The sequence below is a fragment of the Pholcus phalangioides genome, unplaced genomic scaffold, assembly GCF_987345545.1.
Source record: "Pholcus phalangioides strain wild (caught in Gottingen) unplaced genomic scaffold, Ppha-v1.0 ptg000028l_1, whole genome shotgun sequence".
Taxonomy (NCBI): domain Eukaryota; kingdom Metazoa; phylum Arthropoda; class Arachnida; order Araneae; family Pholcidae; genus Pholcus; species Pholcus phalangioides.
Window position 1 is genome coordinate 2,697,552 of NW_028301618.1, and position 72,089 is coordinate 2,769,640.

At 40.8% G+C, this 72,089-nt stretch overlaps 3 protein-coding genes and 1 long non-coding RNA gene across 4 annotated transcripts; 2 read left to right on the plus strand and 2 right to left on the minus strand.

Annotated features, from left to right (window-relative positions):
* Positions 1-3,615: 3,615 nt before the first annotated feature.
* Positions 3,616-6,265, plus strand: LOC149067753 (uncharacterized). The gene is made up of 2 exons (XR_016195296.1): positions 3,616-5,278; positions 6,117-6,265. It is a non-coding gene; the product is annotated as an uncharacterized LOC149067753 (long non-coding RNA).
* Positions 6,266-7,620: 1,355 nt separating this feature from the next.
* Positions 7,621-24,402, minus strand: LOC149067754 (uncharacterized). Its single transcript, XM_089252107.1, has 7 exons — positions 24,233-24,402; positions 13,752-13,848; positions 13,487-13,626; positions 13,279-13,372; positions 9,823-9,850; positions 8,411-8,644; positions 7,621-8,277 (listed from the first exon to the last, which is right to left on the minus strand). The coding sequence occupies exons 2-7, from the start codon at positions 13,839-13,841 to the stop codon at positions 8,006-8,008; spliced, it is 858 nt and encodes a 285-aa protein (XP_089108233.1). The 5' UTR covers positions 13,842-13,848; positions 24,233-24,402; the 3' UTR covers positions 7,621-8,005.
* A 16,663-nt stretch (positions 24,403-41,065) lies between these two features.
* Positions 41,066-54,491, plus strand: CycB3 (cyclin B3). Its single transcript, XM_089252191.1, has 9 exons — positions 41,066-41,241; positions 43,422-43,539; positions 44,161-44,474; positions 46,831-46,996; positions 48,823-49,053; positions 49,494-49,649; positions 52,052-52,201; positions 52,293-52,420; positions 53,798-54,491. The coding sequence occupies exons 2-9, from the start codon at positions 43,480-43,482 to the stop codon at positions 53,847-53,849; spliced, it is 1,257 nt and encodes a 418-aa protein (XP_089108317.1). The 5' UTR covers positions 41,066-41,241; positions 43,422-43,479; the 3' UTR covers positions 53,850-54,491.
* A 1,987-nt stretch (positions 54,492-56,478) lies between these two features.
* LOC149067756 (tRNA N(3)-cytidine methyltransferase METTL6-like) lies at positions 56,479-65,226 on the minus strand. The gene is made up of 5 exons (XM_089252215.1): positions 64,643-65,226; positions 61,975-62,109; positions 61,669-61,839; positions 57,912-58,053; positions 56,479-56,662 (listed from the first exon to the last, which is right to left on the minus strand). Exons 1-5 carry the CDS (start codon positions 64,859-64,861, stop codon positions 56,514-56,516), a joined length of 816 nt encoding a protein of 271 aa, XP_089108341.1. The 5' UTR covers positions 64,862-65,226; the 3' UTR covers positions 56,479-56,513.
* Between the last annotated feature and the right edge of the window lie 6,863 nt (positions 65,227-72,089).

The following is a 72,089-nucleotide window of genomic DNA, read 5'->3' on the forward strand; positions in this document are numbered from 1 at the left end:
GGCCCTGATTTTGTCTCAAGCATCTCTCTCTCTCTCTCTCTCATTGATTATACTTTCAAATTTATTTAGATCGAATGCGTAAGTAGGCCAAATGTTGTAGGCAGTAGGCCAATTGTTGCTTTCGTTCTGGAGTAAAATTGAGACGAGGTTTTGGATTATCTAGCTAGAGTACATATATATATATGTGTGCTCAACCTATGGCCCATGGCCCAAACGTGGCCCGTGGCCCCGAACCTAATTTTGTAATGATGAACTAAACGGCATAGGTCCAAATCACTTAACTGACAAGCAGCACATTCTCAGATCATTTAAGTGACCCTCGACGTATTTACAGAGGACTTGAGTTGCCCGCGGCAAAATCCCAGATCACCCAAACTGTCCGCAGCACAAATAAAGGTCACTCAAGTGGTCTGCGCCGTATTTACAGACCACTTGAGTAACCCGCGACACAGTTCCAGATCACTCAAGCGGCCCGCATACGTACAGATCATTTCAGTGACCTGCAGGCACAGTTCCCAGTGCACTGAAATCGCCCGCGATGCAGTTCCGCATCAACCAAGTGAACTCGAGTAAGTTTCCACACTCGCCGAGGATAAATTATAACCATTAATTGGCGATTTCGCGGCCAATTTGCATCATTTTTGGCGAGAATTTTTGATGTCCCGTGTTTATGATCCAAATTTCCCGCACGTTTCTAGATAAAGCATGGTCATCATTATCGCCATAAAATATAAACTCAATGTTTAGTATTTGGAGGCATGTGAGTATTTATCACATATATGTTCAACCTAAGGCCCGCGGACCAAATGTGACCCTCGGAGTTACCTGATGTGGCTCACTACTTCAAACATAAATTTTTCATAAATTAACTAAGCGGAAAATGATCTGAACAGATCCGTAATATGACCCGTGGTGCGTCAGCAAAATGACCCACATCACTCAACTGACGAGCGGTACAGTTTCAGATCCCTCAAGTGGCCCGAAGCACATTTTCAGTTCATTCGATTGATCCACGTTCCAGAGCACGTGAGCAGTCCGTTGCACATTTAAAAATCACTCAAGAGAGACACGCGTGACGTACTTACGGATGACTTGAGTGACCCGTGGCACAGTTCCAGATCCCTCAAGTGGCCCGTGCCACATGTACAGATCACTAAAGTGACCTGCGGCGCTGTTTCAGTGTACTGAAGTGTCCCACGGCACATTCCCAGACCACTCAAGTGACACGCGACGTACTTACAAATCACTTGAGTGACCCGCGGCACAGTTCCAGATCACTCACGTAGTTTGCCACTTAAGTGACCTGCGGCACTTAATCAAGTGGCTCGCGATTCGTTTCCAAACCAGAGAAGTGGCCCGCGCTTTCCTGAACGTTAATCACCCTTGATTTATCATATTCACAGTCTTAAAAAAAAAGTCACCCTTGGTTGTAATGACAACTCGGTTACAACGACAAGAAATTCACGGAATCTTCGATGTCGTTATTACCGAGTTCAACTGCATTTGTCTGAATTGACAGGATGTAAGTATACCCACAATTTTCCCTTACATACCCTCATTCTAATGGGCTAATCCAGGGGATTTTAACATCTAGGTTATGACCCAATAGCTTCCGCTCAAATCCACTAACAATCCGATTATGAATCCTTTCATTACGCCACTGGTTTCGTGGGTACCGTTACGATTTCATCGGGCTGGCGCATAAACCAGACATTTTTCTGAGGCCCTTGTAAACCGTTAATGAGATTGTGAATTTAATGAAATTGCGAATTTAATGGATGCCATTAATTTTCTAAATAAATGAAAATTTCCAATTGATGAGATTTTGAAATTAATGAGAGAAATAATTTAGGTATAAGTTGGTTTTCGATAATTTGGGGGGGGAGGGGGGGATCCCGTTTGTTTCGGGGGCCCCTGTATACTCTGGGTCCCATTGCCCTTCTCTTCTCCCGTTGTCTATCACCACTAAGTGGTATCACAAATTTTGAAAACCAAATTTTTACTTAGGAATATTCAACAAGAATTTTTAAATTTGAAACAGATCCATGGGTCGCAAACTTGATCGCGTTGCTGATTTCGGATCGTAAAGTTGTTCTGAGATTCTGGAATGCAAAGTTGTTCTTGTTGCTGATTTCTGGTCGTAAATTTGCTGGCGGTGCTGATTTTGGGTCGTGAGTGTGGGAAGCTATCGAGCACCTGCTGAAAAGGGGAAGATGCATTGTGACTGTTTCCCCCGAGCAAAGTCACGATACATCTTTCCCTTTTCAGGCTTCCCACATAGCTTCCACAGATAGCTTCCCACACTCGCGACCCAAAATGAGCACCGCCAGCAAATTTACGACCAGAAATCAGCAACAAGAACAACTTTGCATTCCAGAATCAGGGGCGCGAGTAACGAGCGACCGTTTGGAGAACGTTGATTCGAACAGTAACAGAGAGGAGAAGTGATTGAGAAATGGCGGGGTATAATGTAGTCGCGTATTGAGGCTGCGCATGTTAATGTTCTAAATTCGAATAAAGTTTGTTTTGGAAATCGCGTTGGAAAAACAGCCCGGAATGCATTGATTGAAGACGCGGCCATTTCCTTGGGAGCCAACACGAAGTCTTTCGTGCCTTTTTTTTTATTTTGGGTCGCAGAGTTGTCCGTGTTGCTGATTCCCGATCACAAAGTTGCTCTTTTCATTGATTTTGGGTCGCGAAGTTTTTTTTATGTTGTAAATTTTTTTGTAGCAAATTTCTTTGTGTTGCTGGTTTTGGGTAGCACAGTTGCTCATGTTGCTGATTTTGAATTGCAGAGTTGTTTGTTTAGCTGAGTTTAACAAACTTTTACATGTTGCGGCTTTTTTTTTGTTTCGCAAAGTTGTTTTCGTTTACTGATTTCGGTTCGTAAAGTTGTGTTTGTTGCTTAGTTTGAGTCGCAAAGTTGTTTGTTTAGCTGATTTTTTGTCTCGCAAACTTTTACATGCTGCGGCTTTTTTTGTGTCGCAAAGTTGTTTTCGTTTACTGATTTCGGTTCGTAATGTTCCGTCGGGTGGTAAAGTCGTTCGATCATCACCATGCTGAACTTCAATGCTGTCAAACAAAACGATATAGTACATCCACTCCGTCAAACCACAGACACGAACCAGACTCTGTCCCTTCCTGGATGTAAGTCTTTTACCCGTGTGGGTTGGATCGTGCTGAATCCACTGGTGTACACAACGGGAGGAAGGAAGGATAGTTTTAAGGAAAGAAGACACCCCCCTCGAATCTGGCTGCCCTATGGCAGCTGCACAAAACAATCGTTCGTTACTCGAGTACAAAATCAAGATACATCTTTTCTTTTTCAGCAGCAATTCGATAGCTTCCTACACGATGTTCGTGATGCTGACCATTATATATTTTTTTTCAATGACACCTGCACGTGATGACCAATAGTCATCAATGGCGTTGACTTCTAATCCCGTTTCACACTCTATTACGTCTTGCACTTGGCATGCTACTAATGCCTGTAATTCATTGTATTCTTCTAATACCTTTCTCGAATTTCGTCACAGATGGTGAGTACGAAATAGATGGTTAGACCTACTCTTACCAGAGCAATTCCACAGCAATGTTTTTCTTGGTCATTACATTGACATGAAACGCCATGATCACGGTCACAATTCTAATTCTGCAGACGGTGAGTATTCCCACTGAGTCCGATATCGTCCAATAGTGGCCAATATTGTTTGGCGTAAGCAAATCACGAATTCTCCCCGTTTTGTGGCATTTCCTCTCATAGGCGGAGATAGACTTGGAAGTCTGGGGGGGAGGGGCACGCTGATGATGATGTCAATTCATATATACATTTGATCAGTCGACTCCACCTTTGACGCAGGGGGGCAATGCTTCCCACGCCCCCCCCCCGTATCTCCGCCCACGTTTCCTCTACACTTCAGCTCCCTCCAGGCTTTGCCTCTGCAGTATCCAATTAAATCGGGCCTTTTTGCACAGTCTAAATCAGTGATTCCCAACGCGGACGTTAACGCCCCCTGGGGGCGATGGAATCTTTTAGGGGGTCGGTAGAAGCTACGGGTATAGCGTATAGGATTCTATAGTTTAGATTGCGTTGGGGGGCGCTGGGAGACAAAATTCTGAAGGGGGTGATGGGACAGAAAAGGTTGTTTCTAACCTGTGGGTGCTCGTGTTGAGGTTTAAGAAGGAAATTTTAATTTCTGAATCAGTTCGGAGTGTTAACGAATGGGTCTCGAACAAGACCATCCCCCCTGGGGGCGGATGGGACAGGTGGGTTTGATGCCGACTGTTCGCTGGACCGACAGGGCACGCGGCGCTCGTGATTGCCGTCCCGTCCCACGTTACTCGCGAGCTCAGAAAATCACGCGAGTTTGAGGTCGCATTCTACTGATGAACGTACGTCCAGGGTCGTAGCGTGCCTTCTCGGGACCTACTTGAAAGGGTTATTATTATGTAAAATGAGCTTGAAATTTTTTGTGGGGGAAAGCATTCACCTCGGGGCCTCTGGACAGGGGTCCTGTACTTATCCACGAAGTCCCTGCGGTAGGAGTGCTCAATCTTTTCAGCCTCGGGCCAGAGATATGCAGTAATTCTGCTGCTCTCTCTCGGGCAGGGCCGTCTTAAAAGCATCATGGGCCCCCGGACCAAGTGATATTTCCAACCTGAAAAATGCTCCAAAAAATTCAACTACTTCTCGTTTTTCTGAGGCCCCTCATTTCTTGAGGTCCCCGGGCCGTGCCCGGGTGAGCCCATGCGTCAAGACGGCACTGCTCTCGGACCAGCAGCTTGCATAGGGTGACCCTATTACCCGTATTTTACGGGATATTCTCTTTGATCATCTCCCCTTTTTTTTATAAAATATCCTGTTTCTCCCCTTAGTTTCGACAAGACTTAATTTAATTTTTGAAATCAAAAATTATGATTATTTTCATGACAATTTAATGCCTCTTGCAATATTTTTTTCGGCTGTAATTGGCAACTTTGATTGCCTTTGATATCATTTTTGGTGATAATTTATGATATCCCCGTATGGATCCCGATTTAACGTATTTTCATAAAGGTAATATGGTCAGCTTAAGAATTTATCGTGTTGCATGTGTTAATACTTTTCTACCGGGACAACATTCGCGGGCCGGATGGAACCTCTTGACGGGCCACCTGTTGCCCGCGGGCCGGAGGTTGTGCATCCCTACTGTACAGGGTGATACTAAAATATAGCCGTGAAGAAATTGATCATAATATTTTTTTTTTCAGATACCGTATAAATGAAATAGAAAATGGCGTAAGTATATTCTTCTATTTAAAATCATGGGAGGGGGAAGGATATGAACGGATTTCCCCTTTCCTAATAATTGCGCATGCGCAATGATGACGAGAATGAAGACAATATACTCTAATTCTGACCTCGAGTGGTCCAAGTTGTGCTCACCGTCAACAACGTTTCTGCAAACGAAAGCAGTGCCATTCGATAAAAATTGAATGTGTGTGACAATAGTTTTACACAGCACCAAACAGAGCCATCCAGAATTTCAGGGTGACTTCACGGTACTTTGCGCATGACTACTGCCTTATTAGACAGTTCCAGGAAAGGGGGGGGGGGGTACTAAAGGCTACCAAAGTAAGATGCTGAATCTCAAAGAAAACTACCAACAAAAATATATCTGCGGCGGCTGTTCTCAAGTTCTTAAACGAATGTCACGAAGTGGTTCTTCCATCATCAAAACCTACAGTAGATACTCTTTAGGGGGTGGGGGGAGGTTGATGGAACACTTCCTAATATCGGATGAATCGACTAACACCGTAGTGAAGACCACTGCTTTATTGGCGAGATTGTAATTGAGGTCGTAATCTTTCCACCGCAAGAAGTCACTTGGCTAAATCTTCTAGAACTAACTTTCCTTTATTGTATTAAAATCGGTACCGTTTTCTGTTCACGCAGAATGTTCGTCCATCCCCGATTTCTCAAAGCAGGTCAAAACAACGGTAATTTCCGTTTGGTATCCCCACCAAAAACGGGATTTGGTGTTGCGGGATGAGGGCGTCCGTCGGTCAAGTGACTTTTCGTGGTGGATGGGATGTGGAGCGATTGATAAAAACATTTCTTTTTCTTATTATTGAAGGGGTTTTGAATTGTGACGATGCCCACAAAGGTGAAGAAGCAACCATCGGAAACCATGCGACTGTTCATGGGACGATTGTTCAGGTGAAGGACCGCAATTAGATCGGATTAAAAAAAGCACTTGTAGCAATAAAAACCTTGATGACCAGAGAGAGTGTCAAAGTCTCACTTCGCTGCTTCATTGACGCTATTTTCGCCACTGCAACTTTCTTAAACATAAGGTGCCATTCAAGTATTACGTAAGCAGATTTTCAGCCCTTTTTGACCCCCTCCCCCTTGTCAGCAAAATTTCGTCATCAGCTTAGAATATTTCATATCTTCAAAAAGGGGTGGTTGATGACGTAAGCAATGTTCAAACCCCCTCCCCCTCGATGTGGACGTAATACTTGAATGACCCCTAACTGAACGCTGTTGCGTACAGCAGAATAGAACAAACCGATAATCGGGTAACGGATAAGATCCTCCGGCGCCAAAATTTCTCACATAACGACGAAATTTTACTGACAGGAGGAGGAGGGGGGGGTCAGTGTTTTGCTGACGGGGGGGGGGGCGAAAGTGACGGAAAATTTAATCGATAATATGTATGTTTAATAAATAGCATTGGTTGTTTGCAGTGCATTTATGGTGCGAAAAATAAATAAAATCAGAACAACATGGATCCACGGACTCCTTCAAGCGTGGGGGCCCTGCACGACCGCATCTGTCATACACCCCTGAGGGGCAACTCTTGTCAATTTAATCGATAATATGTATGTTTAATTAAATAGCATTGGTTGCTTGCAGTGCATTTATGGTGCAAAAAATAAAGCCAAACAACATGGGCCCCAGAGCCCTGCCTGCTCCTACTCCGGCTTCTATGAGTCATGATGTCAATTCAAGACCCTTTGGGACAATCATCGGTCCTCCATACACATACAATGCAGTCAACGATGCAGTCAGACGGCCTGAGCGATGCATAATGTGAACTCTGTGGGGAGAAAGTTCTCCCCTTTCTAACTTTCTCCTCGGCTTTTCTAACACTGGCTGCGTTCACCTGAAACCATAGGCGGGGTTAGACTTGGAAGTCTGTGTGGGGGGGGGGAGCACGATGATGATGATGTCAATTCATATATGCACATATACATTAGATCGGTCAATTTCACCTTCGACGCTGTTGGCCCCCCCCCCCCCTCCCCGCATCTCCGCCCATGCCTGAAACAAAAAATCATTCACCACGTCTAACACCATCAGGTCAAAGCAAAATTCATGCATGCCAATCAATCGCGCAGATCACTCACTTGTGTCTAAATGGGGCTGGAAATGGTGGGGGCGGGATGGGGAGGGGGGGGGGGCTGCCTGATGATAACTAATACTGAGAGTTAGAAAATTTTAAAAAGAACGATTCTTTTGAAGTTTCCAATGCCCAAAATATCCAAGTTTTACAGATATAATATTACCTCTGAAATTCACTAAAAACTTAAAACTGCGTTGAAATAGGCATTTATGGCACGAAAATTACAAAAAAAAGGCATTTATATGGCTTGAACTGCCGGTCTCTTGTGGTATTACATTTCCAGATAACGCAAGTGGCACCGCGAATCGTTTCTAAATCAATGAAGTGGGAAAATAGAGTGACCACGAAGGACGCGCATTATCCATATAGTTAATAACTATTGATTTATTGACTAAAATTTTATTTTTCAACATGTTTGTACACGGAGAGCACCAAAAAAACCAATCAGTCAATATGAATTTCGGTTGCAAGAAGCTGTTTCGCTACTGAGGTGTGGGTGGCCCCAAGAAACTGCATCTCGGACAGTAACACGCATACTTTGTATGTTACGTGTTAAATACTTACACGGACGCTTTAAAAGTCCAAGAGAGAGATGCAACAGAAAAGCTAACGTAACACTACGGTCTAAACCCAAAAACGTCCACCTCGGCGAGCTGCAAAACGTTGGCGTCTGGCTCGGAGCAGTCTGAGCAGAACCTGACGATCTGCACGCTGACGTACCTGCCCTGCACCGGGCACGGCAAGCAAACGAACTTCACCACCTCGGCGTCCCCGATGCCGCCACCGACGTGGGCCCCGCACAGGGCGTTCTCGTCGAACAGCTTGTTGTCCCATTCCTTAGACAGCTTCGTGTGGCCGATGCGTACCTCCAGGTCGTGCATGCGGTGGGCTGCAGGGGTAGAGAGAGAGAGAGAGAGAAATAGAAAAATATAGCTTAAATATATGTATAGGAACTTGCAACATTCCAATCGCTACAATCCTGTACCGTTCAAAGGGTAAGATGGTGGTGATGAGTCGCCTACCCCAGTTCCTCCTGTTCAAGATGTATACGGCCGTCACGACGTATTCGGCTTCCATGTCCACCTGCCACCAGGGGAAGCTTTCGGAATCCGGTCCGTCCATCGTGTGGGCGAAGTAGGGCTGGAGGAAGCCCTCGACGTTCCTGTTGCCGTCGTTGGCCCTGTCGGCCGTGTACTTGACGTTCTTTAGTCGGTAGGTCGAGCTCTGGTATGACGGTTTCGCCAGGGCGACGCTCACTGTAATTAATTGGACGAAGAGTTAGTTACAGGGGGCTTCCAAAAGTTGAGCACGCGACGACTTATATGAAATAACGACACCACACTTAAATCCAGGGCCGTCTCAAGAGCATCGTGTGCCCCTCGGAACAGTTATGTTCAGAGTTCCCCTCCCCCATCTTGCTGAAATTACCAGCCTGCCAGTTTTCATATTTACCAACGAAAATAGCAGATCTGTATTTATAGTAGCAGATATGATAATCATGAGCCCCCTCCCCCCCGGGTGGGCCCATGCGTTAAGACGGCGCTGCTTTAATCCTGTTCCTCTCTCGATTGGATATTTAGTGAAACACAAACAGGTGTTACCCGAGCGTTCAGCCCTTTCATGTGAAGCCTTTGCGAGCACAATACTGCCAGATATTGTCTTACCAAGTCATGCTGCAACCATAGATGTAACAGTTGAAGAGGTGGCCGTCGATTTCGCTTGGCTACTATAGCAATATACCGATCATCAAAAGAGGTGGTAACCCTTTATTACCTGTACAATGTATATTGCTTTAGTAGCCAAGCGGAATTGACAACCACAACTTTTACATCCATGGTAATTTACACCATCACTTGGCACCCAGTCATACACCAAGTCATGTCTAAACTCGTGTCAAGCCTGGCAAAATACGTTCCGTGGGCAAGTAGTGTGGCCGCTCCACCATTAGCAATAATCGTCAAATGTGGAGATTGGAAGGCTGGTCGAGTATTTTCCAGCTCAAGTCAATCCAGCCGATAGTCAAGCGGGCAAATATTCGACAAGGAATATTGGGCCAAGTGGGCCAGTGTGTAGCCAGCCTATGCCACTGCTGCTTTTTAGCATCACGGGAAGCAAATACTTGGGAATGACTATTGTTGACATAAGTATGCCGTAACTTAAGACAATATCTTCAAGTGCTATGCGCAGATGGCTCCACATAAAGGGGTTGTACGCTCTAGTACCACGTGTTTGTGTGACCCTAACAGTTCCACCAAGAGAGGCAAGATTAAAGTGGTGCGTTCTTGTTGTATAAGCCGTCGCGTGTTTAACTTTTGGAAGCCAGTGTATATTTTGGCGTTTGACATTTGTCACTTATGACGACATTGAAAGTAAAACTACGGGAAGTTGCATAGAAATTAACAAAGATTGGCAATAGAGTGTGTCGCCGGCTCACCTGTCTCCAGTGTCTTCTTGTACATAGCCTGAAACGAAAGACGACACCAAGATTATGACGGCGCATGAAAAAAAACATTGTTAATAATGATTGTGTTCGTCTCCAGTGAACGTGTCACATCAGGCTGGTTATCCACTGGGAGCGACAACAAGCGACAAGCAACATTGACAACAAGCGACAAGCAACATTGACAACAAGCGACAAGCAACATTGACAACAGCCGACATTGAGTCATCTTACGTCGTCCACTGAAAGCTACCCTAAAGGCCGAAACACACTACACTCAGAAACGGCAAGACGCGTCAATTCCCATTTTGGCAGGATTAGTCGCTCGTCTGATGCTGCCACTCGCTCAAGATCGTTTCTGGTGAGCGACGTTTTCCTACTTTCTGTGCAACGGGATCAGTCTTGCGAATACAGACATTGAACTTTGAAGGACCAGACACACCTCGCTTCACATAAAGATATGTCGAAGCGTTCCCGAAGGATGGGTGCATCAGAGAATATTATTAAAACCAAAGGAACATGCCCGCATCAGACAAAAAGCGACAAAAAATGAATTTTCGAATACAGACAAACTGCGCACGGATTGTTTATCATTTCAAGTCGCTTCCAGTGGACGACCAGCCTTATGTGTTTAGTATGCGTAGTACAACAGCTGGGCTCAGTCTCGTTTCCTCTAACGTTTGGTCAACTATGATGGCACGAAATCCCTTGGCGACAATTTGCGGTGGCCAAAGCTTCGTTGATGTCAGCGACAGTTATGCTATGCTTGCTGAAGCGGAACAAACTAGCTAAGAATGGGATAGGCCAATAGATTCAAAAGTCTAAAACCGAAGTACCTCTGATGCTTTCGCAATCAAAGCTTTCATAGGATTTGGTGCCCCTTGGACCTCCACCAGTCAAATTTATCGAAGTCAAAAAGTCCAAGCATCCAAGCACCATGTCTACGCAGCACCCCCTACAGATAGAAGGCCTCCGCACGCTGCTCGCGACGTCACGCACGTAGTCCATCCTCGCTCAGAATATTCAGGGTAAAATAATTCCGCTGTACACGTGCTATTATCATCGTTGTGCGGAAAAGAAACGATCGGGCACAGAAGATGGCGATTTCTATGCTCCCACATCCAATCACCGTGCGGAATTTGTGAGTCAACCCGGAATATTCTACGCCAAAATAAGAAGAAACGAAATAGGATGCTTTGGTTCAAACTGTGGCAAACTTGCTGGGGGTAGTCTCATCGGACTGCTCTCATGACATCACAGATGAACTTGGCAACCCTTGCGGAGGCCTTCTATCTCTAGGAGATGCTAGTCGACCACACAAGAATAGAGCTAACTGGGCCCCCAGCCCGATGGGTCTAGAGACGATTCTGATTAGTGATTTTAAGCGAAGGTCAAATGTTTCCCGTGTGCGTACACTGGGGCAGGGTCGTCTTAAGCGCATCATGGGTCCCTGGGTAAAATGATTTTTCTGAGGGGCAAATTCTTGAAAATTTCAATCAGTTCTCATTTTGTGAACCCCCCCCCCCTTCTCTTGAAGACCCCCGGCCCCGTGCGTTAAGACGGCACTGCAGGGACTTTTACGCGCGTGTACACAACTACTGAGCTCAGTTCAGATTCTTACTATAGCCTCGGTCAGCCAGGATTTCGTGAAACTTAATGATCATAATGAATAGTGCTCGTGACTAGGCGGGGGGCAACCGTTGCACTGACCTAGTCCCCGAGCAGAAGTGAGAGGAGCCCACAAAAATCTACACATCTGCATAATAATAACCCTTTCAAGAGGTGGCCAGAAGGAAAAGTTTGCTTTGGGCCCCGGGACAATTCTCATCATTTTTTGCTTTTCTACGATATAAATTAACTATAGAAGGGCCCCGTGAAAAAAAGTCTAACCGGGGGTTTGTACCTGGCCCAAGGGGTTCCAGACATCGATCTTATTAATCGAAATTTTTGTTCATTGCAAATTCAGTTTTGACTGAATCCAATTCAATAAGTGAAAAGGGTCTCGCTCCTTGGATTGGTCTCGCTACCTGGATCGGGGTAGGGGCCCCTAAATAAGAAAAGCGGACCACGTGAATAAAGATATGATTGAAACGGAGTCATGATCTAAAAAATCTTGAGAAACATTCGTTTACGCGATTCTGCTTGTTGAAGTCAAAGAGTCCAGGTGAAAATTAGGCCGTTCAAAGTGCTGAAATGCTAAATGCTAGGTGGGTGACGGTAGTGCAATTGCATCTGACTCCATATGAATGAGACGTAGTTGTAGATACATTATCTTTAATTATGATGCTATATAGAAGATATTATTTACATGGTACATATATTAAGAGAGAGAAAGACGACGTTGGTGCATCTCGTGTGAGAGCTGGAGCTGAACTGATGTTCTCACACAGATGCCCCTTCGGAGGGTCCGAAGGGGCATCCGGTCACGTGATCATCTCGTGTTTCAGTACAGAATGTACTGAGATTCTTTCACGTGACCAGAGCGTGCTTGTTAAGAGAGAGCCAATGTACAAAGTAAAGTAATAATAATAATACATATAAGAATATATATTGAGGCTCTACAAAAGTATAAAACAGCCTGTGATGATGAATAGCGGGGGTTTTTCGTGCATTCAGACTTCGAAACCAAAATTTTCCAAGCACTCGTTAGGTTTTAAAAAACCTCAGATGAACCAAATGAAAGTGGTGCTTATTGCTATTTATGTCATTTTGGTATGACTTGTGAGCATAGTGACAAGTCATACACTACTTGTGAGCAGGGTGTCACTTTGGTATGACTTGTGAGCGTAGTGACAAGTCATCCACTACTTGTGAGCAGGGTGTCACTTTGGTATGACTTGTGAGCACAGTGACAAGTCATCTCCTACTTGTGAGCAGGGTGTCACTTTGGTATGACTTGTGAGCACAGTGACAAGTCATTCACTACTTGTGAGCAGGGTGTCACTTTGGCATGACTTCTGAGCATAGTGACAAGTCATCCACTACTTGTGAGCAGGGTGTCACTTTGGCATGACTTGTGAGCAGTGACAAGTCATCCACTACTTGTGAGAAGGGTGTCACTTTGGCATGACTTGTGAGCACAGTGACAAGTCATACACTATTTGAGAGCAGGATGTCACTTTGATATGACTTGTGAATGGTGTCACTTTGGCAGGACTTGTGATAACTTGGGAGTACAGTGTCACTTTGGCAGGACTTGTGAGAACTTGGGAGTACAGTGTCACTTTGGCAGGACTTGTGAGAACTTGGGAGTACAGTGTCACTTCGGCAGGACTTGTGATAACTTGGGAGTACAGTGTCACTTTGGCAGGATTTGTGACGACTTGGGAGTACAGTGTCACTTTGGCGTGACTAGTGAGTACAGTGCCACTTTGGCGGGACTAGTGAGTACAGTGTCTCTTTGGTATAACTATGGTATGGCCAAGTGTGATAGTTGATGAAATAACTTACCGCAGCGTAGTATACGTAGCCATCCGTCTTTATCACATTCGGGTGACTGATGTTCGTGAAGACTTCGCAGTTATTTGGGTTACTCGTGGACACTCTGTGGAAGAGAGTGAAAGACACAAAAAAAGAACATGAAACATGCAGAGTTCAACATCCACTATCGGCATGTCACCAGTGAATTGAAAAGTCGATCCGTCGTCATGTACAGTACCTAGCACACATGCAAGACGGCGTCTGTTGGCATTTCCCCAAGCAGTTGGCGACTTCCACCCTCTCTGGTATCCGGCTGATCCCGCTGCCTTTCTCACGCTTGCCGCTCGTTCTCACGTAAGCCATCGACTGTAGGGCAACCTGGAATAAAACGGTTAGGGCTCAATTTATCATCGAACTTACTTATCATCATGTATAAGTGGAGTAAGGGCTAGGCTGTATACATTGGAAGCCACATCGTAAAGATCGATATCGGACATACATACCACAGCGTTTACGCTTAAGAACAGCAACGACAGCGTCTTCATCGTCCAATCAGCAGTGCTACACATTTTCGGTCTTGGTCGCAGGGTCATGACTGTCCTGCCGAATGAGACAAATACACAATTGCACAGGGTAATAAATAAACTGACACTACTCAGATACATGTAGCACCCATTCTGATGGAGGGATTTTGATAAAACTTGGTATATAGGATATATGGACCGGGGGGGGGGGGGGGGAGGGAAGAAAGATTCAATGAAAAAAAATTCATTTTCTGACCACCAGGTGAAAAATTTTAATTTTTTGTCGCAGTTATTTTTTCCATGGTCCAAATGACGTATATAGGGTATTTTGTTAATGGACCAACAAACTCAGAACGTTGTTAGTAGTCATCAAGAGGAACAAAAACTGCAATGTAGCATGCCACGTTGAGAGGGTGAAAAACGCATGCAGGCTCTGAGTCCAGAGGAGACGAAAGGTGGATGTCAGTTGATCGCTGAATGCTTTCGTGGGTTCACTCACCATATCTGACGTGAGAAGCATCGCGAAACGCATGCGCTGGGGTAGGATCACGCGCTGCGGACGACGTAAATTAGCGCTATTGCGTACTTGCTGCCCGAACGCCTGAATGGAGCAACGTACCTTGTTTAACTACAACATGTCCTCTCGGAATTGCTGCAAAGTGTGCCGGTCACAGTGCAGCGAGGAATGTGGTACATGCATGATGGTACCCACTGCACATTTTTCCCGCGAGGTAATGGATACCCATGGAGGTGGATTGGATGCGCGGGACCCGTTGCCTGGCCTGCACGTTCGCCGGATCTCAATCCGTGTGACTTTATCCTACGGGGTCAATTTAAATCACTCGTTTATGCGACGCCTGTGGACACACCGGAGGATCTCATAGCGCGGATTGCCGTTGCTGCGGCAGTCATCAAAAAAGCGTACCTGGTATCTTCGAGTGCGTTCAGGAATCGTTTCCACGTCGTTGTAGACTGTGCAATGACGACAGCGGCCGCCAATTTCACAACAATTCTTGTAATAATTAAGCCAATAAATCTTTTTGTAGTTATTATTGTACTTTTTTGTCGTTCCAGCGTCACGTCGAAACCTACATGCGTTTTTGCGCCATTTTCACCCTGTCAACGTGGTTTGCGACACGATGTTATGTTCCATTGCAATTTTTGTTCCTCTTGATGCCTACTACTAACAACCCTCTGAGTTTGTCGGTCCATTAACAGAACACCCTGTATACTAAGTTTCAATGAAATACGCCCACCACAACACAAGCACCTCCACACTTGTCCGACTCTTTTCTAGTGTCGGATTTGATTGGATAGTTAGTATCAAGTGATCAATGACGTCTGATTAAGGATTTCCTCTCTAGTTTTGGCTGTTCTTCGTAGTTATGACGATTTTATTTATATTTTTGACATTATCAGCCAATCAGAATAAGGCTACTGTGACGTTATAGAAACATCACCGTATGTGTAAAGTGTACCTCCTGCTGTTACGTTTGGCAACTTATCGCCAAACACCTGGTCTATTAACGATTTCGCTTTTATTTTGTCATTACGTCTCGTTTGCTCACACGATAATAAATTACAATGATATAATTTAACTATAATACTATAATGATCATAATAATAACGATATATATTATATAATAATAATTATATTGACATGCAATAAATACAGTGGCTTGCCGAAACACAATTTCTATGTTTGGTTTTCTAATGAATCTATCAGCATTATGAATCAATAAATGATAGCAGGGCCCAGCTTCGCGAGCCGTTACTATTGTCAACTTGATGCAACTGAATCACATTTTGATTAAATCAGAAAAAAAAACAAAACATTTTTTAGTGATTCAATAAACGATAACTTATTATACGGGGGTGGCCCCCCCCCATTCCCCCTGTATCGCCAAGTTCGCTGTTTGGGAGACCCGCCCCCCCCCCCCCCCATTCCCGTGCGTCTGAGAATTTGTGGTAAATTATAATATAATAAATCATGTTTATCCCGTGCAACGGTTAAAAGAAAAAAATTAAATGTGATAAGAAATTAAACTTTTCAAACGAAGATGTTAGAAAAAAAAAAACGAAGGGACTCGAACTCATAACCTTCGTTTTAAGCGTCCCGTGAACTTCCCACTGCATCAATCCTGATTGCCGAACTGAAGTTAAATTTAGAATATCCATTATTAAATGTCGCTAGGAAATATGGTGGCGCCAAATGGATCAAAAGTTACGGTAGCCTCGCGGTCTACTGTGACGTTTCTATGACGTCACAGTTGCTTGGAAAAAAAAAAAAAAAAAAAAAAAAAAAAACACACACACACGCCAAAGCCACATGCAAAAGGTTACAAGGAAGAAAATCCTGATTTTACGTCTATGATCACGCACGTCCAATCAAATTCGACACTAGAACAGAGTCGGACAAGGATTGAGGCGCTTTCACCACAACGGGCGCTAAATACATCTACGATTGATCTTCTAAACGAGGCTCATTTCATGTTATTATAAATGCAAGTTCGAGGCGAAATTACTAAAGGACAGTTATAGAATAACACTCCAAAATTCTAGAGATCACGATGCCGTACTACAACTATGCCGAGAAAAAGGCATAGAGATCCTCAACTTCTCGAAGGAGGAGAAAAGCACAGCTAACTACGTGCTAAAAGGCCTAGATGCAAACACAAGTGCCACGGTCATTCAAAGTGAACTTGAAAAATTGGGGTTTAAAATCCTAAATATTTTCCAGCTCTCAACGAAGAGACGAAATCGAACAAGGAAATGCCTTGCGATCTGGAAAATCACAATTCCAAGGGACGACAACAACATGAAACTTTCAGAACTGTCCCACTTAAGACACGTGATCGTGGACATCGCCCCTTACAGAAGAAGGCCCAACTCTCCGGAGCCGAAAAGGTGCATACGATGTCAGCGATGGACACACACGGAAAGAGACTGTTCGTTCCCCCCCAGGTGTATTAAGTGCACGAATTCACATCCCGGGGAACCGTGCGGAAATGTCACCGGCCAGGATCCCCCGGTCTGTGTAAATTGTGGGAAAAATCACCCGGCGTCATACCGGAACTGTGAAGCGTACAAGGCAGCTGAAAAATCCCGAAAAGCCGAAGCCAACCAACCGGCAAAAGAGCGCAAAAAACCGGCGCCTAAGGAGAAGATAAATTCGTTCACGGTGACGAAATCCTCCAAAAAATACGGGACTTCCACTTTCCTGCCAGACAGCGTTTGGAAAAACTTTCACATGGCCCGCGGTTCAACAAGCATCAGTGCTGGGAACGAAGCATCCGCACGTCCAAGCCCGCAGACTAGCCAAACTAGCACCGCCACAACCCACGGTGAAATTCGCCCCCAAAAAGCGGCGAAAAAAGCCAAGTCCAGCCTACCGGGACAAAACGGCATTAAATCTACCGAGTTGGTGAAAAACTCTGTCGTCTATACAGCCCAAGCGAGCCCGAAAAAACCAGAGTCCAACCCCACGGACCTCAGTGCACAGCCAAAAAAGGTGCAGAAAAACTTAGGAAAAATTCAGGCCAAGCCGAGGCAAAAAATTTCAGAGTCCCGCTCTACGGACCTTGGAACGTCTACGGACTTCAGAGAAAACTTCGGAAAATCTTCACAGCAGCTCGTACCCAGAAGCCTGCCACCCAGCGACCGGGCAGAACCAGATGCCGAGACTCCGACGGCCACACCCGCAGACGACCTAGCGGACGCCTCTGACTCTGGGTCGGCCATAAGCCTAAACTCGACATATGAAATGTTCGAGTTCGCGAAGTCTTGCCTTGAAGACATAATGAAGTTGAACTCTGGCAAAGAAAAGAGAGCTGTTATCGACAAATTTCTCGTCGAAGCCGGAAATATCCTGGTTAAAGACTGACGATAAGGAGCTCTCTAACATCATTTATATTTCAGCATATTTATCGGATTTTTCTTAACTTATCTTCCTTTCCTTTCACCCATCTTTCTTCTTTATAAAAAAAAAAAAACCCTTCTTCAAAAAAACTTAAAAATTTGTGAGAAAAAAAAAATTGTGATTTTATTTTATTTTGACCTCTTCTACCATTTTCTGAACTTTGAAAAATAACATACTAATCCTGTCTCTGAATTTTCCCTTCTTGTTACTAATCTATATCGATTACAGGTCCAGCCAACCAGGGATCGAGACCGCACGAGCCAATCCCGTGCGAGCAGATAGCGAAGATACCTTGTCGCATCACCGTCTTCTTCACAGCGGAACATAATCGTAATAGTACTAATACAAGAAGGTTGAGGCGCCGTTTTATCTGCAAAATTCGTTTAAATTTAATTTTAAACAGGACCATGACCGTAACTTTTTTCCCGATTTTGTCAACTTTCTTCGTTACACATGCACTTTTAAATTACACATACTCTCTTGTCTTTCCCTTCATACGCAGTCTCCGTGGCTGCAGTTTGTAAGCCCGCAGTTGGCCCGAAAGGGCCAGGCCCGGGAAGTAAAATTTTATTCTGGTCTGGTCTGGTCATGTTATTATCGGTTGCCAAAAAGTCCGACCAACAGCCGTGCGAACCAGCGGCACTTGAACTGGACTCTGACGGCTGCACTAGCGACGGGGCCGCCAAATTAATGTATGATGTAGCGAAAACATACATGAAAAATATCATGCAAAAAAGCTCGAGGAAGGAGAGGAGAGCTCTACTCCAAGCTTTTCAAAAAGAAGCTGGAACCATCCTAGCGTGCTAGAAGCTGGAACCAAACTTGCTAGTAGAAGCGAGCCACACTAACGGAGGATTAAAACTCCTTAACCGGAAACTTAAAATTCCGGATTTATTTATCGTTACTATCTGTTACTTCCTTCCTTTTCCCCCCTCTTTTCAAGAAAATCTTCTCCAAAAAACCAAAAAAAGAAAAAAACGAGGCATTTCTGATTATTCAGAAATGGCTCAAAAAACCAAATAAAAATACTCCTCCTGTCATTTCTGAACTGCTAAAATTACTAACACTATTCCTCTTTTTTCTTCACCTTATAACTAATAAATTCAATTAATAAAATGCATTTCATGTTTTCCATTTTTTCAGCCAATAGAAATTGAGACACTCAACCGACCAATGAGGTGAGACCATGGCGCGAGGTAGCTGACGTCACGAAGCAGATCACTTTTCCTGCCCAAACTAACAAGTAAAACTACTAATATGCTCGTCCAGACATGTTGAAACCGTAGTTCCCGGAACAGGCTAAATTTACCGGCTCTGACCTACTACATGCACTTCACAATTACACATACATTTGCTCCCTTGCCTTACTCTTCACAACGGCCCCCCGAGGGCCGACATGAGGGCAGCTAGTGTCACTATGACAGGTACTGCCAGAAATCCCCGCCTTCGCCTTCATGTTATTCTTGAAACAGAAAATTGGTCCCCTCCCGGGCGAAATGTGGGGGATAATGGAGGAGTGGTCAATGTATCTCTTTCTGCCCTCCCACCTATACCAAAATTTTTTTTTTCTCAGAACGGTAGAGGGACGCTTGCTCCCTTCGCCCTCCCCGTTTCCGATAATGAAGTAGGACACCCCCCCCCCCAACCCGAATTCGTTAAGACGGTCCTGGACGTTGCTAGACACGTGTCCGTGTAGGAACCCAAGTAAGGAACATTGCCAATTATCGCCAAAAGCAACGCCAGAAGTGAACAAAGTTACCAACTACAGTAAAATACGGACTATCTGGCCTAATGGGGCGGAAGAGCAGGCCGGATAGGCCGGAGTTCTATAAATGCTCACTTCTCCTACTTCCGTCATACCATCAAAAACACCATTTTAATACCAAAAACCGCTCCTATCCGTATTTTATGACCTGGTACAGGTCAGTACTTTATACATAATATAAGTGTTTGTTATGTACTGCACTGTACGTTTTAAAAATTTATCACAGATAAAGGAAGTCCAAGAACATAAACATTGTTACAAAAATTATGTAAGTAGTTCTTATTTATCATTTATTGTGTCATTTTTCGTCTGTGAATAGTCATTATCTTGTGTAAAAATGAAAATTAACGCGCATCCCTCTGTAAACCTCGGCAAATTGGCGACAAACTTGGCGAAGTTTGGCGACAGCTCCGAGTATTTGGCGACGTCATGGAGCCAAGAGACTAGACCGGATATGCGAGATCCTACTGTATCGCTAAAATCACTGAAACTCGCCAATGGTGAGAAATGAAGCACTTGTGCAAATTGCAATATAGATTACAATGAAATTCTACGAAATAAAATATGATAATTTAAGTTTAACATGGCAATAAATATTATCATTTACAGTTGTAATTATCATAATATAATTTATGAGTTGAAAAATAATTTGAATCCTTGATTTCAACAAAAGAATATAAATTAAAGTAGTCTATACGTGAAAAAAACGGGACATTTTTACAAAACCAGTCGGGACATCCAAAATTACGTGAAAATACGGGACGTATGGTCGCTGTTATTCGACTGCATATCTTAAATATTTAAAGACACCGTCAGATCAGAGTTGGAAACCATGAGCTGAAAAATACCCATCATTACCATAAATACCACAGAAAAAAAAAAAGAAGGTATTTTCCGGTAAAAATATCGACATACACGCGACATCAATCATGGTCTCGTTGGTGCGGTCAAGCGTCAGATGGCACTTTGGTAATGGACGCTGGGCGAAGGGATAGACCGCCCCACACCCACCAAGTCCCAGCTTTCCATGTCTTGCCCTACAGAAAATGATGACCACGGGTGTGGTCAAGACGTGACGCGGTCACGGTCAGCGGCGCGAAACCTCTCTCGCGATCCGTCTACGTCTCGTTGAAGGATATATGTATTCATATATATATATATGTGTGTGTGTGTGTGTGTGTGCATTTTGGTAATAGCCATGACCATTATCAAATATGTAATAATTGGTATTTTTGCGGTTATAATCACCTCTCATCTCTCTTCATATCCACTCGAAATCCATAATCACACAATGTTTTCAGTCAGTGGGTTCACATATGCGGTATTTCTGCCGCTCTCGGGCCAGAAACTTGCACATATAGATATGACCATATAGGACTCGTACTTTTGTGGGACATTCCTGTAATTTAGGCCGTCCCTTTTTTTTAATAAAATGTCCCGTTTTTTCTCTTATTTTCAACAAGGCATAGATGAGTTTTCGAAAACAAGAATTAACAGAATTTTCATGATTATGATATTAATGATAGTGATAATTATGACTCAATCACATAATTAATTATAGTCATATAAATACGCGTATTCATCTCACATACTATGTGCTCAACATATACTATTTTTTTTGTTGAATTCCTTGCTTTTGATGTTTCTTTTGGCTGAAATTGGCAACTTCACTTGCCCTTGACACATTTTGGCTATAACTTACAGCTCTACGTTCATGTGACAATTTTATGGCTATAACTGACACGCATGTGACAATTTTTTTGGCTGTAATTTGCAACTTTACTCGTCTTTGACAATTTTTTGGACATAATTCATAACTTCATTTACATTCGACAATGTGTCAGCTGTAATTGGCAACTTCACTTGCCTCTGACAATTTTTTGGATTGGCAGCTTTACCTGCATTCGTCAATTTTTTGGCTGCAATTAGCAACTTCACTTGCATTTGACAATTTTTTAGGAGATACTGGCAATATTCCCGATTTCCCGTATTTTTTTTTTAATGAATCAAATATGGTCAACCTATGTATTTATCCAGATGTGTGTTTTTTGATACCTTCCCACCGGAACACCTTTCGCGGGCCGCATCTGGCCCGCTAAGGGATTCCTTTAGGCCGGAGGTTGAGCGCCCCTGAAAAAACGTATTATAAACAATGCAGAGAAAGGTCAATCGAATCAGTGGTTTCCAAGAGGGTATCCGTAGACCAACGGGGGGAGGGGTGGGGGAATCCATGGGATTTGATTCAGAACAAAGCGGAAATTAGACTGAAAATATAGTCGTGTTCTTACCCGCGAATACACAATGACGAGATCACAATATGTCGGAGTGCGCCCTCAATAAGGAGAGGTGGCTCTGATCGGGCCATCTCTAGCCCTGGGGCTCAACCCTATTTCTTTACGCTAAAAATTTACTGCAAAATGAATAATAGGGCTCCGCTAAAACAATTCTGGATATCGGATGGAAAGAGGTGTGTTATAGAGGGCCCATAGCTCGCTAGGGCCCAGGACTCCCGTCCTGGGGCTGTCCAGCCTGCTAGGGCCTCGGAGTGACGGCAAAATTGAGAAATGTGTAATTAAGAAAATTAGTAGGATGGGAGGAGGGCGACAAAATTTTTATGGCCATCAAGAGAGTGACCTATAGAGCAAGCGTTTGCAAGAACGAGAGTGCCTACAGACGGCAAGTTACCAGGTCAGTGAGTGAACTAGAAAGTGAAGGACAAGCTTAGTGAGCGATGATAAGAGTGAGTGACCGGAAGAGTGATTTGAGAGTGAGGGATCAGGTGGATGAGCGACCAAAAGAGTGATCTAAAGATTTTGTAAGCAGGTGAGTGACCAAAACAATGTGCAAGTACGTGACTGACCAAAAGAGTAATCTAGAGAGTGAGTCGGTGAGTAACCAGGAGAGTGACCCTAAGAAGTTTGTAAGCAGGTAAAAGAGTAAAACAGTGTGCAAGCACGTGATTAATCAAAAGTAGTGACCTAAAGAATTTGCAAGTACGTGAGTGACCAGAAGTGTGATCTAGAAAGCGAGGAGAGTGGGCGATCAAAAGAGTGACCTAAAGAGTTTGCAAGGACGTTAAAGAACAAAACAGTGCGCAAACACGTGATTCGACAAAGAGTGACCAAGAAAGCAAGTTACCAAGTCAGCAACCAACCAAAAGAGTGACCAACAGCGTGTGCAAGCATATTGGGGGCCAAAACAGTGTGCAAGCATAAAAATGATTAGAAGAGTAACCCAGAGAGCGACGGACTGGGAGCAATCAAAACCGTGACCTTGAGTATGAGAAAGCATTTGAATGACCATAGCGATCGAGGGACCAGGTCAGTCAGCGACAAAAATAGCGACCTGAAGCATATGCTATCACGTGAGTAACCAACCAAACGGTGGGCAAGTAATATAAATGAACAAAAGAGTGACCTAGAGAGTGCACGTGAGTGACCAAAAGAATGATCCAAAGAAAGAAAATAACGACTAAAAGAGTGGCCAGGCAAGTGTGCAAGCATGCGAGTGTTAAAAAGAGTGACATAAGGGTGACTTGGTAGGAGTGATGGGTGGTCACACAGCGACAAAACGTCCCGTAATTTACGGGATATAGAACCATTATTTACCCTGATTATTTTTCACTCACGAGAGGGAACCCGGCCCCAGTTTCTGCTTGGGCAAGAGGGGCATTTTTGATTTCATTCGAATAGGACACAGGGGGCCGTGTTATTCACTTCGGTTACATTCTTGTCTGGGGGGCCCAATTTCAACGCAGCCGATTGAGCCATTTGCGTAGGGCCCCCTAAAATTTAGAAAATAATGGTAAAATAATAAATAAATGAAAAACACCCTCTACATTTACTGACTGAAGTTATTTCATGTGTTAGTCATCGGGAAGGGCCCCCAACTTCCTGCATATTTTGTTCAGGGCCCCCGTGTCAAGTATGCTTTGAATATTCAAATATGCTGAGAGTAGGTTTGGATAAAAAAAGCGACGGGGAACTGCACCCCGGGTCCCTCGAAATGTGCCGCTTAATTCATTTTCACAAAATTAGGTTTTGACGTCGCGGGCCACATCACATGAGTCCGGAGGTCGCATTTGGCCCACGAGCCATGGGTTGAGCATGTATTTGTTAATTTTTTTCTCATCCAAGCTCACGGGGTCCTCTGGCCCAGGGCTGCAACTAGATGCTTGATCACCGGGGTAATCACTCATTTTAGCGTCCCCTTTCTATGTATAACAGAGGTTACTCCCCCCCCCCCTACACTATAGCGGGTGTGGTGCCCCTCAACCTGCTTTTCTCTGGATTCTTTCGGGGACCCCAACCCCAAAGAATCAGTGGACGCGTCATTAAGAACGCCTGTGAGGAAAACCTATTATGAACGCATACCATCCTTACTACACAGGGGTCTGGATCAGGGGCGCCGATGTGAAGAAAACGTTGTCGGGAGGGGGGCGGCTGAAAGTTTGCCAGTTCCTTCGTATACACGCCCTTATGCAGGAGGGTGAGCGTTGGGTTACATTGAAATATCATTAATTATTGGGTGCCCTCAGCCCCCTCGTAAAATTTATTGAGGGGACTCAAACACATCCTCGGCACCCCCCTCCACAAGTTCCGTTGCTTATGGGCCTCGATCGTAGAGTTCTTCAGACCGTGATTTTTTGAGGGTCCCTTCTATAGAAATTATTTTCAAGATCCATCTGGGGGACCCCCCCCCCCCCCACCTTTAACTTGATGCCGTGGTGATTTCGCGAATATAAATTAAAAAAATAAATATATAAAAATCTCCTACCTTTTAAATAGGGTGGCTGTCAATTTGGCGATTTTTCTTTTTCCTTTTTATCGCCAAGTTAAATTTAAAATTTTATTATATGAAATTGTAATCACATGAAAAAAATTGAATTTATTTTATATCTTCCATGCGCACGCGGATGCTCGGGGGGGTCTCTTGTACCGTGAGTGTCCGAGCTACTTGTGGGCAGACCGAAGTTCTGATCGTCACGCGCGTGACCACATTCCGCCTCCTGCCCACTCCACCCTTTCCGCATGGGTCAGCTGATGGATGACCATTGACGTTACGCTATTCGACTGGCTTTAAATGCAGGAGTCTTCAACGCATGGCCCGCCGGCCACATTTGGCCCTTGGAGCGCTGTTTTTGCCGTGGCCCGCCGACCATTTTTTAGAAAAATGGCTGAAAACGTTGAAAGACGGACAATACTAGAATTAATGAAAATGCAATTATTTCTTTCATTAATTAATTAATGAGAGAAATAATTCCGGAATTAATGTAATTAATGGAAGACATAATTCCGAATTAATGTAATTAGTGGAACGAATAATTCCGGAATTAATGTAATTAATGGAAGAAATAATTCCGAAATTAATGTAATTAATGGATGAAATAATTCCGAAATTAATGCAATTAATGAAAGAAATAATTCCGAAATTAATGTAATTAATGAAAGAAATAGTTCCATAATTAATGTAATTAATGAAAGAAATAGTTCCAGAATTGATGTAATTAATGAAAGAAATAATTCCGGAATTAATGTAATTAATGGAAGACATAATTCCGAATTAATGTAATTAATGAAAGAAATAGTTCCGGAACTAATGTAATTAATGAAAGAAATAATTCCGGAATTAATGTAATTAATGAAAGAAATAATTCCGGAATTAATGTAATTAATGGAAGAAATAATTCCGAAATTAATGTAATTAATGGAAGACATAATTCCGAATTAATGTGATTAATGAAAGAAATAGTTCCAGAATTGATGTAATTAATGAAAGAAATAGTTCCGGAACTAATGTAATTAATGAAAGAAATAATTCCGAATTAATGTAATTAATGAAAGAAATAGTTCCAGAATTGATGTAATTAATGAAAGAAATAATTCCGGAATTAATGTAACTAATGGAAGACATAATTCCGAATTAATGTAATTAATGAAAGAAATAGTTCCGGAACTAATGTAATTAATGAAAGAAATAATTCCGGAACTAATGTAATTAATGAAAGAAATAATTCCGGAATTAATGTAATTAATGGAAGAAATAATTCCGAAATTAATGTAATTAATTTATGAAATAATTCCGAAATTAATGTAATTAATGGATGAAATAATTCCGAAATTAATGTAATTAATGAAAGAAATAATTCCGAAATTAATGTAATTAATGAAAGAAATAGTTCCATAATTAATGTAATTAATGAAAGAAATAGTTCCATAATTAATGTAATTAATGAAAGAAATAGTTCCGAATTAATGTAATTAATGAAAGAAATAGTTCCGGAACTAATGTAATTAATGAAAGAAATAATTCCGAATTAATGTAATTAATGAAAGAAATAGTTCCGGAACTAATGTAATTAATGAAAGAAATAATTCCGAATTAATGTAATTAATGAAAGAAATAGTTCCGGAACTAATGTAATTAATGAAAGAAATAATTCCGAATTAATGTAATTAATGAAAGAAATAGTTCCGGAACTAATGTAATTAATGAAAGAAATAATTCCGAATTAATGTAATTAATGAAAGAAACAGTTCCAGAATTGATGTAATTAATGAAAGAAATAGTTCCGGAACTAATGTAATTAATGAAAGAAATAATTCCGAATTAATGTAATTAATGAAAGAAATAGTTCCAGAATTGATGTAATTAATGAAAGAAATAATTCCGGAATTAATGTAACTAATGGAAGACATAATTCCGAATTAATGTAATTAATGAAAGAAATAGTTCCGGAACTAATGTAATTAATGAAAGAAATAATTCCGGAATTAATGTAATTAATGGAAGAAATAATTCCGAAATTAATGTAATTAATTTATGAAATAATTCCGAAATTAATGTAATTAATGGATGAAATAATTCCGAAATTAATGTAATTAATGAAAGAAATAATTCCGAAATTAATGTAATTAATGAAAGAAATAGTTCCATAATTAATGTAATTAATGAAAGAAATAGTTCCATAATTAATGTAATTAATGAAAGAAATAGTTCCGAATTAATGTAATTAATGAAAGAAATAGTTCCGGAACTAATGTAATTAATGAAAGAAATAATTCCGAATTAATGTAATTAATGAAAGAAATAGTTCCAGAATTGATGTAATTAATGAAAGAAATAGTTCCGGAACTAATGTAATTAATGAAAGAAATAATTCCGGAACTAATGTAATTAATGAAAGAAATAATTCCGGAATTAATGTAATTAATGGAAGAAATAATTCCGAAATTAATGTAATTAATTTATGAAATAATTCCGAAATTAATGTAATTAATGGATGAAATAATTCCGAAATTAATGTAATTAATGAAAGAAATAATTCCGAAATTAATGTAATTAATGAAAGAAATAGTTCCATAATTAATGTAATTAATGAAAGAAATAGTTCCATAATTAATGTAATTAATGAAAGAAATAGTTCCGAATTAATGTAATTAATGAAAGAAATAGTTCCGGAACTAATGTAATTAATGAAAGAAATAATTCCGAATTAATGTAATTAATGAAAGAAATAGTTCCGGAACTAATGTAATTAATGAAAGAAATAATTCCGAATTAATGTAATTAATGAAAGAAATAGTTCCAGAATTGATGTAATTAATGAAAGAAATAGTTCCGGAACTAATGTAATTAATGAAAGAAATAATTCCGGAACTAATGTAATTAATGAAAGAAATAATTCCGGAATTAATGTAATTAATGGAAGAAATAATTCCGAAATTAATGTAATTAATTTATGAAATAATTCCGAAATTAATGTAATTAATGGATGAAATAATTCCGAAATTAATGTAATTAATGAAAGAAATAATTCCGAAATTAATGTAATTAATGAAAGAAATAATTCCGAAATTAATGTAATTAATGAAAGAAATAGTTCCATAATTAATGTAATTAATGAAAGAAATAGTTCCATAATTAATGTAATTAATGAAAGAAATAGTTCCGAATTAATGTAATTAATGAAAGAAATAGTTCCGGAACTAATGTAATTAATGAAAGAAATAGTTCCGAATTAATGTAATTAATGAAAGAAATAGTTCCGGAACTAATGTAATTAATGAAAGAAATAATTCCGAATTAATGTAATTAATGAAAGAAGTAGTTCCGGAATAAATTGATGAAAATTGAAAATCTTTGAGAAAAACAAACAAACCTGTAGCATCAATAAGAGAAATGTATTCGCAATCGATAAATTGATAATTGAATAATTATTCAAAAGATTGGAAATTGAAAGATCAAGATAATTGTATTGCGAGAAAATTTAAAAATTATTATAAACAAATAAGGGATTTCAGATCCAAGTTAATCGTGGTCAATATAATTAATCAATAATTAATCAGAAACTTCTCCAGAAATGGTGGGAAAAAGTGATTTCAGAACTAATCGATAATTGATAATTATTAAGGATAATAAATAATTTCAGAATGAACAAGGCTCTTCAGTTACTTTTGCCCCAATACAACTCGGGCCCTTCTGTAAAGATGTCACCGTAAATTAGTTACATCAGCAAGCTCTTGTAAATCTGTATTCTCTTCTTACATACCTCAGTACGAGGTGGTGGCCCGCGGGAAGTTTAAGTTTGGTCCGCGGTGTCTGAAAGCTTCAAGAACCCCTCTCCCCCTCCGCTCTAAAACCATAGTTTCCCAAAACTTTTTGTTCCATCGCCCACGCCCCGCCACGAATCTTTCCACCTCCTCCCAGGACCCTAGGTGTAGGCCCCTAGAGTGGGTGTGAGTGGGTAACTGGCTGTATGAGTCAATGGCCGTACGAGAGACCAAGTGAATGTGTTCGCTAATATGGTCACCAACTTGATAGCTCATACGGCCACTCGCTTGGTCACATATACGGCTATGCACTTGCTCGCTCATGCAGTCACTAACTTGATCGCTGATGCGGTTACTCACATGGTCACTCATTCAGACCTAAGAAGAATAATTTTTCTCTGGAGCCCAACGATGCTCTTAAGACGGCCCTGGGTGGCCCATGCCTTCTAAAAGGCTGCCCCACCCGTGCTTTCAACCGCGGAGACAATTCTTGGGATAATTCTTTTCATTTTATTTTCACTGTAAATTCATGCAGCACGTCAAAAATTCTAGTTCGGGGGGGGGGGAGGGGGGGGGGGGGCTTCTGCAGTATGTAGAGACCAGCCGCTGTGTTGGTCGAGTGATCATAGTGACGAACTCGCATCGCGAGGTCCCGGCTTCGAACCCCACCGTCGCCGCAGTGGTGGTCGGCTGAAGTTGGTTCCCTGTGGTTCCCAAATTCGAAGCTCAAATGCGAGCCCCGATCTCCCCATTGAAAAGTCTCGCCACAGAGAGCGACAGGCCCACAACGATACAATCATTACATCTCACTCATAGTTAGAAAAAAACTGGCGGCAGATGGCAGCACTATACACATAACAAGCATCACACAGAAACAAACTTCACACGTCAGGTTTCACTACACGTACACGCACACATTCCAACATGTACCAATTCTTTAGAGGTTCCGCAGAGGAATATGGACGAGGTACATGTGTGGTTTAGTAGCAGTAGTAGTAGCCTCCTCCCCTCCCCGTGGCCTGCGATGACTCAAGCCTTTTTTATTTACATGTTAACTGGTGGGGATTTTGAACCACTAGCCTTTCTATTTGTCCCACCAGTGAAGAATGAACAGAATGACCACTGGTGGGGGCAAAGCCCTTTCCTTGTTTTCCTGAGGCAGCTTCAACTTTAAACCCTACCAATATGAAGGGACCGATCTTTTATGACTGGTCTTTTTTTTAACGAGGAAAGGGAAAGTTCAACTGAAAAGCAGGGCCGTCTTAAGAGTATCATGGGTCCCCGGGCCAATTGATTTTTTCTGAGGCCCTACCAAACAAATTTTCGGAAAATTTCAACCAGATCTCACTTTTGTGAGGCCCCTCTTCGCTTGAGTTGCCCGGGTGGGCCCATGCCTTAAGGCGGCACTGCTGAAAAGTTTCCCAGGGACTGACTTCTCTGAATAGGTCTTTTGCTCTCATAAAAAGTCCGACGAAGAACCTCCTCCATCTGTAATGGAGGATGGCCAATTTTATTTGGTGCTCATTAATGTGAAAACGATTTAACGGGGTTGGTGCAAGCAAATTTTTCAAAAAAAAACACATTTTCCAATTTTTAAATACTATGAAACTTTCTGCGTCTAACTGTGTTTGAGTTTTTGTTCTACCTGTAATAAGAATATTTTTAATGTATTTTTACATTAACTGTGTTGGCAGGCATTACACATGCTAATGTTTTTCACTAAAATGCGTTTTTCCTCAAAACTATGTTTATTGTTAGATAAGGAACGTTTTTCCAAACATCGCTCGTTCATTCAAATGTATTGAAACTTTGTATGTCTCTCACCACTGTAGTGTTACACAATTTAACACGAGGATTTTTTATTAAAATTATTTAAAAAAAATTTTATGGCACAAAATATGGTTAAATTTTGATGGTTTTTGAAAAAGTTGCATGTTGTTGGAGTTAAATTTCGATTAAAAAAAAAAACAACCAACAATTAAAATCCTAAAAGCTCGTGTTAAAAGTACGTAACACTACAGTGTTGAGAGGCACACAAAGTTTCATGGCATTTGAATGAGCGGTGTTCGAAAAAAAAAATGTTCCTTATCTAACAATAAACATAGTTTTGAGGAAAAACGCATTTTAGCGGAAAACATTAGCATGTGTAATGCCTGCCAGCACAGTTAATGTAAAAATACATTTAAAATATATTTTTATTACAGGTAGAACAAAAACTTAAACACAGTTAGACGCAGAAAATTTCATTAAAAAACTTTGAAAATTGAAAAATTAGAAAATGTGGTTTTTTGGAAAATTTGCGTGCACCAACCCCCCTTAATTATATAACCCTGGGATAGTAGAAAGGATATAAAGTTACCTGGTTGTCATCAGATGCCGGGGTTGAAACATTCTATTTTAGAGCAATATAGATAGATAAACGTCATTGTAGTAGCACGAGACCCTTCGAATTTGGACATAGTTGTTCCAGTCGATAATAGTTCTTGGGAAAAAGCTAAATTTGTGACAATCTGATGAAGACCAACAGTTCAAAATGAAACGAGTGGACTTATTTTGGATAGATTCTAATTTGTCCATGTTGGTTTGGGTGTGGGGGTCCTAGGCTTCACAGGCCTAGCGGGACAGAGCCAGGTCCCTGCCTGGTAAGAAGAAGAAGAAAGCATAGGAGAGAGAGGGCAGAGAGAATATATGTTTGGTAGCACAAGTGACGAACATGACGAGTGGAGTATTTTAGGTTACGGCGAAGGAAAAACAGTTTTTGGAGACATTTATTAAAGATATAATCAACGCGAAGGTTCCAGCGGAGATCGGAAGAGATTATATTGACCACGATTAACTTGGATCTGAAATCCCTCATTTGTTTGTAATAATTTTTAAATTTTCTCACAATACAATTATCTTGATCTTTCAATTTCCAATCTTTTGAATAATTATTCAAATTTGGACATTGGGTGGTCTCCAGATCCGAACAGAGGGGAACGAAGAAACAAACACATACAGTGGAGAGAGTCGTATAAACCCCGTTTATACGACTTTCGAGAGATGGAATCACAGCATACTTTTTAGTTAGCCGTGATTGTCCCATAATTTATTTATTATTATTATTATTATTTTAATTTTTTTAATTTTTTCTAATTTTTTCTAATTTTTTCTAATTTTTTTAATTTTTTTAATTTTTTTTAATTTTTTTTAATTTTTTAAATTTTTTTAAATTTTTTTAAATTTTTTTAATTTTTTTGTGATTATTCTTAAAATTTATCTGAATATGAAGAAAACAGAAAGGTCATGAGATTAGTATATATTTTTGATAAATTTAATCCAATGATGACTTTGCCCCTTTACTTTAATCTCTCTCTTCAAGATTATTAGGATCATTTTACAAATGACAAAGAAAAGAAGAAAATTAAAAACAAATTTTTAAGATTTTCTACGAACAATGCTGTTTATATATTTACAGATTTATTATTATTATTATTATTATTATTGCAACCGTCTCCAAAAGTATCGCGGCATATTTAATTTCTTCACAAGTTCCACTCTTTCATAAGCCCCGTTTACATGTGCAATAAAACATCCCGGGAAGTTCCCGGTAATGGGGATTTTCGCTACAAACCGTTCACATGACGTTAAGTTTATGCCGGTAATCCCCCCTCTTTTTTCCGGAAGTCGTCACTGGTTACGTAGGTTGAACGGAAGTGATTGATTCAAGATGGTTGACGAAGGAGCTTATAGCAGTTTCCGCGGCGCAAAGGATTATGGGAGAGAAGTTCGGTGTCGACCTCCAATCCACCTCCAAGAAAGATGGGCTTTTTTTTTTATGAGCTTCTCTCCCACCTTTTTCTTCCCTACGAGGGGAAAAAAGTTGTCATGCCGGTAATTACCACCAAAGCGACCCCCAATCTTGCACATGTGAACGGGGCCATAGATCCAGATTTTTTTGTCGAAATTTTCATTTTAAGTTCAATAGAAAAGGGTAGGGGGGGGGATTTTCTTTTGTTTTTCAGAAATCAAGAAAAGCCAATTCCACGCAGCCAGCTAGCGAGCAAGATACCACAACCAAAGGAAATTCTACTGGAAATGAGAGAACGAACTCACCAGCTTCTCACCAGAACTCACACTGTACTTCTTCTCACCAGTTGCAAATGCTTCAGGAATAACACTACTAGTACTACTAAACCACACATGTACCTCGTCCATATTCCCCTGCGGAACCTCTAACGAATTGGTACATGCGGGAATGTGTGTTTACGTGTAGTGTTACCTCCCGTAAAGTTTGTTTCTGTGTAATGCTTGTTATGTGTAGTGCTGCCATCTGCCACCAGTTTTTCTAACTATGAGTGAAGTGTAATGATTGAATAATCAGGAATAACACTGGGAAACGAAGCCCTAACACAATGCAAAAAAACTCGGAACGAACATGTCGTATGCGAAGAAGTATGGTCTGTACATCTAGTATAGTTGCCTTTCGACAAATGTAAATTATTTTGTTTATGGCTCGCTGCATATTTCCGTAGTTCTCAAAAACTTACGATAAACAAACCATTTTAGAGCCCACTTTAAAGGGGTCATCAGCTTGCTGAATTTTGATGTATCCGTTTACAATCATACTAAAAATTATGGCTTTTCTGGCGATGATATTCGTAAAAATATTCATTTCAGTGACGTCTTTTGCTACCTGCAAAAGAAAAATTGAAATCCTATTCACGGAAATGAAATTTTTACCGTCTTTCGGGGGTTCCAGTTGAAATGAAAACGCCGTGTAATTGATGTTGTGCGTCTGATAAATTTAATATTTCAACGTTAATATGTATAGGAATAAACTGCGACCTAAGCCAAACGTGTATAATGAATGAGTGAATGCCGTATAAGTGAGGGTCGTATTAACGAGTGTTCCACTGTATCGAGGTTTTATGAGTGTTTCTGTGTATACTGATCCCCACTATGTGAGTATACAATACTTGAAGAGTGATTCCGTCACTATTGATTCTCAAATATTCGTAAAACTTGGAGAGGTGGGGGGGGGGGGAAAGGGGAGAATAGCATGGCGGCTGTCTTTGGGAGATGTGTTGGTAATAGTTCCTCTTTGTGACGAAGCTAGCCAATGTTCACTCTCAAGCGGGGCCCATACAGTAATAACAAACCATAAAAAAGTACCAATCAAGACCTGAGGTATCATATGTTAACGACTTTTTATAAGAATATCACTCTTAGGGCCCTTTCACACGGAGCGGATGCGGACGCGGATGCGGATGCGGGTCCGGACGTCGTCCGCATGTGTCAAAACCTAAGTGCGGGCTCCGCATCCGCACATAGAAGTTTTGACAATAGGTTTATTCGGAGCTATTCACACGATGCGGATGCGGAGCGAATTCGTCCGCATCTTTGGCTACTTTTTGAAGGTGATTTTGCACTGAATTTTTTTAATTATTTGCCATAAATACCCTTAAAAACACCATATGATGGTCCCCGTTCATCAAATACGATGTACCCACATACGTCTATCCCTTTGTTTCCTTCTGAGATTGAGATATAGCAACTTTAACTGCCTTTTGTCCATATTTCACAATTTTATACAATAAAACCTGCCAACAACGGCCACTGACGGGACCAAAATTATAAGCCGTTCTGTTCATTACGAATATTTAATTGACTAAATACTTTAATAACTTTTAAATTTAATTTAAAAATTTTAATTTTTTTTCTTTTTAAATTTTTAAAAATATAAATATATGAAATATTATTTAAAATAATTGTTATTTTATTAAATTTAAAGAACTGTTAATTTTTTTAAACTTAAAAAAAAATACTTTTATTAAACGACGTTATCCACGTACGGTGTTCACTCAGGGCCGGATTAAGACGTTTGAAGACCCTTGCGCTTGAATATTTTTGGTGGTTCCCCCGCCATCAATCGAAGCAACGATTCTAACTGGATGTGCCGAAGGTGAAGACGTCTTCATTCAACGTACCCCAATTATCACTGAAGAAATGCCATTCACTTTCAAGCGATTACAGTTCCCGATTCGTTTAGCTTTTGCCATGACAGTCAACAAAGCGCAAGGCCAGTCGTTAGCAGTATCAGGTATCAACCTACTTGAGCCCTGTATTTCTCAGGACACCTTGTCGTTGCCTGTTCGCGTGATGGTAGTCCCAATAATTTGTACATCTACACACCAGAAGGAAAAACAAAAAATATTGTGTATCCACAAGCGATTGCCTGAAGATTTTAATTAAAATATTTAAAAATGAAAGTAATTTTTTCTTACTTAATGCAGAAATATTTTGATTAACAAATAATTAATAAGCTATACGTGTATAAATTTTTTACGGGGCGGGCAACGTCGCCGGGTATCAGCTAGTCGACTATAACAGCAAAATAATAACTACACCATGATAAGGAATGCATCGCAATACGCAATATAGTACAATACGCGATGCATCGCAATACATAATAATAAGCACTGCATTGGGGATCCGGGTTCGAACCCCACACAGTGGTGGTCGGCTGAAGTTGGTTTTCTGTGGTTCCCAACTTCAAGGCGCAAATGCGAGCCGATCTCCCCGTTAAAAAGTCTCGCCACAGAGAGCAACAATCCTACAACGATAAATCATTCAATCATAACACTTCACTCATAGTTAGAAAAACGGGTGGCAGATGGCAGCACTACACATAACAAGCATTACAGAGAAACAAAAAAAACTTCACGTCAGGTTTCACTACACGTACACGCACATTCCCGCATGTACCGATTCTTTGGGGGTTCCGTGGGGGTGTGTGTGGGCGGGGTGCATGTGTGGTGTAGCAGTAGTAGGTAGGGCCTCCAAAAAATGGCTCGGGGATCCATGATGTTCTTAAGTCAGCCACCTCGTTGGGCAATTTGCCTGTTGTGGCGTGGTATTTGTATTTGTATTATGTTAAGCCATACAGCACAATATGTAATGCACCACAGTACGCAACGTATCGCATTAACCAAAGCACAATAATACGCAATTCACCGCAATACGAACTGCGTATCAATAATAAATGACAGCTTGCGATGCACTACAATATGGAATGCGCCACTACTTGCAATAAGCAATACACCCCCAATACGCGCACTCATTAAAATAAGCAATACAGAACGTGATGCCTGCCCTACAATGCGCAATGCATTACAATCAATAATGCACCACTATTTGCAGTGCACCGCAATACACAATACAATATGATATGCAATCCACCACAATACGCGATGTCTCACATTAAGCAAAGCACAATAATACGCATTGCACATAAGCACTGCATTACATACAGCAAGTATGCACATAAGCACTGCATTACATACAGCAAGTATGCACAATAATACGTAATACATAACAGTACTCAACCAGCAAAATCAGCAATCCACTGCAATCGGCAAAGCATCACAATAAGCAATTCACCACAATACGCAATACAGAAAATACGCAATACGACTGCATTATAATAAGCAATACAGCATGCGATGCACTATTTGCAGTACATTACAATAAGCGATACAGCACAATAGCAATAACCACTGCATTTTATTAAGCAATACAGCACGCGATGCACTACAATACGTGATGCATAACAAATGCAATGCACCACAAACAGCAATGCACCACAAACAGCAATGCACCACAAACAGCAATGCACCACAAACAGCAATGCACCACAAACAGCAATGCACCATATTGAGCAATACAGCACGCGATACACTACAATACCTGATGCATAACAAATGCAATGCACCACAAACAGCACTGCATCATATTGCAATGCAACACAATGGATTGATGCATAAAAATACGCAATGCACCACAATGCATTGATGCATAAAATATGCAATGCAAATCAGTGAGTGAGTGATAATTCTCACTCACTTAATCGCTCCCTCACCGGAGGCGCCGGTGTATTTCATTGGGTTTTTTTCAGAAATTATTGGAGGGCCTCGAATGGCGTCATCCCCTAGGTTCCGGCGCCTATGTCCCTCACTCACCCACTCACTTAGTATCTCGCTCACTCACTCCCTCACTATTTCCCTCGCTCGCTCACCCGCTCACGGACTCGGTAGCTTCGTGTCGAAATGTTGCCTGTGAATTCTCTTTCTAGCATGGAATTGCATAGCGGTGAATTGTTGTCGGTGAATTTTCCGGACACGGAGTCGAATCGGGGACTGACAAAAAATGTACACTTATTTTGTATAATTTTTTTCTATTTTAATGGGCCCACAAGAAAATGTCTGCCCTTGGCCACTAGAAAGTACGCTACGGCCCTGATGAGACCTATTGGTGTATGAGCAGCCATCTAGCGATGAAATCGTGAACTTGCAGACGAATTTTTAAATATCAAAATGACGATAGTTCTTTGTTTTGGACGTCTCCTTGTGCCCTAAAGAAATCACTGAACTTGCTATTCAGTTCAGTTTGTGGGCTGTGCTCGTAGGGAACCGTACTGAATGAAAATTTCTGCTGTCGTCTGCTTTATCCTAGGTTCTTTGTTTTGGACGTTTCCTTACGCCCCGGAAAAACGAACTGAACTTGCCATCCAGTTAGTTAAAGCCGGGTTTTCCTAGGAATAGGTTTGTTGCGCAGCGTGAACCGAATTAGGCTATTTCGCGCCGAGAGAAACGTGTTACATAATCACGCTACGCATTTGTGTTTTCCTAGCGAGGCGCATCAGATCAGGGCGGCTATATAAAGTATATGGCTTTGGCATCAGCTACTCTGTCGTCTGCATGCTCCTGTTTGAAGGGAATGGAAAGAAAACACAACAAAAATGAAGAGAAGATCGTTGAAACGCGTGGCGCACGACGCATTTGACTCCTCCAGAAGCAGCCAGCCAGTCACGCCCGACATAAAGCGCTGTCGTCAGGCGTATTGCGCTCTGTAGGAAAACAGTCATGCTGGTTTTCTTACTGGTGAGTGGAAGGCGTGTCGCGCTGGGCGAATCACGTTGCGCTCGGCACAGGAAACCTGCTCCTAGGAAAACCCGGCTTTACTGGTGAGTGGACGGCGTGTCGCGCTGGGCGAATCAAGTTGCGCTCGGCACAGGAAACCTGCTCCTAGGAAAACCCGGCTTAACAGCACTGAACGAAAATTTCTGCTTCTCTATCCTAATTTTGTTATCACCGATTGAGTCGTCTTCAATTTCTAACCTAGATGGCAGAACTTCCAGTGTGAATCAAACTGTGGAAATGTTAGTTCAAGCAGCTCGAGCTAGAGATAAAAAAGGGCAATTCCCTTTTTTATCTCCAGCTCGCACTGATAGCACAGTAGCCAGCATTGATTGATGGGTTGGTCAATCAGTGCTGCCACATTCTTCTGCATCTGCTGTACAATGTCATCTTGCTTCCTTTTGTACTTGTAATAATTTCCTACCTCGCATATGTTTTTTTATATTGTTTTCAATCAATGCCAGCACCACGCCACCCTCGCCTATTTAGTGCATTTTTCGCGTACCTTCATGTACCTATTTTTGCAAATGTTATACACTCCTGTTCTGCATGTGCTATACAATTTGACCTTGCAATCTTTTTGTACATGCAATAATTTCCTACCTCGTATATGTTTTTTATATTGTTTTGAATCAATGCCAACACAATGTGTCATTATCCCCATTGTGCATAATTTTTGATTGCAGCTCGCTCTGTAAACTTCTGATAGATTTCTTGTTATGCTTTTTTTTCATGTTTGTACATCTCCGCCCTCCCTGTTTTGCGTATGTTATGCATTAACACGGAGAGACAGAGTTGTAATTAATTAATGAGTTTAATAATTAGTAATTTCATTAGTTAATAGTTTTATTAATTAATTTTTTTTATTGATTAATACTTTTATTAAAATTTGAAATTTCCGCCTGCTATGTCATTTGTACGGAACACACTGGAGCTTAGTCCGCTTCGAGTGCCCTTCTTTTTCTAGTGCCCCACCAGTTTAAATTTCATATAAAATGGCCTGCGATGACTTATATGTTAAGACGGAGAGACAGGGCCTGTTCCTCATAAGTTCATTCTCTGGGATAATGTTAATTTCTGCCCCACCCCCCCCCCCTCCCCGTTATAGGCCTGTGTAGTCTTCTTTGAGGCAGAGGGAAACGCAGGGGAGAGAGAGAAAGGTGCATAGCTACATCCAGGAGCAGGGCCCTAGGCTGTGGGACCTCCAGCGGGCCCACCCGCAGACCAGTCTTTTTACAGGCTCTTTCAATGGTGAATTATAGCCAATTTTTTAGGGTTTTCAAGTCGGAGAAAAAATTAGAATTGTTCCTGTCGGCATGGCTCTCATATACTACTAAACCACGCATGCGTCTCGTCCACATTCCTCTCTGCAGAACTTCTAATGAACTGGTACACGTTGGAATGTGCGTGTACGTGTTCTGAACCTGACGTGAAGTTTGTTTCTGTGTAATGCTTGTTATGTGCAGTGGTTTTTTTTTTTTCAAACCGAGCACAACTCAGGTCTATCACCATAGGCAATTTACTACCTAGTGAGTCGTGCCGGAAGTGTTTGTGACTGTGTACCTAATAGTCTGAGTGCGTATCTAGTGTTGTGTATGATTTTTCAGTGCTGCCATCTATATCTCAGGAGTGAAGTGAGTGATGTGTAGTGACTGAATATTTGTACTGTTTGTAGGACTTGCTCTCTGTGGCGAGATTTTTTAACGGCGAGATCGGCTCGCATTTGCGCCTTGAAGTTGGGAACCACAGAAAACCAACTTCAGCCGACCACCACTGTGGTGACGGTGGGGCTCGAACCCGGGTCCTCGCGATGCGAGTCCGTCACTATGACCACTCGACCACCACAGCGGCTATGTGTAGTGCTGCCATCTGCCATCAGATTTTCCAACTATGACTGAAGTGTGATGATTTAATAATAGTGTCGTTGTGTAGGCCTATTGCTCTTTGTGTCCAGACTTTTTAACAGCGAGATCGGCCCGCATTTGTGCCTCGAAGTTGGAAACCCATATAGGCCTACTGGAGCAGAGCCAGGGCCGGTTCTGAACAATTTTCAAGTGTTAGCGAATAATACTTTGGCGATAAAAAAATTGCCCCTCCCCTTCAGTCAGCGCCCTAAAAAAATCAGTTGGCACCTTCTGTGGACGCGTAGTTCGCTCCCTATGAACAGAGCCTTAGGCTGACATCTTTGGTGAGCCTCCCCCAAAAAAGACTTTCCTCGGGTACTTCTACAGTGAATCTATAGCACGAAAACACAAAAAATTATGGTACTTGTCTCGGGTCCCAGGGCTGGAGCACTGTCAGCTGCACCCTTTTGGAGGGATATCAACTAGTTCCTTGTCAACCCCACTATTGTGCGGACCATGGGAGAAGAGAGCACCGTAGGCTGCAACTAAAATTCAAAGGTCAGCCAATTTTGGGGGGGGGGGCCTGAAAATTTTCGGGTCTTTTGCGAGTGGATGCCCCCGGGGGGGCCCTCTTAAAAGTGAGAAGTAGTTGAATTTTTTGAAAGCACCGTGGTAAGATGCTCTTCTTCCACTATTAATGTTACCATCAAATGGGTTCGAATCGGGCATAGAACGTTAGAAACAAGTTCTTTACCTACTGAGCCTGCGGCGACCACCGATGGGTAGAACCTTCATTTCCGACCCAACTCCTCTGGTTGAAAATCCCCGTAGTTGGTGTGCGCGGCAAAGTGATTTTTTTTTAGAATTTGGCAGGTAGGGACCTCAGAAAAATCACTTGGCCTAGGGACCCGTGATGCATGCTCTTAAGACGGCCATATGCCTTGGATACGTGCCTCGTTTGTCCGGTGGAGAGGTCATGACCCCCCATGGCCCCCACATCCTGGAGTAGGGCCCTAGGCTGGGATCTTTTGCGGGCCACCGGACCAGACTTTCACGGGCCCTCTTATGATGTATTTACAGCGTGAAAAAAATAAAAAATAATGAAAATCGTCCCGGGCCCCAGGGCTGGAGCATTGCCAGCCCCCCTCCCTTGTGGGGGCCATGTAGACCCCCCCCCCACAATGATGGGGCTAACAGTGGGCTCCATCCCACCCCCCCCCCCTCACCCCCGGACGATTTTCATAACTTTCTTATTTTTTCACTTAAAGGGAGGCTAGTGAAATGGCTAACCATCAGGGACCCCATAGGCGGAGATTGACTTGGAAGTCTGGGGGGGGGGGGCAAGGTCATTATTGCTGGGGGGGGGTGCACGATGATGATGATGTCAGCTCATATATATGCATTAGATCAGTCGACCCCACGTCCCCCCACGCCCTCCGTATCTCCGCCCATGAGGGACCCCCAAAAATCTCAGGGGGGCATAGAGAGAGTCGTGCCAGCACCTTCTAAAGCAGAAGGCTCTGCATTAGAAGGTGTTGGTCATGCTGCATTAACCTTTCAAGCGGATTTGCTCACAGAGGTCAGGCTTTCGATAATTCATAGGCTGTCCCGGGATCCATATTTTACAACGGAGCGGTGATATTTTGAACCAATCAAAACAGTTTTACTATCGGTACTGATTTCCAGAGGTAAGAAAAACGCTTCGTATGATTGGACGATAGGTCGTCGCCTGCACGCTCTGTACAGGGAAAAAGTAAATTTAGTTGTTGAAAAATATACACTGAAAAGAAATTAAAAGAAACGCATAAAGTAAACTTAATTTTTTTTGAAAACTTGAAATTTATGAGTTTATTAAATTATTTAAATAAATAAATATATATATATATTATATTACAGAGTATAAACACAATAATTTATCAGTACTGGAAAAATCCCGCCGAAGTGACGAGAAAAAAAGAAAGAAAAGATTCCGGCGGTAAAAGTTTTTTTTGGCGATAAATCGCTGATACTCCAATCACACGAAGTAGTGATTATTTTTTTTTTAATGATACAAATTATACTATAACTAAACTCAAAGTACTTTAGATATAAAAAAAATGCTAATAATTACGGATTAATAATCTTAATTACTCTCAAAGCTGTTAATTACACATCCGTTCAGCGGATACTTTGGCGACGCTTTTGGCGAGATTTCGGAAAAGCGCGGGAGCTTTTCTTCTTCGTTTCTAGTTGTTGTTGTGGCAAACCCGTTATCTCGCTTTAGCTCGTGCATTCTTCCTCGCCGTTGAGGGTCGAGTTCGTTAATCCATGATTTAATCGTGGCAAGCTCTCGATTATTTCGTTTGAATTAATGCCAATTATTGATTATTTATTGAACCTATTTTATAATTGATGATTTGAGCGAGCTTGAGTCGACCACCATTTATTAATCCGTGAGTAAAATATGTTTTCAACCACCATATATTTATTTAACCGCCTTGGCGTGAGTTTCAACGGAGCGCTTATTTTAAATTTTCATAATATAATTACCCGCCAACAGCCCTGGATTAATCTTTAATTATCCAATTATCGTTTCAAGTTTGTGTCTAAGAGTGTCCTCAAAATGTCTTTGTGTGTCTAAAATTGTGTTAATGTGGATTTATTGTGTATTTCTCTTTTTGAGCCGTTGGGAGGAAGAGTCCTGGGTTGGTTGGTAATTGAACTATGTTTGGGGGCAAGTTTTCGTAGGGCCCCCAAGTTTTAGGGGGGGGGGGTGGATGAAATACTGTTTCTTTTTTTAACGGGTGGGCCTGTGAAAAATCCTGGCGGCAGTATCGGGGGGGGGGGGGAAGGGGCTGGCTCGAAAGTGGATTTACAGTTTTAGCGTACACTTTTCTCATTCTAGTTTAATTTTCAGGGCCATTAATTCCTCAAACTAACCCTGGGATAGCACAGTATATATGTCAATACACCTGTCTCCGAGTTGCTCTCCCTTAATATGACCCTGGTTCAATTACGGGATCTTCAGATTTCTTTTTTTGTGTGTCTGTGTTCAGGAGCTTCACAAATTCCCAGGTCGCCGTGACCACCTTCCACTTCTTGTGGCAGGGGCCCCCCAAGATTGACTTTTCGCGGGCCTTCCTCTAGTGAATTTATAGCATGGAAAAACAGCTGCTGTGGTGATCATAGTAAAGGACTCTCATCGTGAGGATCCATGTTTGAACCCCACCATCACCACAGTGGTGGTCGGCTGAAGTTGGTTTCTTGTGGTTCCAAACATGAAGATGCGAATGTAAGCCGATTTTCCCGTTAAAGTCTCGCCGCAGAGAGATTATTCAATCGTTACATTTCGGTCAATAGTGAGAAAAGTTGGTGGCAGCACTACACACAACAAGCATTGCTCAAACGAAACTTCACGTCAGGTTCACAACATACACACGTGCATTCCAACATGTACCAATTCGTTAGAAGTTCTGCAGAGGAATATGGGCGAGGTGCATGTGTGGTTTAGTAGTAGCATGAAAAAACAAAAAATTATTATATTTGTCCCAGGCCTCAGAGCTGCAGCCCTGTCAGCCAAACCCTTTGGGGGGGGGGGGGCATCTAGGTCGCCATGGTCCCAAAAGCAGAATGTTTTGCGATGTTCTGCAACGAGCCCTCAGCTGACTGGAAATGTTCTGCTGTAAAAATTCGAATATACATAATAGCGTTTTTCTACACTTTTTTTTAAATTCTTCCGGGTTGTTCTGCGACGTACGTCGTACATTTCGGCATATTCTGCTTTGGTGGCCATGGTGATTTAAAAAATTGAGATTGGTGTTTAATATTTGGTTAAAATGTAGAACAGTTCACCTTAGCATCGCCAATAAAAAAATTTTATGTTTGATAACTGAATTGTCTCAGGACAGATTTCTTGCCGGACTCTCGTTCTGAGGACCCAGGTTCGAACCCCACTGATGTCATAATGGTGGCCGGCGACAGTTGGTTTTCTGTGGTTCTTCCAGTTTCGAGGCAGGAGTGCGAGCAGGCAGACCTGCAACATGATACTGACAAAACAGCATTTCCATCTTTGCTTCAGGAAATAGAATACTGATGGCAGCAGGAACACGAAACAAGCGCAACTCAACAACATAAATACATTAGGGCCACATATACACCCAGAACACACATTCCGGGATGTGCAGATTTATCGGAAATTCTGCTGAGTAATGTGTACGAGTTGCATGCACTGTGTAGTAGTAGTAGTCTCAGGACCTCAAAATTTTCTGAAATTATGTTCGCTAGCAGAGAAAGGGATTGCAGTCTCTCGCAGAAGTCAAAGAATGTGTTATTTCAGATTTATTTTGTGGGGAGAATATTTTGCACTTGAATATTTCCAGATTTGTCAAGCCCATGTATGTTTTCAGTATTTTGCCTAAAGTTTTTTGTTTCACAATTGAATTAGAGTCTGAGGCAGAGCCTCGTGCGGAAGAGAATTCCTTAAGTTTTGATGTCTAAGATTGGGATTTTCGCACCGTTTAGGTGGGCATTGATAAAACTTGAATTTCAGGTTTTTTAACCTATCCCTTAGTTTTGTGTCGCAGTCAAGATATGCTCGAATATATTTTGTACTAATAATGTTTTCTATTCACAGGATTTGCGCGACCTCATAATTCTCGTGTTTTTTGATTGAGACTGATCCCAAAATCATCATGGACTCGGAAAACATCTGTAACCAGATGCTAATGAATCAGAAGCCTCTATTCTCTGAAGTAAGTCTGACAAACATTCATGTTAATTTTTCTTTTCATAAGGAAGAAAAAAACTAGCTGTATATGAACTATTTTTCTATGTATTGCTTTTGCAGTTATAAATTCAAACACAGTATAACCTCGATTATCCAAGGCAAGGAGGGGGGGGGGCATAGAAGGGATTGAAAAAGTTCGTTAAAACGAGATTTTTGTTATAACGGTATTCATGTTAAAACAGGATTCAACTGTATATATAGGATGGTACTTTTCCATCACAACCATCCACTTGGCACATTTTGTCTTGCCGATCACTTTTTGCACCTTCCTTGTCTTGGTGAATTCGCACCGCTGGTTTGGCTCAGCTATCTGGAGCTTGGCCTACAAGCCGTTTCAGAATTGCCTAAGTGATCCACGATAGGTTAATAAGTCATTTTGGGTGACCTACAACAAGGTCTTCAGAAAGTTAAGCACCTGTTACAATTAAGTTGATGTCAATTGGTTTTCGCTTTCTTTTGTTCTGTAAACTGTTATTATGTTTACTATCCTCACTAATTTTCATGGATGTTTTTTTTAAAGTATTTATGCTTCCGAATATTCAAATTTGTGACCTCTGTTTAACTGTGCTCTGTCAATTTCTTGCAGAAGGAAGTTCCTATCAAAGGAGTTTCCATTAAAGAAATCGGTAGAGACTGTGTGAAGAGATCGGCAGAAAATTCGCCAGATATCGAAAACAAGAAGCGTCTGGTCTTCTGTGATATCACAAATGCCGGAAATAACAAGTGTTCGATCAAGCCTCAGATTGTGAGAGCCAAGAAGGAAACGAAGGCGGTGAAAGCAGACACGAACTCTACGATCATAGAGACAGAAGAAAATATCTATGTTCCTGTCCTCTCAGACACCACTTTACATGCTGAATGTGATGCAGAGTCCACGCTTTACACCTCAGCTCTGGACAAGTATGATCCGAATCTTTTTAAAAAATTATATTTCTTCGTGTGTCAGAGATGAGCGTTGCTTTAAAATGTGTAACGAGTTTCTGCTTGTATGAAATGTAGATGTATTAGGGCATGGGGGAACATTATCTTTTTCCGTCCTTGGGCTAGATGTGTGGTATTTCTGCCGCTCTCGGGCCAGAAACTGGAATATTTAGGGTGACCATCTGACCTGGGACAATCCCATATTTTTGAATGTTGTGATTTTTCTGTAAGATGTCCCGATTTTCAACTAATCTCACTTGAATTTTTATTTTTTTACAGATATTAAACATTGTGGTTGTAAATTATAGGATAATTATGACTAATCATAATTATATTTATAGTATATTTATTTCACATTGTCAATGTCAATTTTTTTTTTTTTTTTGCGAATTTGATTGTAATCGATTGACTTGCAGTAGCCCTCTATTTACAGCCATTGCCAATTTTTCAGTAATTTTAGTGATAGTTGGCAACTTTAATTCCCTTTGAAATTTTCCTGGTTATAATTGGCAACTTGATTTTGACAGTTTTTTCTCGATAACATATCTTTTTTACCCCAACAACTTTCGTGGGCCAGATGAAAGCCTTCAGCAAGCCAAAAGTTGTGCACCTATTGTGTTAGGGTATAGTGCAGGGTTGGCCAATCTGGGGCATGTCATGGTATCATGAGTGGCAAATAAACACTTTTCAACGATTAAATAGAAATTTCAATTTTCAATCAACGATATTCTCTCCAATTTCTTAATTTTTTCAAAGAATACGGTGGTCTTGTAGGCTACCAAACCTATGTTTAATATGGTAGGCACTCATAAAATAATTACTTATTAAAAAGTGTTCGTTAAAACAAGATTTTCGCTATAACAGTATTTGGTAAAATGGGATTCAACTGTATAATGTAAATTGTCACCATTGCGTCAAATAAAATTTTCATTTAGCGGGGGGGGGGGGCAGACAAAATTCACCAAACACCCACCATCAATTCAGTCTTCCAGCATCTGAAATCGGAGGGATTACTTGTATCAGTTTTAACCAGATATCCTGTCAAGTCTGTATGTCCTGTTTCAGGCCTGGTGGCAATTTTTTTTTGGTTGGCTCCTAGTTTTTTGTACTAGTGTTGCCAATCATCTTCAATGTTTTGAAGGGACAATAGCAAATGATTCATGTCATTTGCTATTGTCCTTTCAAATGATGCCTGAAGCCTATCATGAGTGTAAAGTAGGGCGTGGGAGTCGTCATAATTAAATAAAATTATTTACAGTTACTATAAGGGTAACTTCCGTAGAATTTGAAAATATCAAGACCCTGTGGTTTCTATCTGGATCTGCTTGAACTTGGTCAGATGCAGTGAAGCTTGCCTCATCGAGCTAATATTTCCTTTTTGAGTTTTTAATTTTCCTATAAATTCAGTATTAATGTGCTGCCATCTACAGGTAAAAATATCTTGCTGAGTATTTAGCTTTAGAAGAGCATTCAACAGAATTAAAAAAAAAAAAAAAAAACTTTTTATAGGATAAAACTCTTAATTTCCCACAAACGTTACAAAAATTCCCTCGTGGACCAATTTTCCCCATGGGTTACAGACACCGATTCAGATGATTAATCTATTTATTAGTCACACGCCAGTGTTGCTGAAAGACTAGTACTTTTATGTTCTAAAAATTCAGTGTTGGTGATTGGTTGAAAAATGTTAATTTCAGGATTTTTTACCAATCAGCAACGACGTTTAATTTTTAATGCATAAAATTCCTTGCCCTAAATGCCTGGGTTGGTAAAGGGTATGTTTTGAAGGCTTTTTGCGAATAATGTGTGTGTGTGTTTGTGTAGGGAAGAAGGAAAAAAAGCTCTCATCAGAGGCAAGAACGGAAAAAAACTCAACAGGTTCGAATCTGGATCAAGAACATTATAAATAAGTTCTTAACCTACCAAACCTGGAGCAAACACAGATAAATGGAGCCTTCATTTCCCAACTCCACTGGTTGGAAATCGCCATATAGTGATATGTGACCGGAGTTATGGTATGCTGTAAAGTAGTAGGGATGAGGCAGAATTTTCGCCAATAGCCCTGTACAATTTAATTGGAACTGAAAAAACCAGTCTGAAGCAGAATTGGAATAGCGAGAAAAAATTTTACTTTTATTGAAAATCATGAAGTATGGCTTACAATTTTGAAAATATGCTCTAGCACGTAAAAAATAGTGAAATATTAAAAAAATATGCAAGGACAGAAATCTGTGCCATACTCATCGGTATAGTATTGTTCAATGTTTGGGTTGAATGAATGTTTGTTCAATGAAGGTCATGCAGTTGCAGAATTGATGAGTTTGAATTCTTTCAGATCCATTTCAGGGGACTGTAGTGTGATTGAACTTCCCAAAAAATATTTGATTACTCTCAAGCCTGTCCCATCGGACGTCGAAGATTTCGACAAAGCAAATTTGAAAGACACATTTTGTGAATCACGTTATGTTCCTTATGTTTTCGAGTATTACAAGTCCAAAGAAGTGAGTACTTATTATGTCTTTCCCTCATTCGATCTGAAAATTATGATATTCAGTTGCATTAATGTTTTTAAAATTGCCTATGTTACATTTTTGTAAAATCTGGGTGCTTTTTTTACTAAATAAACATTGCATATAGCTTCCGTTATACATTCTTGCAAATCAGTTCTTGCTGAAACCAGCATATATCATTTGATCATTTTTGTCGCACCACGGTCATTTTCTGCACACGAGGGCTAATTAGACCGGGACCTACAATTTAGAAACCAGCATATGTTGTTGCTACTATATTATTTTAAACAGCTGCAATAGTGAGTTCTATAATTTGAACAATGGTCAATGTTGCCATTGCGTGGTGTCCCCAAAGCAGAATGTGCCAAAATCTGCAATTCTGCACATTCTAACAATTACACTGCAGACATTCTAACAATTACTCTACTGCAGAATAATTCGGAAAAATTTTAAGAAAAAGTGCAAAAAACACTATTACATGTATGGGGATTTTTACTGCAGAACATTTCCAGTCAGCCGAGGGCTCGTCGCAGAACAGTGCTAAACATTCTGCTTTGGGGCGTGGTGTGTTCATGTTGACTTTTTTCCATAGTAAAGCTCTGGTTTATTTCCATGGACAATTTACCACCGAATAAGTTGTTCGTTGATGATGTCACTCTCCGCTATCCATACGTAGGTTTTTAACAGCTGGCTGATGCAAAGATATATTTAGGAAAGAGAAAATTCAACTGTGCCTTTGTTGCACGGGGGAAAGTTGCTTATCCGTAAAAAATGGGAACTTATTCAGGCCCGTCATTTAGGGGGGGCCATTGCTCCCTCCCCCTGGCTTTTGAAAATACACTAAAAATGGTATATATAAATATATATATATGCATACATTGAGTACATGTGCTTTGCCCCCCCCCCCCCCTCCCCTGGAAAAAGTTGAAATGACGGCCCTGAACTTATTCCATAAGCAAAGTTGCTGCCGAATTGATGATTTCCGATGTGGGTCACCAAAAGGCTAAAACTTCGATAGTTTTAGCCCCTTGACGACTCTTTCAGTTTTTTTTTTTTTTTTACTGAAATGTTTTTTAATCAAATTTAGAATATTCATCCATAAAAAAAATTAACGAGCCAAGGAAGCGTGGTAACACGAGCTAATTAAGATGCTGACGACAAAGAAAAATAAAACACTGTTAAGATAAGTATAGCATGTCCGTAAAACATTCTGGTTGGCAATAAGCTCATTCGAGTATTACGTCAGCATCAAAGGGAGGTTTCGGATTTGCTGACTTTTGATGGGAAGGGGGAGTTTGAAGGTTGCTTACGTCAGCAAACCACCCTTTTTTGAAGATATGAAATATTCTAAGCTGCTGATGAAATTTTGGAAGGGGGGTCAAAAATGGCTAAATATCTTGCTGATGTAATACTTGAATGGCCTCTAAGAAGTTTTGAAAGAACCTAAGTGCCAAGGTAAACTTTTGGTGACAGAAAATACTGCCAATTTGGCTGCAACCTTGCTTATGGAATCCAGTGGGAGACTGGCTCATATGTTTGCACCTGTTCATAAAAACATAGCTAGAATGACCTAATAGCTAAACCCAACGTTTCTTCAATGCCATTCTCTTGCACGTTGATGTAGAAACAATTTCAGTTCATCAGGACGGCACACTTCTAGGTTTGATTATTAAATTTTTTTCTCTCAAATGAATCTAAAATTATTGTTAGTATGTTCAGATCTGCTCACTGATTGTGAATATGGTGCAATTATTTTGTGAAGTTTTCTAAATTTAATTTGAATATATTATAACTTTTCTCTCTCGTTTATTTCACAGAGTGAATTTGTTTTAGAAAAATACATGTACAGGCAAAAGGAGGTCAACAGAGGGATGCGTGCCGTGCTGGTGGATTGGATGGTTGAGGTTCAAGAGAGTTTCGAATTGAATCACGAGACACTGTACCTCGCAGTTAAATTGGTAGATTTTTATCTGATGAAAAATGTCATTTCTAAAGCCAATCTTCAGCTAGTTGGTGCCACAGCAGTATTATTAGCGTGCAAATATGATGTGAGTATGACCTGTATGACAGTCAGTACAAAGTTAATTTGTTTGAGCGCTATATCCGGTATACCGTAAAATAGATATATATATAGGGAGTTCCCCCTCTTACCCCAAAGTTCTTTTTTTTTTGGATAATCAGTTTTCAGTAATCCGAGGTAGTATCATCCTGTTCACGGGAAATTATTGAGACTAATAAAAAATTTATAAAGATCAGTGACGTCTCAATGAGCGAAAATATTATTATCCATACAGCTTCAATATTATGCTTACCGCAGGTCAGACATGTATGTCTTAAACTTATTTCAGTGTTCAGTATGCTGTAAATAAGGGACTCGTAATTTCATTTTGGCTTGGAAAATGGGCTCTTCTCCCCCTTCTCTAAAATTTTCAAATATTGACCAAGAAATCTTCCCAATTATCATTTTTTGTTTGTATTTGTTTTCCAGGAGAGAATGCCGCCCTTGGTAGATGACTTCTTGTACATTTGTGATGACAGTTACGCACGTTCGGAGTTGATTCAGATGGAGATGAAAATACTAAAGACCATGGATTTTAAATTGGGAATTCCTATCTCCTATCGGTTCCTGCGTCGGTATGCCAGAGTAAGTTTGCGGGAGTCACACTTCCTTAACTATTTGATTTGTGGTGTTTCTATGAAGTTTTAACATAGGATATACCAGGGCTAGACAAATTGGGGGGAGGGGGAATTAGGTGTCAGCTGCATTTCTTAGGAGCCAAGCATATGTATTAAATGTCTAATTATGAGCCTGTATTTAGGCTGGGCGATGCTCCGAGCTGAATGGGGCCTCATACAAAAAATTACTTATTCATTAGTATATACTATATACGTAAACATATTTGTTTACCCTGAGAAAAATGACCAAAATAATTTGTTTTCTGTGACCTGGTGATCTTTTCCCATGCAGGTAATACCTATGTAACAGGGTTTAAGCTGCGGTCGCATTTTTCGCAAAATGCGAAAGAAAATCATAGAATGCAAAAGAAGTAGTAGCCACTTTCGCAAAAAAGAATACAGGAGGTACGAGACGAGTAGACATCCAACCATCAATCATTACATTATAGCACTGTAGCATTTTGCTAAAGCTTTTCCCCCATTTTCACTTTTTTGCGAAAGGGATTTTTCTATCCAGCTTAAACACTATGTAAATTATGAAATTTTTGCGTTGCCCTCAGACCCCAATTTAGTCATCACATATAAAATTTTAGGCTGCATTTGCCAATTTTTTTCAGTCACAATGGCAACCAGGGATTTGTCAAGCCCCGGGATGTACTGTCATTTTACCCTTTTTTTAACTGCAAAACAAAAATTTTGACATATTTATCCATTTGCACTGTTTCTCTGTTGTCAACATTTTTAATATCCATCAATCCTAAAGCAGAATATGCTGAAATCTACAACGCCAAGTGGTGCTACTACAGAGCAATCTGGAATACTTTCCAGACAATTGTGGAAAATACTTATGGGGATTTTTACAGCACAACATTTGCAGTCAGCCGAGAGCTCAGTAAAGAACAAAGTAGAATAATGCAAAACATACTGCTTTGGAGGTAATTTCACTCCTCTCCAAAATTTCAAGGTGTAAAAAGAGGGATATTTTGTCCAATGTGGGGGGAAAGGGTCTTTATTTTTGGTGTCTGTGTCAATGACACAAGAATAAGCATCTTTTGCGGACAGTGGTGAAACCAGTATTTGCCAAGGCGCTTCTAGATTCGTGAATCACGCATCGAAATTGGATTTCACTCCAAATTTTGAAGATGAGTAAAATTACACTTCAAAATTATATTTCCAGATAATGCTGAGTGGAACCAAAAAACTTGTCTGTAAAAGAGGGGAAGGTGACAGTTAATTAGGGGTTTAAAAAGCATACTTTTAAAAACTTGGGGAAATTATTATTTGGCCGTGAAAAGAGGGGGGGCCTGCCTGTATCTGGGGGGGGGGGTGTCTGTCAAGAGGTTTTTTATTGCATTTGTTTATGTACGATGAGTTTATACCATTCATGGTGATGAAGAGTATTCGTAATTTCAAAAATTATTTCTGCTTCTGGATATGAATGGGTACTCACATATGAAACTGCCTTGGTGAAATATGTCTAATTGCATAGCTGCTAAGTCTCCCACATTTCTACTGTCTCACAACTCCCAGATTTTGGCTCATTTGGGATGGAAAAAAATGCCCTACTTTTTGAATTCTTGACCAATTCACCCATGAGAATAGCTTTTGCCTGCATTCCCCCCCCCCCCCCCCCCCAATGAAATGATGTTGCATGCATTAAGTAAATTCTCGCCATAGCACTATACCATGAAGAAATGTTTAGTTTTGGCAAGGAAAAGGTGTGGTTTGCCATGCTGCCACCTTCGGTTTGGCCTCTTGACAGTGAAATCTGCTAGAGGAGATCATTTGATCGGATAACCAGGTCCTGTTAAATCTGTCTGTCCCATTTTTTGGCACAATTCTGATTTGAGTGTAGTAACGGCAAAAGTATTTCCAGGTGATAATTGATGGCCTCGTGTTTTTCCTGGGTGGGGATCCCTACTTTGTTTTTTAAAATATTGTCATATATAATAGGGTATCTACCATCACTGATAAGTCAAAAAACGTCATGAAAGTCAAGGAATCCCTTAGTTGGTGGCAGCTAATGTAATTATAATTAGCTTTCAAATCTGATAGAGGAAAATGGGTTCTACCTCTAGATTCGCCTAAAGACATAATGGGGTAGTGTCTATTTCAGGTTTCCCCCCCCCCTTGTAGAAACTGTCACAAGTTTGTATTTTGGAATTTTTTCCCCCTCTGCTTATATACAGAGCTTTATGGGCTTTTTTAAACGTTTGCGTGTTTCATTTTATTCATTCCTATTTGTTTAGGCTAGCGTATCTGTTTCGTTCCATTGTAAAAACCAAAAAGTCAAGGTTAATTAAATGCTGCTTGATTAGTTTCTATGTGTGTTTGAATATATATATATATATATATTTTATCACTTAATAGTGCACAAGAGCTTCTATGGAAACTTTGACGCTAGCCCGGTATATACTCGAGACGTCTCTCATGGACTACGAGCTTATAGATGTTCCTGATTCAAAGATTGCTGCTGCAGCATATCACCTGGCTATCAAGATGAAGTTCACTGGTGAATGGGTAAATAAAATTGTTGTAATCTGCTTTGATACTAGTTTATGCACTTTCGTCATTATTTCTATTTGTGACAATGTTTTCTCTCGTAATTTAGACGCCAGCACTCGAGTATTACACTGGGTATAAAGCAGACGAGCTCACAGATCTGGTCAAACGATTGAATAGGAACATATCCGTCATAAATAAGAATCTTCTCACAGTTAGAACCAAGTACTTGCATAAGTAAGTGTTCACTCGTGTTACAAAACTCGTGAATTTTCGTCTTGCTTTTTTTAACATTTAAAAGTGTGTTGGCTCTCAGTTCATGAAAGGTCTTCAAATTGACACACAGAAAAGTGTTTTTGCTCACTTCTCCAGTATTCTACAGCCTTTTTACAACTGCGGACCGTTGAGAGTAGTTGTAACAAAGATTATTCATTCCGGAACCGCTTTTGTTAGCCAAAATGTGATTTCTTATGTTTTTGATGGGGAAAACTGTTTGATTTCTTCCAGCTTCCACTCAAAATTTAGAGGGGTTTTTTTGGAACATCAAGGAATTACACTGCAATGTATGCCATTGACTGCCAATGAACACAAAAACAATTTTGAGTCACAGTATTCATTAAAGCATTAAATACAAATTAAACCTCTCCTTAAACATATTAGTCGAAGGAAATCTTTCCCATGAACAGCTGGGAATTTCAAAATATACTTATCAGTCAGTAAAGTCTACCAGAACCACTGTCTTGGTGGAAGACTAATCTTAAGACGATGTGGCACAGTCAAGTAGAAGTGGTATCCAGATGAACACGGGAGCAGTTCTGCACAAAGGATTGACGATCGGCAGAGTCATGCATGGGGATCAAAGGCCAGCCTAGGGCAGGGCAAGAGAAATCCCAGGCGCCAGGTCAACTAAAAAATTGGTATTGGCGCCTAAAATTTTCTTCATGTAGTTATTAAATTGCCGACTGAGAGCAACACAAAATGTTTGGAATTTATGGCCGCATATCTGCCAACATGAAAGATGGTTATTCTGCACTGAAAAAGTAGCATTATTTTTGCCTTTTTCTTCAGTTAATTTTTTTTTCATTTGGCGCCTAAAATATTGTTTTTACCCCTAGATTTTTTTTTCGATTTGTCCAGCCCTGGCCTATGGTGCTGATGGAGAAGCTATATCCAATTTTACAAATCAATGGAATCATCTAAATGGGGTCGGGATTGGCAGGTCTTGAGATCGAGGATGACCTTTAGCGGCTCTTCCCCGTGAGTATCGGACAGCAGTTGGCAAGGAACTTTCATAGGAGGAGCGTCGCATCAGCCAAACTACTCAGTTGACTTGTACTCTTGCCAGTTGAAATTGGGCCATACTGATTCATAGTCCCATGATTATAAACAACTGCTAAACATTAAATACACAAACAAATTGGGCACCTTATTGATGCTAGAGTTCCAAGCAGAAATGAATCAAACATAGATTCCAACCAAGGACATGTTGTGACTTTAGTTACAGGGAGTAGACTGGCTAGTAAACTCGCTAAATGTGGTTGAGCCTTTAACTGTATAATTTAAATCGGTTGAAAGTAATTCCTTTCATGAAAACTTTTTTTTGTCTCTTTGCAGGATATTCTTCGAAGTTGCGAAGATTCAGCCATTGAATCTCGAATCAAAATGAAACGTTTAGCATCTGTTGAAATTTTTAGTCATTTTTCTTTTTTGTAAATATATATTATATATTCTATGCATTCGACTGCCAACTCCCGACAGCCTCAGTCAGACTTCGTGAAAGAAACTGGATAAAAGAAAATCATCTGTTGTGTAGAAATGAAAAGTTCGGAAGTAGTTTTTTTTTGGGGGGGGGCAGAGGGTTAAAACATATTTTTATACTCATGCCATGATATTGTTTCTTTTCATACGATTTTTATTTTTTATCATTGCTGATTCGAATTTATTAAATCTGTCATTTTTATTTAAAAAAATAGTCATATCTCGTTTCATGACTGGGAAGGATTTTTATTTCTTGATGTATAACGTGACAGAAGTCTTCAGTTGTCCACATTCGTGTTACGGTGGGTGAAGTACATACATGCACATGCTCCTAAGTGTTTAACTTGTGAACTGTATGATCATTTGCGGCGTGAAGTTATATGTATCGATTGTTAACCTTTTTTTGTATTCGTATGCTCAAGTGCGTCTTTTTTAAAAACATTTTTTTTTATAATGAATGATTTGTTTTATGTAACGACTATGCATGAGAAGCGAGGAATCTGAACCGAGCGTGTAATTAAAAATAAAAGTGAATGTGAACTTTTGTATACGTGCAGTTCCATATATTGATATTTATGGTTTATTACAGTAAAACTTCTTATTCACTGGCACAATTCATATTCCTGTGTGGGGGAATTGAACTACCAACCTCACGCTGTCTAGCCGAGTGCTGTACCATTATAAGCTACAGAGAACAGATATTCTCTTAAAGCATACGTATGAATGCTGAACGAGAATGTGTATGAACAGCCTTATAAATCAGCTGATGGCTCTTAATATCTGTCCTCTGTTTCTTAATGGTAGAGGTTGCTCGGACAGCGTGAGGTTGATGGTTTGATTACCCACAGGGGTGTGGATTTTCTTTTCTAACTTCATTTCCACATGGGTTATCCAGACTTTCGTACTTGGTATGAACAGGAGAGAGAGAGAGAGAGCGCGCGCGCGACAGTTTCTCTCAAAAATACCATTAATCAGGGTTTTGAAAGGGATACTTTTATTATAAAAAGGGGTTTTGCTGTGTCAATGCGCCGCATTAGCATCACAACTTCTGTGATGTATAGCGAAAATAGTATTTGAACACCCGATCTTGATCTGGTCATACGTCTCGGAGACGATTATCTGTGAATTGAATTACTGGATGTTTCCATTTCAGTCTATCTTCAATTACTGCACATTTTCTGTATATGGTGGAACTTCAATGTATGAGCATAATTTGTTCTGTGAACATGCATGTAATTCAAAACGCTTATATCTCAGAGCAAGAGATTCTCCCACCCATATAAAGAAACTGGGATCTCCGATAGGCTTCCTCTATAGTAAATTTATACTATGGAAATATCCCTGGCATAGGTGCTAATGCTTCTGATTTTTTTTTTTTAGCGTTATTTAAAATCTTCCACTTTTCTGTGGAAAAAAGCTTAATTTCTCAAATTGTGCTTTACGAAAGATCCCCTAAAGGCTGTATTCACAGACATGGTTTAAACTGTAGTCACAATTTTTGGATAAGAGATAAACATAGATTGGTTAAAAACCTGAACTTAACCAATCCGTGTCGATCTCTTATCAAAAAATTGTGACTATAATTTACACCATGTCTGTGGATACCGCCCTAAGAAAATCTCTTGATCCTTTCATTCCTAGGCTGACTATATTTCTTCGAGAAAAATATGGGAGGGAGGGATTGTCAATTGTTATTAAAATCAAGAAATTTGCCAAAGGCAGGAAATAAAACGCTTGCTACTCTGTGAATCGAAATGAATTCCACAAAAGAAATGGGGGGGGGGGGGGAGAAAGGAACGTGACAAATATTTGAAATTAATAGTCATATGGTGACTATATACACACATTCTTCTAAAAATCTCCAGTTTTCCTTGCATGACACGTCTCCTTTGCCAGTGAAGCCTGCCGTCATGTGACAAACATTTTATACTACTCCCTACCTTTGTGAGAGCTATCTCTTCCTTCCCCCCATGGTGTTCAGAAATGAATGTCCAAGTTACCCGAAAGCCTTATTTAAGGTTTTAATTAATACCCTTTGTCGCAATGAAAAAAAACCCAAAAATATTTGGGGCGCAGGACATTGATGAATCAAACCAATCTGGCCACGCCATGCATCAGATTGCATAGCTGCAGTGTCTCCTGAAAAATTCTCTAAAAATGTAAGAAATCTTTACTTTTGGGAAAAATTCACCAAAAAAACCCTGCTTTCGTTTTTAATCGCTGAAATGCCATCACAAGTGCCATGTAAATTGTAGCCTTTTGTGACAAATCACGAAACAATATTTCATATTCGGGGGTAAAAGGCAAAATTAAACAATCTGAAATTGACAGGATGACTTGTATCTGTTTCGTCTAGTTTCAGGCCCTATGATAGTTATCAAGATTTGAGAGTAGTAATTCAACCTACTGGTTGGCAACTTGACACTGACGGGATGGCTTGTCACATTTTTGCGAAAACAGATTTTTGTACAGAATTTGGATCCGAGTGAAAGTTAACAACTATGTTATCTCTGTCAGCACAAAGTATTTCGGAACTTGATATGAAAAGAGTTATTTATTACTTATACAAATGCTAGGAGTCGCTGAGAGGTTTACAGAATTTTGCTTGAACAAAAACTCTTGCAACACGGGTATTTTCTTTACGGTTGACTGTCTCTCTAGTCAGGTACTTGCTTTCAATTATTTTGAAACCCGCATCTTTTCCCAGCGTTTCCAAACATTCTATGTATAAAAAGAAAGAAACATACAAGTAATTTAGTAATTTCTATAATAAATCATTTGAAAGATAAGTAATGCTCGTCTCGCCGGTGCAGAGTCAATGCTAGATATTTACAAACCCTAAATTTTTTGTATATATTTATATAATATTATGGATATACGAACACTTTTTTTAGACATGCATCCTTTGTCCTGAACAGCATTTTCTTACCCATTGAAAATGTAGCACTTGTATATTATTACATGGCGCAGGGGGTGACCAACCCATAGTACGCCATGGTATCAGGAGTGGAAAGCCAACGCTTTTAAAAAAATTAAATTCTATTCCGTTTTTCAGTCGAAGAAAAATTCTCGTTCTTTTTAATTCTTTTAAGAACTTTTAAACAATCCTCTCTCTTATGAGGTCCTTGTAGGCTGTGAAACCTATATTCAGTATGACAGACACCCCTTAAGATAATAATTGTGACGACTTTCTATTCAATGCATTGCAGTTTGGTTTTCATCTTTGGGCATAGTTGCTGGACATGCCATGGGAGATTCAGTATCGTCCGCTTTTTGGGGGAGGACATCCATTTTGTAATACAATTACATTGTATGTACATGATTTCTTATGGGGGGGGGGGGAGGCAAGCACCACTAGTCTTCAGGTTCAGGTGCCTATGCCTAAGAAAATTCGATTAGTATAAAAAAAATTGTTCATGATCCAAAATTAAAAACAATTTAGAACTCAAAAGAGCGACAAACTGAACAATTTTAAGATAAGAAGACAGCAAACAATACAATACTTTGCATAAGCGAAAAAATTCTCAGGTTTTCTTTTAAAGAAAAAGTAAGGACAGTGAGCAGCAGGCATAACCAGGGTTATTATAGACAATCATTAACGAAATGTTTCATTTAGAGGGCAGAAGAGCTATTCAGCCAAATAATGCGTGTTGGATCGCCAGCGATGTCGCCAAATAACAGGGTGTCTACCATCATTTTGGTAGACACCCTGAATAACGACTTGTATTGTTAATATCAACAAATAAGTCAGAATTTTTCTTTGGGTCAGGAGGGAGAATTATTGTTGATTTCCCTACCCCGTCTATGGAATCAGTGGTAATGACCTGGAAATGCTTAGAGAGAGAACAGCTATGTGAAATTGGATCAAAACACACTTTCAATCATAATCAGTTTTGCAGAAGCACTTAAACATTACCACCAGTGGTACTGCAATAAAATAAAGAGTAAACCATCATGAAACGTGTCTTACCTTCAGAAAAATAGAAGGCTCTCGTGCCGTCTTGCCTCACGTAAAAGTTTTTGCTCAGTTTGTGACCCGGTTGGAACCTCATCATAGCATGGTCATAGAGTCCATAATCTCGTAGTAAGATCATGCCGCCAGGTTTCAAAACCTGAATAAGAAGAGAGATTTATGTATAAAAACCACAACCCACACTGATAACAGCAACTCCTATCAAATCAAAATTTAAGAATGAAAGCATTTAAAATATTTCCTTGTGGGGGAATAATTGTAGCTTTGAATAACGGCAAATATTCAAACGTCAATTTTGCCGAACAGCAGCATATAAAAACATTCATCGTTAATCATGTGGAAAATTTATTCCCCAGCAATTCACCGCCATGCTATGTATTGAAAGTAAAATTCATCAACAATACAACATAGTAAGTGGTTGGATGAACAGGTGAAGAGATGATTGAGTGAGCAGGTCAGCAAATTAGTGAGTGAATGAGCAGGTGATATAATAATCAAGTGAGTGAAAGGGTGAACAAATGAAAACTCACTGCTGAAAAATTCATCAGCAAAATCACATAGTAATGTAAGCGGATGAGTGCACAGGTGAGAAAATGATATCAAGCAAGTAAGTGAACAGGTAAGCAAATGAAAATTCACAGCAAAAAAAATTCAACAAAATCACAGTGAGCAAACGATCGAGTGATCAGGAGAGCAATTGGGGGAGCAAATGATAGAAATTCCACAGCTAAAAAAATTCACAAACAGAATGGCATAGTTAGTGAGTGGATTGAGCTTGTGAGCAAATAATAGAGTGGGTGAGTGGACAGATGAACAAATTATGAATATTCACCGCTAAAAAAAATTTATCAACAAAATCACAGTGAGTGAGCAGGTCATCAAATTAGTGAGTGAACAGGTAAGAAAACTAACGAGCAAGTCAATGAACAGGTGAGCAAATGACCAGTGAGTAAACAGTTTAGAAAATGAGTGAGTCACTTATACAATCGCTCACTCATTAACTTATTCACCAACTTGTTTGGTGACTTGCTCACACATTCACTCACTCACTGGTGACAAGCTGTTTCCAGGCTATTGTTTGATGTGGATTTTTCCAGCAAAGATTTATGATTCCGTTTATGAATTTTCCTATCAGTGAACTACTATTTTCTACTACTAAACCGCACGTGCACCTTATACACATTCCTCTGCAGAATTTCTAACGAATTAGTACATGTTGGAATGTGCGTGTACGTGTAGTGAACCTTGCGTGAAGTTTGTTTCTGTGCAATGCTTGTTATGTACAGTGTGGCCACCTGCCATCAATTTTTTTAACTATGAGTGAGGTGCAGTGATTGAATACAGGTCTGGACACACATATCCGCACCGTGCCCGACACGTGCGTCGGCCGAGTGTAGGTCATCACACGGTCAAAGAATGATTCTTTGCTAAGCAATGCAGCCGTTCACACATATCCGCACCGTAGCCGAGCACCGTCACCGCACCGTCACCAACTAGTTTATTTTATATTTTTACGGTGACGGTGCGGTCTCGGGAGAGAGAGAGAGCGCAGATTTTTTTTATAAAAGAGGAGAGAGCTCATTTATTTTATGTCGCTTCTCAATTTTCATCAATTGCTGAATTATTAATTCCATTTATTTCTTGATTTTAATCAATTTCTGCATTATTACTTTTATTAATTCTGAATTTTCAATAGTTCTGGAATTATTTCTTCCGTTAATTCTAAATTTTAATCTATTCCGAAATTATTTCTTTCATTAATTCTGAATTTTCATTGGTACTGAAATAATTTCTTTCAATTATTTTTAATCCATCGATTCTAAAGTTTTCCTTAATTTTTGTGTTAATTCACATTTGTGTAGTTATTTTTTTTTTTTTGCACGGGGGTATTTCTTAGCGTTCGTGTATATTCAGTATGCCGATTCCCTCTTCCCACAAAATATATGAAATCTTGTTAAAGAGAGGGGGGTGTCCTAAACATTTTTCGTGCCCCGAAATTGTTTAGACGCACCTGGCCCCGGTTCTGTGGCACCAGCGTAATATGTAAAAAACATATGGATAAACATTTTCACAACTTTGATGGGAAAACAAAGTTTAAAATTATGTTTCACATAGCATATAACGAAATTTTGCCGGGGAGATTTTTGTTAAAATAATAATGTAAACTTGGAAAACTAACTGGGTTTAATTTCCGATGCTCTATAAATGAATCATTTTTTTGGTTTTAACATAAATTATATATATAAATAGAAAACGGTTCGAAAATTTTTGGGTTTTTTCTTATGGGAAAATATATGCGACATTTTAAATTTGATACTCACATCAGATGCAACATGTTAAGCCATAAATGCTTAACCCATGTCCTGTGCTCCAAATGCGGCCCTCGGAAGCATTTGATGTGGCCCGTGACAACAAAAAACAAAACAAGGCTCTCGAGTGGTCTCCAGCACATTTCAAAATCACTTGAGCGGCTAACGGCACACCTCCAGTTCACTTAAGTGGATCGTGATAGATTTGCAGATTATCCTATTTGAGTGGTTAGTGGCACATTTCCAGATCTCTCGAGTGGCCCGCGGCACGCTTGCAGATCACTTAAGCGGCACGTGCCACTTCTTTTTAGATAATTTTGGAGGATCGAGACTCATTTCTGGATAACTTAAGAAGCCCGCGAAATATTTCAAAACAATGAAGTGGCCCACACCTTCCAAAAAGTCGAGCACCTTTGTGCTAAATATCTGACAAAGGTGTTTCAGCGACTGGGACTTTGACAATGAGTGCTTTAAATTACTATCGAATACTGGTGACGCTTTATCATTGAATAAAGCCCCGGCAAACTAAACACTCCAATTGTTATTGATTTTAATATCCATTTGCCATCTGCAGAGCAGCCAATTTTCAGTTTAGAAGATTCCGCGAACACACCCACACACAGAGTAAAAGATATGCTCGCTCTTTCGTACAATATGCTCCTACTGAGCTGAGATACACTTCTCCGAGGTGTTATCGGAATTTGACACCACCTGCCCCTACAGATGATTATATTTATGATGGCCGTTGACTCTGAATAAAAAAAAAACGAGTGTGTAGGTGAGGAAGAGAGAGTACCCCTCTCCCCCACAGATTGTTTTAATTTCTATATGGCTTTTTTCTTCTCTCCACTTTTATCACTCCGTAAATAATCTCCTCTCTCCAAACTATAAACAAGAATGCATATAGTCAAACTAAGCAAATGGCCGTCTTTTTATTTTCAGCTGCATTAAATAGATCCTATCCTTTTTTGCGGGTTTGTCACATACAAAAAATCTATCGGAGATCAATCCAAAATAAAAAATTTATAAACATGTATAGATAATTTACATAATTGTTTAGAACAATTAATTATTGTTAATTTACGCTAGGGTTATTATATCCAAATCACTCTTGTTAATTAATTTACTGAACATTTTGATTACACCGAACCGGCTGCGTTAAAGACTTGAAGCAATCGACACAGCTTCGTAGTCAGCATACGGCAGCGACACGGGCAACACACGGAAAGGTGTGGTCTGAAGAGGAACGAGCCGAGCCACGGCCAACTGACGCCCGAGCTACGGTCCTGGCACGGTGCGGATATGTGTGTCCAGACCTTAATTGTACTGTTGTAGGCCTGTTTCTCTCTGTGACGACTATTGGTGAACCTGCATGGCAGTGACTTTTTCCCGAAATCTTTTATCTGGAAATCAAAGTCAAGAAAAAAATGGGGAGAAAAACTCACTCGATATACATTTTGCAGTACCGGCAGCATTTTATCAGGATGAATAGCAGACAAGACGAATATCAATGTAGCAACATGAACTGAATCCACAGCGATGAAATCTGTGAGCTCTTCGCTTGTGACATCGCAGCTGAATGCATTACAGACCTCCGGATCATACAATGGATTTCCCTTGATTAATAAACAAAAAAAAAAAATGTATAATAAATCAACGCCTCGGAACAATACCATTGGAATATTTCAAAATCATTTCAGTCTTGCCGTCAGGACAAATGAGATTTCGATTTTGTATCGTCATGCACTCACTTTAACCAAATCAATGGCTCTAACTGAGAAATCGCAGCCATAAATGAAGAACTTTGTCCCAGCTTCTATCAACGGGAAGATGAAATTTCCAACTCCACAGCCGACTTCCAGTAGAACAGGTTTTTCTTCGTTTGCCTTTTGATTTGAAATAAAAACAAATGTGTTATGAAGTGTTTGAGTATTGAAGCGTTGTTTACATGAGATAGGAATCGGAGGCAATTTGTCAATAGAAGAATTGTGTGATGGATCACAACGGGTTATGGTGAACAGGAGAATTTTCAGATTGGATAGGTGTCAAAAATGGAGTTCCCAAGGAAGTGTCCTAGGGCCCATACCTTTTTCATTTTTTATCAATGAACTGAATCAAAGTAGATTGATGTGATTGTAAGCAAATTTGCAGATGGCGCAAAGCTAATGGGGGTAGTCTGTATGGGGGAGTTGCTCCAGACCATAGTTTCCCAAACTTTTTGTTCCATTGCCTCCCTTCTTCAGAATTTTTCCCCCTCAGACTCAAGTGAACCCATAGGATCCTATGTTATACTCACAGCTTCTATCGCCTATTGGAGGAGGGGGGACAATATTGCCCACTTTGGGAAACACTGCTCCAGACCAACCTAAACAGGATTGCAGCTTAGGCAAAGGAATGGAGCATGGTCGCTCATTTAGTTCGAACAACCCACGTTTCTCTTACGAGTTGAATGGTATCACTATCACAGATGAGCAGCTTAGGTTTTCTGAACATTGTTCAGCAGCAATCAAAAAAATTGAATGCTCAGTTTCATTTTCAAAAAGGTTTCCTCGCATTTCCCTAAAGCTATTCATCCACTTTTCCGAGGCTTAGTTTGTCCTAGACTGGAGTATGCCGTAAGGTTTTTCAAACCTACAGAGGAACATAGACTTGGTTTAAGGGGTGCCGAGAAGGGTTGCGCGTGCTCTTGTTAGCACACAAGGCTTGAGCTATGAAGAGAGACATGATTTTTTGAAAATTTTTATATTTCGAGAAAGCGGGTGTCTGTGGAATGTAAGTGTTAAAAATTTTCAATGGGATGAATAAAATGAACTGTAAGTTATTAATACATCATCAATCAACTGCTTTGACATGGGGACACCAATACAGTTTAGTAAGAAACAATTCCAGGTTGTAGTGTCTCACTGGGAGTGTAGCTCTCATAGGGTTGGGAATAATTGGAATAGCTTACCTCAGCGGGTCGTGAATTCTAACACCCCCAAAGCAGAATATGCCGAAATGTGCGACATGCGTTGCAGAACAATCTGGAAGAATTTTAAGAAAAGTGTAGAAACACGCTATTATGTAGATGCAAATTTTCACTGCAGAACATTTTAAGCCCGCTGAGGGATCGTTGCAGAACAACGCAAAACATTCTGCTTTGGGGTCTAACACGATTGGACACGTTCAAAAAGGAATGCATGCTCGAAGGAAAGAAAAAGTGCTCTGTAGATTCCGGATTCAGTCTAAACTGTTGTATTTTTAATCTTGATTCCTTATTAGTCTGAAAAATATGTTTGTTTTTATAGTCATTGCCGGTTTCTTTGGTTGCTTCTGTTTCATGCTTTGTGACTTTCCATCATGCTTTTGGACCTTTTTCTTGCCAAAGAAAAAAAAATCTTCATCACTTCACCAAGGGATTATCTGCAGGGAGTTCTTAACCTATGGGTGGTTCATATCCACTAGCAGCCAGGGCCTCTTGAGCTATGTGTTCAGCCCCTTCTGATTCACAGGGGCTTCCGAAAAGGGTTGTATAACACCACTCGCAGCCAAGGTTTTTTGAGGGTCAGATGCAGTTTAGACCCCTTCAGAAAGTTGCCAACTGTGGTACCTTGGAAACGTTCGTTTACCTTCAGCCTAAACTGGATTATACTGTCTTCTCGGCCTGCTAGGGCTTTATTCCTGCTTAGTGAAATATTCTTGCCATGTATCCTGCTTAGTGAAATAAAATTGCCTTGTTTCTGGTTGTGGTGCAAACATAGTTGATAATTACAGGCCGGGGGCAGGGGCCCCCTTTAATGGACGGAGGAGCGAAGCGAGGCAGCCAAGCCCAAATGAAGTTCGACCTACAGGTGCAGCGACTGAGTTGCATATTCACATGCACCTGTTAGCGATTCGACGAAACTTTTTCTGCGCTAATGCATTGCTGAACTACGTGTCATTTCACTTCCATCGCGCGTTGTTGCAGGATGTTCTGCTCGCAGTCACGTTTCAGCACCGATTTTTTCAATTCTTGACGGTGTTAAATGGCTTCTGTTGGTCCGAGGCCTAGTGACTTCAACTGCTTTGATTTTAATTTCATATTGTTGTGATGTATTTTTAAAATTCGGTTGTATGAATTTACCGCCCATTCAATTCCGTTGGATTATTTCGATTTATTACGCGCATTTTGAATTATTTCTCTTTCTAATGGATTATTGCTGTGCCGTTCAGGATGGGGGAAAAAAACAGGTGAGCGGTAAAAAAAAACTTCTTCATTTCTCTTTCTCGGGGTTACATTAGACTCTGCACTGCTTGGCGCCAAAGCAGTGCCAAGAAGGGTGCTTATACTGCTTTTTCACCAGGTTAAGAACCCCCCAGGTTGCACTTAAAGAAGTCAAGAGAAAGTGGTAGCCCATGGGCCAAATTATACATTGGAACTGCAAAAAATATTTCACTCACAACGGCCTGATCGGTGAGCTCCTCGAACTGCTTCTTCGTCCAGTACCTGTTCTTAAAGAAGCGGTCGCTGTTCCTCTTGTAGAAGAGGTCCCAGTTTTTCTGAGCCTCCGTCTCCAGCTTGTTGAGCTGGAACTCGGACAGGGTGACGGCGTCCCTCTCGAGCTTTTGGATCTCCTCTGGGGTCAACGTTCTAGCGTGGTGGCCCGCGCTCTCGTCCATCCTTCGGATCACTCTATCAAGAACTTGAACGATCGAGCTGGATGATAATGATGAGTGCACGCTCAATAATATACAAATTGGCGTTCCTTCTGCTACGGCCTTCCAGACGATGAATCGCCCAATACGAATTAGCGTCCTTCTGCTTAGGGATTTCAGACGATGAATCGCTCAATACGATGCAATACAAATCAGTGTCCTTCTGCTCAGGGCTTTCAGACGATGAATCGCTCAATACGATGCGAAACAAATCAGCGTCTTTCTGCTCAGGGCTTTCAGATAAACGTGCGATACAGATTAACGTCCTCTATGTCAAACGTGCGAGGAAACAAACAATAACAATCGCTGGGATCTTGGCCTAATCTAGACGGCTGTGACCGCAATGTGCATTTATTGGTCGCGCGAGAGCTATTTGATCGTCTCACCAAAAGAAAGACGAGAAATGTATTGACCATAATATCTGTACTTCACGGGACATCCACCTATATCAAACGTGTCCATACGTCCCGCTTTCTCAAATACGTATTTCTACGTGGTTAGTCTCCTACCCAGAGGTCTTCAATCTCATCATCTAGTTACGAGTACAGCCTGTATCAAAAGAAGAGTACCCTTACAACTAGTTTGACGCACCGATGCATGAACCGCTGTACGCCTCTAGGGGCGGGATAGCAATGCATGATTGATGACACTAGGCCCGTAATTTCGGGGGGGGGGGCATTGCCCCCCCTCTGGCTTTTAAAAATACACTAAAAATGATATATATATATGTATGTATGTATTTGCATATATATATACAAATATATACATATATAAAATTATAAGTACATGGAATACATTTTCCTTGCCCCCCCCCCACACCGCCCTGGAAAAAGTTGAAATGACGGCCCTGGGTGACACCAATGCATGAAATCACGGTGATTTCAATTATTCAATGGAATTTGTACAAAGTGTTTACTTCGAACGTTGATCAAGTGCTCGCGAGCGCGAAATCGGACACGACAATCAAGCACTCTGAATGCTTCAGGCAGGGCCGGATTAAGATGTTCGAAGGCCCTAAGCCCTTAAATGATTTTGGTGCTCCCCCCCCCCCCCCCCATACGAAAATTTTACACAATGTTGAATCTATCAGTAGAAAAAACATTGAATGAAACTGTGTATTTCAATAGTAACTAATCTAAGACCAGCCGTGGATCCAGAAATAGGGTCGGGGAGTAATCACCCCTCAAAAAATCGGGATGATATGGTAAAACTTGGCCTGTCCCGTAAAATACGGGACAATTCTACAATCGTACACAATTAGCCAACCCTCCTGACTCATCGCTGTGGATCCGTGAGTGTGTGTAAGGTTGAATATATGATCTGGATATTTCTGAGCACTCACTTTATTTATCTGAAAGCTTTCTCCTACATTTTTTGGATCAAAGTCTTTGATAACATCTTTAAAACTAATGCTACTTATACCACATTCGTGCCTGTACTTAGTAAAATGAGCCATCATATATTTTCACATATTTTAATCGAGGAAATGGACCCTCAATCAAAAATGGTTCTTTTCCCCACATTGTTTGCTCTTTAACTGAACGCATCTTAAATTTTCCTTTCAGTGTTTTGATTCTAGCTTTGAAATTACAACGTTAATTGATTTTATTGGTTTTTTCCATCCCCAAATATTCAGCTTGAACTATCTCTACACTTTCCTTGATTGAAAATTCTTATGAAAATTTTATTAAAAGATCAATTTTTAAAATTATGCAAAAAAGATAGAGACATGCATATCAATTTTACCTCTTTTTTTTTTCTTTTTTTTTGAATTGCCAAAATGCACGCTTTCGAACTTAGATAGATCATGGATTTACTAAATAGGGTGGCCTCTGTTGATTCGCCCTTCATCTCATCAACTATTTGACGTAGAGGTAAGTTCCCAATTTGAAAAATGCCAAAAATGTGTCTAGAAACTACTCTGTTTCGGTTTTGAGAATGAAAATACAGTGTGTCACAAAATAAAATAAAAAAATTGATTCTACATGGACACCCGGTCCTAAAAAAAAACCTAATTAGAAAGCTGTTGCAAATACCAAAATCTGCGAAAAGTTGGGAAAGAACATGTAAACTAGGGGGGCAAGCCTCTTTCTCTCATTTATGCTGTTCTTTCCCAACTTGTCTCCGATCAGGACCGGACTTAGGGGGAGGGGGTGCGAAAGGTGCGGTCTCACCGGGCCTCAAAATTTCAGGGGGGCCCCAATTTTTTCTCGGCAGATGCTTTGAAAATTTTTGATTAAAATTTAATTTTTTTCCCCCATTAAACTATTATTGATTGTGAAAGGAGGCTTTCAGTTTAAAGCCTCAACAATATTATTTTTAGCGTTATTAGGTATGGAAGTATCTTTCATTTCTAAAAGAAAAAAAAGTGTATGTTATGCAGGTGGTCGCATTCTTTATCCCTTAAAAAAGTCTGGCCTTTCTTTCTGCCGTTAAACTATAACAGGGCTATATTAACCAAAAAAAACATGCTTAGAGCATCAAACGAAAATGGAAACTAGAAGAGATATCTAGCAATTTTTCCCCCTTGAAAACCTCTCCTCTCGTTGGAGTTATCATCTGGTCTGGAGGTACCAATAGTGCGCACAAGGTGAAGGTTTGTAGTTTCATTCGGCGATGATATTCCGCTATTGATGGTCCATCCTGTAGCACGGATATCTCCGGATGACGATTGCCCCGGAGCGAGGCAACTTCGACTGTCCCCTGGAGTGTTAATTGCATGCCTTCCTGGAAACCTCTGAACTGTCATGTTTCCCTAGGGAGGAAGGCTTGAGAATTTTTCAGTCGTAAACATTACCATCCGAATCATTCTCTCATATATTCCGGAAGACGGATATGCAATGTGTAAATTCTAAATTTTCACAATTTTTACTACTGAGCTTCCGAGAAAAAAGTAAGACGTTTTTCTCTGATTTTTTTCCCTCAATCTAATTATTCACCTAGTACAGGACCAACATTAGAGATATCTTGTTTCCATGAACAGAAGCCGGATCTTGAATCCTGCGAACTACGCGGCCGCAAAAGACGCCAACTGAAAGGGGTGATTTTTTTTTTATCACCAAAACATCATTCGCTTACACTTGAAAGATGTCCAGAACGGACCCCGTTCATGAATAGAGAGTTCGTGCATAAAAACATTTAGGAGCACAAATTTCCGAACATTTAGGATGTAGGCTACGTTGCTTACAGCCCCGGTAGTTCATTGCCTACTGTTAAATAAATTGTATCTGAGGTTTAGGCTGATTGCAGCTGAGGTTGTTAATATTCGACACAACCTATTCCAGAGCGTCTTTTTGAATTTCGAATTTGAATATTCAAATATTGAGATTACAATCTTGGATTTTGTTTGGGGCAAAAAACGCTTGGTTTTAAATAAGTAAAAACATTGAAGAGATCATATACAGTGAATCCCACTTATAGCGTCTTCCAAAAACTCATGAAAAACGTTGTTGGCGGGAAAACGTTTTAAACGGGAAATTTCAATAAGTGTTAGTAAAAGTGAAGAGATCACGAAAATAAGTCGTACTAAGCGAGAAAACTTTTTAAGTGGGACCCGGTTAAGCGGAATGCGCTCTTTAGTGATTTTAAATTAATCTACATTTTTTTCAAATGTAGTTCTATGAAGTTTCAGAATGTTTTTCTTTATTTTTGTGAATTCCACATCCCCCTCCCCAGATCCTGGAGCAGGGCCCCTAGGCTGAGATCTTTGGCGGGCCCCAAGCCAGACTTTTCACGGGCCCTTCTGTAATGAATTTATTGCGTGAAAAAAAAATTATGGTTATTGTCCCTGATCCCAGGACTGGAGCCCTGTCAGCAGTGCCGTCTTAACGCATGGACACACCCGGGCATGGCCTGTGGGGTCTCAAGAGAAAAAGGGCCTCACAAAAATTAATAGTTGAAATTTTCGAGGAGCATACATGTAAATTTGCCAGGTAGGGCCTCAGAAAAATCACTTGGCCCGGGGGCCCATGGTGCGCTTAAGACGGCCCTGGCACCCGAACAAAGTGATATATCTGAGCCCTCACCCCCCCCCCCCTTCCTTCTGGCTGGAAATGCTCACCTAATAATTTGTATCAAAAATGCTCCAAAAAAAAGTTCACCAAATCCTATTATTCTGAGCCCCTCGCCTTGGGTGGACCCTGGCCCGTAAATGGGCTGGAGCAACCAGAGTCCTGCCTTGCGCAATAAGGGGGGAGGGCTTACAAAAAATATACACTTATTTTGCATGATAATAAATCTTTTCAAGAGAGGCCCTAAGAAAGTCTGCCCCGGGGCCCCGAGAAGGCCCGCTACGTCCCTGGGTGGACCCCCATAGGCCCTTCTCACAAGCAGGGTCGCAACAGGGTCGATGTTTCTTCAGCCGGGCAAGATCACATTTTGGCGCCCTTTGTAATGTTTGGTGCCCTCTCCCTGGCACTGGACCCGCTTGCCCACCCCCATTAGTTGCGGCCTTTCACACAAGAGTAGGCATGACTGCAACTAGATGCTCAGTCAGCCGGGGAAAGGACGCATTTTAGTGTCCACCCCTCTGATCCGACGCCCGGGTCACAAGACACGCTGCTCCCGAGGGCCGCAACTAGAAGGGAGCAGACACGGGACGATAATGATCAGTTTTTGTGTATTTTCCCACATTATAAACTTACTACAGGGGGGGGGGGCATGAAAAGTTTGGCCTGGAGGCGTACCAGAGATCCAAGCCTAGGAGCCATGCTGCATGCTGTAGGGGATATGGGATCCATGGTTTTTATAAATTCATTACAGAGTAATCAATATCCAGTAAAAAATCCGACACAGCGGCCCTGCTTCTGGAGGGTGGAGGGGCCCTGATGTGCCAATATGCGTGAGAAGAAATCTGTACTTGTGCGGAACTTATTTTTGGTGTCCCCTGCCCACGTTTTTTTTTTGTCGTTAAAGCTTCTCACTTTTTCAACTCGAATTTCGCACTCCTCTTAGAGCAGTGCCCAAGTGCGGATCCAAACGGGGAGCGATCGCCCCGCTTAAGAGCCGAATAATATGGGAGAAATTTGTCTGTCCCGTGGAAATACGGATGATCCAATGCACCTACGCAGGAAGTCGCTTCTCCGACACATCGCCCTGGATCATGGGGGAGATTGACTTGGAAGTCTGGGGGGGGGGAGGGCAACGGCATTATATGCTGGGGGGAGGGGCACGATGATGTCTATACATATATGCATTAGATCAGCCGAATCCACCTTCGACGCTGGGGGGGTGGGGCAATGACCCCCCCTCTCCCGTATCTCCGCCCATGCCCTGGAACCGCCTGCCTTCACTCCATTCACCGCTGAAGATCTCTGCCTCGGCTTTATTCGCAACTGAAAATGCCTGTACCTCCGTACCATTCGGAGCTGAATATTTCTGCCCCCACTCATTTCGCATCGCAGCTGAAGATATTCACCTCTGCTCCATTCACTGCCTTTGCTCAGGAACGGATCAAGGGGTGGGGGCGATAGGTAAGAACCTAATAATATTGGAAAATTTTCCTATCCCGTAAAATACGGGACGATCCAACGAACTTACACAATTCGCTTCTCCCGACACATCAACCTGCATTCGCACCTGGCGATGCCCCATACAGCGGCGCAGGTCGCACGTCCAAATAAACTTCCCTAGTTAAAAACACCGATTAGGGTTTCTTTTCTGAATTGTTTCCAATCTGCTTCAACATTACAAGAGGGTGCCAAAATGCTTGCTTGGTACAGCTGACCATACCCCTAGTTGTGGCCCGGGTCTACGATGGTCTTAAGGTGGCCTTGATGTACAAATGAGTAGGGGCAGAAAGGAATCTCTGCCCGTGCGGGATCCATTTTTGGTGCCCCCGATGACGTTTCTCAGCTCAACAAATTTCTTTTTACCTTCCAACTCGGATTTGGCACCCTTTCTTAGAGAGGTGCCCCATGTGGCTGCACAGGTCGCACGGCCTCTGAGGGGGCTGAAAGGTTTCAGCCCAATTTCTTGCAATTTTTGTTGTTTTCATACTATAAATTCTTTATCGAGGGACCAGTGAAAAATTTGGCCTCTAAGGTCCCAACAAAGATCCCAGCCTAGCGACCCCTGCTGCAGGACTTGGGTGCGATAAATGCATCCAGTCTTCCCGACTAGGCCAGTAAATCCTATAGATATTGTATCTAGGAAGTAACAATTTTAAGGGAATTAAAATTATTTAATACTCTAGAATACTTTAGGACATTCATTTTTAAAAATATTGTTGGTCCTGCTATCTACTTTCAAAATCAGAAGTGCCTTATGTGGTGATGACGAAAAGCTCAGGTATAGAAAACTAAATCCTTCATTCAGCTTTGCTCCTTATAAACTAAGCTTATAAACTGACCTGGAAAATCAAACTTCCAGTTCAGTAATTTTTTCAAGACCCAAGGAGACATCCAAAACAAAGTTAAAAACACTCTCCACACCAGCAGACGCCAGGACGAGCCGTTAAAACCCAAAACGGCTCAGTGATATGATTGGCTGATGAGGGAGTGACGTCAGTACAAACGTACTAACGTGGTTTCATTAGTTTATCATATTTGGCAAGAAATTATACTTTTCCATGTTAGAAACAAGTCGCCAAGATGACCTTATGTTGCTATCTTTCAAAACAGAACTGTATCTGGAAATCGTATGACCATGTAATCTGTATTTTACGGGACAAAATTACGTAGAACTCAGAAAATTGCAAAATTTCCCCCGTTATCACGTCATTTCTGGTAAAAATACTCATTTTGTGGATTTTCGTCTTCGAGAGAAATTTTTTTTTTTTCAAACCGTGAATTTTTAATTCTAATGAAAATTTCCCATCCATGAAATTTCTCGTTTTCAGATATTGGTTGCATTCAATACTACTGTGTGCTGTTGTTTCGTACATGCTCGAACCGTGGCCAACTGTGGTCCTCGGACTTATCTGATGTGGCCTGCGACCTCAAACTTAATTTTGTAAAAATTTTCAGATCACTTGAGTGACCGCCGCACAGTTCCAGAGCACACTTAAACGGTCCGTGGCACATTTACAGAGAACTTGAAAGGCTCTTGGAACAGTTTAACATCAATCACTCAAGTGACCCGCGACATATACACAGATCACTTACCTGCGGCATGGTCTAGAACACTTGAGCGAACCCGACACATTTCCAGATCATTTTAGTGATCCGCGGCACATTTTAGATCACTTAAGGGG

Coding starts and splice junctions, on each gene's coding strand:
- LOC149067754 (XM_089252107.1), bottom strand. CDS start 13,841: ATGACCCTGCGACCAAGACCGAAAATGTGTAGCACTGCTGATTGGACG. Junction 9,851..13,278: donor GCTACGTATACTACGCTGCG/GTAAGTTATTTC, acceptor CTTTCGTTTCAG/GCTATGTACAAGAAGACACT. Junction 8,278..8,410: donor CTTGAACAGGAGGAACTGGG/GTAGGCGACTCA, acceptor CTACCCCTGCAG/CCCACCGCATGCACGACCTG.
- CycB3 (XM_089252191.1), top strand. CDS start 43,480: ATGGACTCGGAAAACATCTGTAACCAGATGCTAATGAATCAGAAGCCT. Junction 46,997..48,822: donor AGTATTACAAGTCCAAAGAA/GTGAGTACTTAT, acceptor TTTATTTCACAG/AGTGAATTTGTTTTAGAAAA. Junction 52,202..52,292: donor TGAAGTTCACTGGTGAATGG/GTAAATAAAATT, acceptor CTCGTAATTTAG/ACGCCAGCACTCGAGTATTA.
- LOC149067756 (XM_089252215.1), bottom strand. CDS start 64,861: ATGGACGAGAGCGCGGGCCACCACGCTAGAACGTTGACCCCAGAGGAG. Junction 61,840..61,974: donor GAGCCATTGATTTGGTTAAA/GTGAGTGCATGA, acceptor TTATTAATCAAG/GGAAATCCATTGTATGATCC. Junction 58,054..61,668: donor TACTGCAAAATGTATATCGA/GTGAGTTTTTCT, acceptor CTTCTTATTCAG/GTTTTGAAACCTGGCGGCAT.